Genomic DNA, 68,738 nt, shown 5'->3' on the forward strand with positions numbered 1-68,738 from the left:
GCACCAGTGCACAAAACAAGGTCCACAAGGACATGCATGAGCAAGTCTGGTGTGGAGGAACTTGACTGGCCTGCACAGAGCCCTGACCTCAACCCGACAGAACACCTTTGAGATGAATTAGAGCAGAGACTGTGAGCCAGACCTTCTCATCCAACATCAGTGCCTGACCTCACAAATGCTCTCCTGGAAGAATGGTCAGAAATTCCCATAAACACACCCCTAAACTCCTATTTGACTCTCCCTGCCGACCCATTGAGGCTGGGCTTCCCCTTTGAGTCTGGTCCCTCCCAAGATTTCTTCCTTCTAGGGAGTTTTTCCTTGCCACTGTCGCCTTTGGCTTGCTCACTGGGTGCTTTGGGTGCGTATGCTGTTAAGCGCTTTGAGACGATGTAATGTTGTGATAATGCGCTATACAAAAATAAATTTGTTTGTAAAACTTGTGGACAGCCTTCCCAAAAGAGCTGAAGCTGTTATAGCTGCAAAGGGTGGGCCAGCTCCATATTAAAGCCTATGTATTAGGAATGGGAGGTCATTAAAGTTCATGTGTGTAAAGGCAGGCGTCCCAATACTTTTGGCAATAGAGTATTTGATATGCTGTTCGACATGATTCAGTAATTCATGATCGACATTTTCAATGCAGGCATATATAACATAACGTTATTTAAGTGGAATTTATTTGAAGTGAAAAAAGACTTTTACAATTTAAAATGTCTCAAAAACACAATGTCTGTCCAAGAAACATTCTGTCTTAACAGCAAAGAAAGATTTCTGGAGATGTATAGCTTACTCTCTGAAAACACAGGAAAATAAGTATATGAAATGTTCTGTCATGTATTGGGTTCTAATCTCTACAGCGGAGAGTCTCCAGATTGCTTGTGGTCAGAATTTTTTTCACAGATATTTTTGGCAGCGTTTCAGCGTATTGTCATACTTTAATGATATGGGTCAATATGTGTTAATTGAGTCAATTATTGTGGCTTTGACGATCAATATATGGATTAGAATTGACTAATTGTTTCAACCCGGCTTAACAATGTTGCATAAAGCCAGGTAACAGGGTGCGGGAGCTATTAATAACATTCTGTAGAGCAGCCAATCACAGCTCCAGTACTCGCCTTGTGACTCTCTGTAGGACGTCTTCAGGGAGGGTGACAGGAACGGCCTCTGCGTTTGATCTTTCTAATCCACGTCACCTACTAATTGTCTCAGCCCATTCAGACCATGCGTCTCGGTCTGTGGAGGTTGTGACTGCTTATGCGCTGCTCGAGGCGTCACCACGGCGACCTTCTGTAGAGGCCGCTACATGCTTCAGAGGTAGCAGACTTACTTGCTTTTCCTTTCATTGCAGGACGTGTGCGTGTCACTTTGGGCTTATGCTTAGGGATACGTTGGTCCCTTTCAGACAAAGCCAGCGTATTTCCTGCTGGTGTCCCGATCCCAGTAGCTGTGTTGTACACACAGCCTCTGCCTCTGGATCTTCCCCTCCCCCCTCCTCCCCCCCCCCCCCCCCCCCCGGCAGGCCCAGTCCCTCCACCCCGCCCCCCAGCGCCAGCCCCCGACATGCCACTGCCAGCCTCTACTCCTAATTTAGACCCAACGGCTCCATGGTAGGCGAGCGCACTTGGAGCACGTTCAGGACGGGACAGGCGCCGCCGGTGAACTTCTGCTAACACACCACATGTAACCGGCCACACGCGCGGGACAGGCCCTCACCATGGACCCTCTTGGTCAGGTAAGGCACCTGCACACCCACACGTCTATGTACATGCATGCACATGTGTGTGGGAGCGTGTGGGTGAGAGAGCTAGAGAGGAGACTGGAAGCCCATAAACAGGCTGTTTTTGTGGTTAAACACAGATACATCCACTGCGCAGTGAGTCATAATGAAAATACTCTAATTTCTTCTGTCACACTCACAGTTTAAACTGACAGACTCAAAATTCAAATGCTGCTATTTTATTAAAATCTAACTTAGTTGAGATCTTGCATACTTTCCTTTAACCTAATTGGAGCATGTTAGAAGTCACTGCGTATGATGATGATTTTGTAATTCTGGTTTGCGAAAGCAAAACACAGTGAACTGCTGCTTAAAAAGGCCTCAACTCCAGTTTAATAGGTACCCAGTCTGCTAATCCAAATGCTTAAAATTTTATATTCAGAAGACATAACATATCTCACCAGGAAGTATCACAACAAAAACATGTGTCTCCCCGAACGCAGTTCTGACTTCTTCTGGGAAATGAAGTTCTGCTGCAACAGTGGGGAAGTCGTGCTTCACTGTTTATACTGAAGGTGCCTGAAACTGGATCTTCGTATAGACTAAACGATTTTGGAAAGGAGGCGGGGAAAAATAATGGAGAGGTATCATCGCCAGTGAGGCAGAACAGCTGGTGTGCTTTTCTCTGGGACAGGCTGCGGCAGTGTAGCATCTCATTATGCGAATGAGTCCACAGGAGACCGTGACAATAGCACCATGTGCTGTGGTGATGCGTACCAAGCTTTAGACCCCAGTGACTAATCCCTGTGATACAAAATAATATTTTTGCAGGAATCAGTCCTGTCCAGATGGCGAGTAAGACCCAGTGATGGAGGTCAGGGTACCAAATGGCTAGTCTGAGAGGGCAGGCTAACAGCATTCGGAGCGTAAAATTACTGGGCACAAAGCGGATCGGAGCGACGTAAAGGGAACGTCAGAAAAATGGTCATTTGGGCCAGTAATGGGAGGCCGGGTTGGTGTCAGGGTCTGGTCCGGTTTACCGTGGGTGAGAAAGTACAGAGCACCTTCACTTATTTAGTTAGCAATGAATAAGGGACGGAGTCCATGAAAAACACCAGTTACCAGACTCCTTGTTTTGCAACGTTTAGGCAAAAATACCTCAGTGCTCTTGTCATATCTGGAAACAAAACACCAAAACTGCCATCATGGTTTCACTAATTCCTGGGGGGAAATGCTGTGCTCCTCTGGGCGCTACGTGATTCAGTCAGTAAGAACCTTCACACTGGGTCCTCTAACACTGACTTTGCTATAAGTGCCACCCAGGCATTACTGAACCACGGTAAGTTGGGGATTTTGTCATTCTGATTTGCTGTTGCAAAATGCAGCAAACTCCTTCTGAAAGATCATTTGGTGCCCCCTCTGGTTTCTGTCCACAGGTCCCTGCTGTGGATGACAAGATCACCACGAAAGAGGCAGGTAACTGACAGCATGGGTGTAGGGGGGGCGTCGGAGGGGGCGGGCGTTGATACCCTGACCAATTCAGGGGGCTCAGCACTTTATTGGGGCTCTTGAATATAAACAGTAATAAAATGATGTAATGTAAGTTGGGGAGGGGGTCCAGGGTGTCATTCTGTCGAGGGGCCCAGAATGTTAAGCTATGGCCCTGGGTGTGTGCACATGAAAATGACTGATTCACTGTGACACGAGCCCTACTTTACCACATTAAGATATGTGCCAGAGGTCAATAGAGCATTCATCTCATGATGTACAGCCTAACATCTAGTCTCGTTTCATGAGTGCTGGCCAAAAGGGTTAGTAAGCTCTAACTGTAGGAATGTAGCACTCATTAGAAAGCCCCAAACATTTTGGTTGTCAATACTATTAGGTAACTTAACTGAGGGTTTGGGTAACTAGTAAACCAGACATGATTGTCGTACCCCTGGTTCGCACCGCCTGTTCCTGACAGGTTATGTTGTTGGTGTATGTATTTGTTTTTACATACTAAAGAATGTCTTAATCCTGCTTAGCCTACTGGAAACGGCTGTTGTCCGGCGTAAGCCATCAGAAGGCATTATTTCTTATAAATTGTAAATGTCGGCTTTTCACGCTGAAGTGTCTGCATAGAGCGAGGGGTGTTGAATGTCGCACATGTGATGCCGGTATGTTCACCATTCCTACACACTTTGCATACTTTTGCAGACTGTAGGGAGACGGAGTTGGTGAAAGACGTTGAGGTGGCAGCGGTATGGGAAAGCCTTGTCAGGGCTGTACCTACTTCTGCCCACCTAGTCGCTGACGCATACTTTGCAATTTGCTTTACAGACACATTTCGGATTCTTAGCCAGACAGGCAGGTTAAAACTCGTATTTCCCCATCGTGAATGTTGTAAAATGCAAGGTAGCCCTACCTCAGTATTTCTAGCCAGAATTTCCTTAAGCACGCACCCCACAGACAGACCCCCCTACTCCCCTGCTTGGGACGTTGCTCTTCAGAATGTTACATAGCAGGTCAATTTGCCGGAGTCTGGAAATACTGAAATATTTTTATATTTTTTTTCTTTTTTCCATAATCATGCAGGCTTGGAAAAAAAACTAAAATCGAATTCTATAATTTTCTGCATAGGCATATTGTAACGTCTTTACTTTAATATTCGCATTTATGGACTCCCTGGTCCCTTGAGGTGTAACACTTGGTCTTTGTGACAGTAATTGCTAAAACGTTCAGACAGACAGTGTTATCATAGACTGTGTAGAGATAAACATCCATTCAAACAGATTCAAAGCCATAATAAAGTTAATAATAAGGCACAATAATAAGATTCCCTCCAGTGTTACACGCGGGAGCTTGCTTTTGTAACTTAAGTGGTTCAAGTGACTGTATTTACTACTTAGATGAGTAATAAGGAGACGGTATGGTGTGTAGTGGCTAGCGGGGTCACCTTGCATCCCAGGAAACCGGAGTTTCAGCCCTGGTCATACCTTACATAGAACAAGCAGGTGTATAAAATGGATGGATGGACAAATGCACAGACAGATGTTAAGATCGGTGACTTCCTGTTTTGGGCTGTAGGTATTACTGCACACTGTGAGCAGACAGTGAATCATCATTCAGGACTTCAGAGGCAAGTGTGTCCTGTGGGTGGGAACGTACCTGCAAACTCAGGGGGTGGGATTAGGCCACCGCTTACAGGCTAACTGCCCCGCAGCAGGATGCTCCCCTCTCCTCTCTCCCTACAGGCCCCGATCCTGACATCGCCGTCTACACAAAGTTCATGATGAATCACACCTGCTACGATGCCATTCCGACAAGCTCCAAGCTTGTTATCTTTGACACTACGCTGCAGGTGGGCACCTCCCTGCAAAAAATAACCTTCCTCCACAAATGCATCTCCAAGAATTGTTGAAATTGAAATGTCCACATCCACATACCCAATCAAGGTAGCCTTTGGTATGCATTTATCTACAAACTAGTCCGCATCTGCCAGTCGCCCCACGGTTTCCGTGTGCAAACTATGTTCAAATGAGCTGTGTGTGCAGGTGAAGAAGGCCTTCTTCGCTCTGGTGGCCAATGGCTTGAGAGCAGCACCACTTTGGGACAACAAGCTGCAGTGTTTCGTAGGTAATGAAACCCTAGCAAACTCCTGGTGTCACTTTGCCATCCTTAAAGTCTTCCATAAGCCCGGCTCAGATGACAGCCCCACCCACTCCTCCGCAAGGCTCACTGACATCAGTGCTGTATTTCAAATTCCAAGACTCCTTATCAGCATCTCCCTACCCCACCCCCCCGACTTTTTTACAACCCCTCTCCATCATCTCTGCAGTGTACAATGACGGGGGCGCTAACTTTAGCCAGAACAGCTGGGCTTCAGTGTCTAGTGGGAATTGGCAGCTGGATAATCTCCCTTGCATTGGGCGTGGCTATAAATAGCCCCCATTCCCTCCACAAACAGGTGTCACGGTGCAGGCAGGAGAAAGGTGACGATCCACTGATGGCTCCAAGACAAGGGGGGTTTATTAAGGAAACTAACAACACTGGAGAAGGCAGGATAACAGATACATTCAAATACAGATAAATCGGCAGCAAAAATGCTGATACCATCAACAACACAACAAATAATTCATTTTCGTCTGTATATTTGTTTGTTGTTGGGTTTGCTACATATGTGCTCCTGCCCTTCCAGGAATGCTGACCATCACAGACTTTATTAACATTCTCCATCGCTACTACAAGTCCCCCATGGTGAGTTTCTTACCCCACCCCCTACAGTCCTCCTATCCCTGTCTCCATGCCCCACCAGTGTCCCACCCTCAATCACAAAACCCCAGGCAAGTTTCAGCAGCAAAAACAAAAGTAACATTGACATCCCCTGCATGGAAAAATCAAGAGTAACGCAGTGTAGCTTTGCCCCTGCCGATGCCAAGAGTCACCAGGGAAACCCCTTTGCTGGAGTTACAACAGCATTAGTGAAGTAGCATTAGTGAAGTAGCATTAGTGAAGCCCAACTGAATTCGCTCATTTGTGTCTCGCAGGTACAGATCTATGAGCTGGAAGAGCACAAGATTGAAACATGGAGAGGTGATCTGTTCGGATGTAGATTAATCGATGAGCTCAATTCAAATGAGGCCCGAGATGACAGCCGTGTTTTCTCATTACAATTTCCATGTGACCTTCCCACACCTTATCACCTGCTCCAGAAGTGTACCTGCACTACTCCTGCCATTCACTGATTAGCATCACACCAGACTCCAGGTAAACCAAAGGCACTGGTACCTCTAAGCCCAGCAACACATGGCGGGTCCCACCCACCTACCCCCCTCCCTTCTGCCAGGTCCCCGCTGGTGTATTCCTACATGGCAACTAGTTAGGATGGGTTGATTAACTGTTAATGTTCTCGCCTTTCTTCAGCTTATTTGACGCCATCTACTCGCTATTGAAAAATAAGATCCACCGACTTCCCGTCATCGACCCCGAATCTGGAAACGTCCTGCACGTACTGACGCACAAAAGGATCCTCAAGTTTCTGCATATCTTCGTGAGCGCCCCCTTTTCTTCCATACCCCCATTTCACGACATTTTTAGTATGCTTAAAAGTCATACAGCCAAGCTTTTTAGTCAGCTCGACTCCCTGGCGCTGTCTCTCCCCAGGGTGCGGCGATCCCGAAGCCGCGTTTCCTGCAGAAGCGCATCAAGGAGGTGAAAATCGGGACGTTTAAGCGCATCGCCACGGTGAAGGAGACTGAGACGCTGTACGACGCCCTGTCCATTTTCGTGGAAAGACGGGTGTCCGCGCTGCCCGTGGTAAATGAAAAAGGTGCCTGTTTTAACCTTAGCTTTTTAATTTGAAATATTTATCTCGAAACATCTGTCTATCCATCGATCGATCTGTTGACATTTTTAAGTGCACAGTTCTGACAGTTGAACTCATGTCAGATTGCATATAATTGCAGTGTCTTGTGTTCTCTGACAAAATATGTCTCCTGATGGATCGTCTTTGTTTTTCGTTATGAAAATACTACAGGGGTGGTGGCGGGCAATAAAAAATAGTAAAAAAAACTACAGTCATCAGTCTAATATAACGTCCACTTTCTTTTCCAGGGAAGGTGGTGGCCCTCTACTCCAGGTTTGACGTCATCGTACGTATTGCAGCTGTTTAAAATTTTAATATGTTTTGCCGTCGGCCTGCCGCACGTTTACGGTAGTTATTGTCAAAGTTGTTTCTATAACAATATAAGCTATTTCATGAAATCCAATCATTTTAGTTGGGCTGTACCTTTATTCTGAACTTGTCCTGTTGTAGCCCTTTAAGTATCGCCAAACAATATTTTTTCTTACCAGATTTTAATTTCTAACGCGTTTGAGCTCTGCTCCTGGTTAGGTAAACACGATACGGAAAGCCATGGTTATAATTATTATCAATGCTGTAACGCTTTATAATTATACCTTTAAAATTGCACGTTAAAAATAACTCAGCGGGTGTATTGTACTTTAAATGCGCTTCTAAATGAAAAGAGTATGCAGATATTGCAGTAATTACTGTGAATATCACCTCTAATTACTGCTAATGAGGCTTCCAAGCCATGGAGGAGTGAATTATGCGGTATTGAAGAATGCCTGGTTTAACCCATTTCCCACTGGTTAATCCATTGGTTCCGACTGGGTTTAGCGAAACATACCCCCCCCCACCACCACCTTTATAACTGCGTTTGAAACGCGATCCACAAGGGGGCGCCAAGCGACTGTCTGTTCTCAAGATTAACGCTGTAACAGCCTTTGCCAAATTCCTCCGTTACATTGTGATGTCGGGTCTTTTCTGTCCAAAATCCAGTTTATTTTTTTGTATGTTTTAAGCAGTGTCCTTATTGCCCTCCCCCATTTTGCTGAAATGGGACAGAACCTTGCTGCGCAGAAGAATTACAATAACCTGAACATGACCATGCGGGAAGCGGTGCAGAGCAGAGTATGCTGCGTCGAGGGCGTGCTAAAGTGCTACCCGCACGAGACACTGGAGGTCATCATCGACCGCATTGCCAAAGCTGAGGTGGGCTTGCGTGTGCCCAAAGCACCCCTGTGAGGGGTCAAATGCTGAGTATCCAAACAGATCCCGCCAGCTGACATGTGTAGGCTGTTTAGAGGAGCGTTTTAAGATCATTATGAGACAAAATGAGGTTTTTGAATCCGTAGTGGGTAGAATTTTGGGCATTGTCAATCATCGACTGGTTTAACTCATTCCTTATAGGTTCTTGGTAGCCAGGGGAGTTTTTAGCCATTGAAAAGATCAGGAGATAAATCAAGTTAACCTGGGGCTTGACTTTTTTTTTTTTTGTTGAAGGAAGATTGGCATCGGGGCTAAAATACTTGTGGTTTGGCTTAAAATACTCAGGTCAATAGCCCCGAGTGATGGAACCTAACGACGCCCATGTTGGTAACCCGATTGATTCTCATTGGCTGAAAGCAGACAGTGGTTAACGGGAACCTGCCCTGCCAGATTCAGAGCTACTCCCTCCCCGCAGGTTCACCGCCTGGTCCTGGTGGACGAGGACGACGTGGTCAGGGGGATCATCTCGCTCTCTGACCTGCTCCAAGCTTTGGTCTTGACGCCGGCAGGTATTGACGCCCTTTACTCTTAGCATCTGGATGGGTGTCCGCCCACACTCACCACATCACAGCCCCTTTCGCAGCCCAGGTAGGCATCCAGCCCCCGGTTCCTGCCGTTAGGTTCCTGTCCTGCAGCCCAGTGCTGTGCAGGCTCTCTGTATCTGCCTTGCTTATTGCCTTCTGCAAGTTTTTACGTTGCCACATAGACAGATGAAGGCTTGTTCAGTTCTGAGCTTCAATTATAATTTTCACCCAAAGATAAAGGGTAGGACTCATACCAGTGGCAGAACTGTGCATCGGGCCCTGGGTCCATGTCCATGACCCCCCCCCCCCATCTCCCCCCGCCCCTTCTAAATTCACACCTAGGGCCTGCCTATGCCAGTTGCAGCAGTTGCAGGTGATGAAATTTCAGTGGTCTCCAAATATCAAATATCATACCCATCATGCACTGCAGTAGTTAGTAAATTCCATAAACACGTTTTTTCATCAAATACACACCTCAACAACATAGTTTGACTCCAAAGCATTACAAACTATCACATTTCAAAATTGGTTTAAGTATTGTACCAAATATTTTCTTGCAGTGACTCCCACCATAATGAGATTGTATACATAATAATGAGAGCTATAAAAGTAGCATGTGACAATTCCATACAAAATGTATGACATCACCCAATGTCAACCAGCAGAATAACCAGCGCAGAGGGGGTTAAACCGGGTAGTGTGGAATAATCACACACTTTCTTTGTCTTTCGTCCACACAGTTTGACAGATTTTATGTCTTGGCCCACAAATGACACCTGCAGTTGAAGGGTTTGGTTCCACGTTCATGTTTTGTTCCGCTGTGAATGTGAAGGACACATTCCTCATTCTGTTTGCATGTAACTGTCAGTTCGTATCCATTTACGGTTTATAGCCGACGCGACTCTCCTGCCATTTAATATCCAGTGGAGACTTTTCTCTGCTCCTCCAGATGGAAATACCATCTAATGCATAAACCAAAATAGCAAAGTTATACATTTGTGACATTTATTTTGCAATCTAGGTAATCCTGAATATTTGGCTCGATAGCCTTTATTCCTTATCCCGATATTTAACATAATTCACATTTGGAGTAAGATGGACTTATCTGGTGTCTAATTAGATGTCATTCTGTTGTGTTTTTCAGATTTCAAGACAAATGAGCTGTGACAATTCAAAGAAAGTATGAAATGAATCACGGATTAAGAAAACATTTTTTTTAAATATACATCCATTTATAACAACAGTGATTTTTTTCAGTGTTGGATGTATGAAATGTACACACTCCAAAACAAGTGATAATTAATCCTCCGGTCCTATTTAATATGATACATTTACCTGTCCATTGTTTGCCTGATAATTTATTTTTTTGTGTATTTTGTATGGGATATTTTATATTGTTTAGTATTGTTTAGATCACTTAAACATTATTTAAGTATCTATGCTTGGCCGTTCCCTTGACATTAATTGACATAATCATAGGCAAATAATTGTAAATAACAGTGCATTGATTTACGATGCATTGTAAAACACAGGACAGCTGCACTTCTCTGCCAAGTAATCCCAGTGTTACTTTTGCAGAATGAGGTAGAGGTTTACAGCATATCGATTTTGTTGGTGTATTTTATCTTACAGCGTTTCCTTTCAAACCTCACATTTGGTTATGATGAATGTGTTTTTTAACCGCAGAATTTTGCACGTCAGCAACATTTTATATTACAGTGACTGAAGTAATTGTACTTAATAAAAACGGATGTTACAGTTTCATTACAGTGACATTTGAAGTTTGTTACTGGTTTGTTTTTTCTTATTTGCAGATCAAAGGACTTCTGCTTTTCAGGAGTATCTGATCACAGCATCGCACACAAAGAGCTCCCACATAAGCCAGAAAGCAGTGTATGATTTACTACAACCAAGGAATACGTTTTATGTTACCGTACACATAAACTGTTACACTGTGGCAAAAGGGCATTCTTTAAAAAATCTACAATCTAAATGCAAAAGTATGTATTCAGCATTAATGTTTATTATTATTATTTCTCTTATTTTCCAGTATAATTTTTACAGTATGTTAATAATTCACAAAATTCACATTCAAATGTACAGCGCGATGTCAGTTGTAACATTGACCACATAATATTATCGTTCTACATAGCAATCCGTTTCTAGTGAAAGTCTGAGACTAACGATCAGCATTGTGTTACAACAACATGGTTTATCCATTTGATGCTACGGAATGGTTCCCAAATGTGTATAGAAACAAAGAATCCTTGTCATTTATACGGCGAGTGGCGTGATTATGACGGCAAACTAGGGAAATGTATCGAACCCACCGAAATGTCCTTGTGAGGCTTTACGTACGTTTAGCTAAGCGCAGACGTGGAAATTACAGTACACCAGAGGTTCCTAACCCATTTCGCAGCCTGATGAAGCTTATGGACACCATCTCAGAATAATATTAAAAATAACTGTCATCCAGGTGGGGGCTACACAGTGGTGGTGCTTGATGTGGCTCCCCATTGGTTCCGTAAAGCGCTTTAGGTGTCTTGAAAAGCGCTATATAACTGTATCATTCATTCATACATAATTTCTATCGGTACCAAAGAGAGGGGAGCAGCAAATACTACTGTGGTTTATTGCCTATGTTCATACTTGGAGGGGATATTAAAATTCATTTAGAAGTTAGTGGTTAAGAACCAGACCAGTAGGTGGCGACAGTGAAGCGCTGTCCGCTCCCGGGCGGTAAACAGGAAAAAACACGTGACAGGGAAAGGCTACAGTATCTTCCCTTATTGGTTTTTAAATGCATGACGGCCTTCGAGAAACCCTCCCTTACTGATCCCCGTCATGCACAAAACAACAAAACCGAGCGGAGAAAAGATGGCGAGCGGGGAGGAGGCTGGACGCCCCTCCGTTTCCCCCTCCTCGGTGGGACTGGAGGCACTGTTCACGGCCGAGGCCGCCGGCCGAGCGGACGGGGATGGCAGCCCGGAGCTGGCCAAGCTTCGGGAGCGCCTTCAGGGCTGGCTGTGGCAGTACGAGCCGGCGGTGCTGTGGGCGCAGAGGCTGCTGGTGTGGGAGAGGCCGCTGCAAAGCATCTGCGTCGCCTTCGCCCTCAACACCGCGTTCTGGTAAAGCGAAAAACGGCCATTTCTGGTAATTCGTGGCAGGCACGGGGCAACGCCCCCCTGGCGTTTGCAGAGAAATGTGATTAAGGAGGAAAGCTGCTTTATAAGACGCGCTAACATGGGGAGCGCCCGAGCAGGGGCATAAACATCCGTTAAATCTACGGTGCAATGGTCTCTCAGCAGCGAGACAGGCGAGATCTCTGGTTAAGGTTTAAATGCCAGTATCTATAGAGCAGGAACCGCCCCTGAAGCGCTTTAAAAAGCGTGATCTGTGGTTAAGTAAAAGCTTTTGCGCTTTATCGGTAAATGCATGCACCGTCTCGCGGTGCGAAGCCCACATGGGTCCGCTTCCTGTGCCGCAGGCTGCTGTCGTCCACGCCCCTCCGGCCCATCTTCCTCATCAGCGTCTCTCTCATCAGTCTGGTGCTGCTCGAAAGGTGGAAGGACAAGTTGCCCAGCATCCCAGGTGAGGTACCCGGTACCCGGCATCATTGTCGCACGCGGCTCAGCGTGCTGGTTTTCCCGGTGTAAAGTTGGGTTGTTTTATGCAAGTTTTGCATGCAATTTTTTAGCGCCCCCCCAAAAATTGGTGCATTGAAATATTCTTGTAGAACTTATGATATTGCTTTATCCTGAACAGTGCCACAGTTCATCCTATCCCATGCAGTACAGGGAATGTCGTTGCGGGATCCCGTGGATGGGAACCCTAGTCTGTCTCGGCACATATTCCAGTCTAGCTGTTACCCAGGGCAGCGTGTGGCTCAGCAGGCTACGCCTGTGGCTGTAAGGCCTCAGATTCGAACCTGGCTTCAGTAGAATGGTCACATGAGCAGGACCCTCACCTGCATATGTGTCTGTGTGTGATGGGGTAGGTGAAAAGAGAATTTCCCCATACAGATCAATAAGGAGTAATTATTCTGACAAATACACAGCCTACGCTGTCAGAAAAAGAGTAGCAATTTGTGCCAAAGTACTCTTGTTTTTTGATGACAGTGTGCAGGCAGTTCAGAAATCAGTCTAAGTGCATCTTTGGACTGTGGGCAGAAACCCACGTGACCCGGGTTATAACTGGCAAACAGTGTCATCCTGTGCTTCCCCAGATGGGATACTTGTTTATTTTGTTGTCAAAATGTTTGATACAAACTTTTTTCTCTCAATTTTATGCAGTCCATTATCCCGACTCCGCCATGCCCGAAAGGTACGTCTAGCTAACTAGCGCAGGTTTATTTTCCCTGGGGGGGGGGGGGGTTGATCCCCGTGCTGTCCCTCCCTGTGCGTGATGCCTGCCTCACATCCCTCTGCACGGTGCCACCTCCTCTTTCTCCAACCGCTGAGGATATTGCAGCTGCTCCATCTTTCTGAGGCTTTGACCCTAAGCGTGACCCTTGTTCCCGACGCGGCAGGGAGGGCATGACAGTGCGACCGCGGCTCCTCGGCGTCCCCGAGCTGAGTCACCATCTCGCCGAGACTTACTTCACGTTCACCCTCTACGTCCAGGAGATGCTGCTCTACAAACGACAGAACCACGGGAAGGTGAGGTCCTGGAGGGCCGGCATTGCATCTTTTATGCATTTTAACCAACTGAGGAAACATGTCAAGCCTTAAACTAGTTGTCTTTCCACACTAGTTCAATCATGTCCTCTATTAGATGATTATCTATGGATTGTGATCTGTATTGTACTGGAAAGGTACAACGGCTGTGAAGGCTTTCTGCTCTGTCATGCTAATTGACGATGTAATTACATTCTCCCCCCTCCCCCCAGTTCTGTGCGTTGATGTGTGCAAGCTGCCTGGTCCTGGCAGTTTTAGGACACTATGTTCCAGGCATCATGATCTCCTATATTATATGTAAGTAGGGTACCATCTAAACATCCAAACTGTTAAGTAATGATACCGCGGTAGCTGTGTGTGCTTTTTTAAGTAGACTCCTGCCAGGGCACCTCTATAGAAATGCAACTTATAATGATTTTTCTTAGAATGGTATCAGTCCTGAGACTCTGGTTGTTTTTTCCTACTGCTACCTCCAGAGGGCAGTGTTCTCTTTGCCTGAGTGTGGTCTGTCCCATACACAGTGCTCAGCGTGTTGCTCTGGCCTCTGGTGGTCTACCATGAGCTCATCCAGAAGATGTACACTGGCCTGGAGCCCGTCCTGATGAAACTGGACTACAGCATGAAGGGGGAGGAGCGGCACCACAAGCATGACAAGAGAAGTGGGTGTCCCCAGCCACTCCGGACCCCTCCCCCCAGCGCACGGCCCATCGGACGGCCCATCGGTGTCCTTAGTCAGCTGGTCATCACGGTGTTGCCGTAAACCAAGGTTCCCCAATTCCCATCCCGGTGGCCCAGTCTGCACCACAGTTTGCAGATCTCCCTGCCACAACACACCTTATTCAGCTCACCAGCCAATTGGCAGGTTTTGTAGGTGTGTCTGAGCAGGGAAATCTGCAAAGTGTGGTACTGGCCTCCAGGATCGGAACTGGGGAGCCCTGATGTAAACATTGCCTGATAGCTTAAATAAGAACTTGCTGCAGTGGATTCTTTGCTGTGATTGTCCCCTTCAGAGTCATTTAATACACGGAGCCGCATAGGTGGGGGCCTGGAAAAAAGCTTTTTAGAGACCAGTTTTTAGAGTCTGTTGTGCAGCTACTGAAATTCCATAGTTTTTGTCCTTAAAGGGGCCCCAACACTGGAAGGTGATGGTGCCGCTGTTTACTGAAATGGTGCTGTGTGTCCCGTGTTCAGCATATTGCGACGAGACGCCCTTGTCTATCTGATGTGCCCCTGCAGAGGTGAAGAAGGAGAGCGAGGATGGCAGTGAGCCTCAGGCCGAGACGGAGAGTGAGAGTGAGGGTGAGCTGTCCTGCTTCACCCCCACGGTGAGGCCCTGCGTATGCGTGTGTGCGCACGTGTGTGTGGGTGTTTCATGCACTCGCTGATGCAGTCACCCCTGTCCGATAAACTTTTAATTCGGTGTGTGAACTAAGGACAGTTGCAGACAGCTTGGGTTTGGGTAGATGAAAAAAAAAAACAGAAGTTTCCGGATGATCCAGGGGCCGTTTGCTCCACTGGGGGCAGATCTTCTTCCTGCTGACTGAACGAGGAGAGCAGAGGGATGGTCCTCAAAGCAGGATTTCTCAGGCGGCTGGGATAACTTAAGCTAGAAGGCATGATCGTCCAGTGAGAGCTTAGGTAAGGAGCATTCCTATTGGACAATCATGACTTCTAGCTTAAGTTAATCCAGCTATCTGAGAAATCCTACTTTGAGGACCATCCCCCTTCTCTCCTGGGAGCTGCCTCCTCTCTAGGGCTGCTTGAAATATCATGCACATGCGCAATAGTCACATCACTTTGGTCGGCAGTGCTTTAGGCCTGTTGACACAACTCACAGCAACCCCACCTTTACTTATTTGATAGACTTTGTCGGTAAGTTCTGCTTGGCTGTGGTTTATTTAAGGTCATCCCCTTTTTTGTGTTATAAATATCATGGTGTTACTGGAGGACGTTTCACTTGATGCGATGTGATATAGTGCAGCCCCGTTCGCCCAGTTGCAGAGCTTTGAGGAGCTCATCTGTACCTCCTAGGTGAACCCGGTGCATCTGAGAATTCAGTTCAGTTCAATTTATTTCTGTATAGCGCCTTTCACAACAGTCGCCCCCCCCCCCCCCCCCCTTTCATGGGTGTGTTGCGGTAAAGAGAGAGCGACGCAAAAACAGGGAAAAGGAAACGCAAAGAAATAAGAGCGAGGCAGGTGACAACAGAGGGGAGGATGCCGGTTGGGTTCATGCTGATTTAACGCTGATTCCCCGGGCAGGTGGACGTGAAGACCACAGCGTTGGCCATGGCCATCACTGACTCGGAGCTGTCCGACGAGGAGGCCTCCATCCTGGAGAGCGGCGGCTTCTCGGTGTCCAGAGCCACCACGCCGCAGCTCAGCGACGTCTCAGAGGGTGATCCTCCATCCCGTTCGCTTCCTGATCCTCCGGTTCCCTTAACGGGCAGAATCTTCTTATTCCTTCTGTGTTCAGTAGCTGGTCATTTTCACCGAGCTGTGGATTTTTGGCCTGTAGTGTGGGGCCATTTCTCATAGTTTCTTTTCAGCTTTGATTTGAAAAAGTTGTGGAGGTGGGGCTAATTTTTTTTAAAGCAAATATTGTCAAACGCCACTGAGAGGGTAATCGGGGGTAAATGTGGAAGCTACTGGCTTTAGAACACAAGACTAATACAGAGTATTAGTAATACAGACACACCCTGGGTTACGATGGTCCGTGTTATGATATGTTGACTTTGTGGGTGAATGTTTTTCACTTTCAGTACATTATTCTACAAATTACACAGAGATATTCAACACCTTTATTATAAAACAGGCTTTGTGATGATGATTTTCCCCAACTGTAGGCTAATGTAAGTTTTCTAAGCATGTTTAAGGTAGGCTAAGCTAGACTAGGATGTATGTTAGATTAGGTGTATTAAAATACATTTTTGCCGCACGATAATTTCGCCTTACGATAGGTTTATCGGAACGTAACCGCATCATAACCCAGGGAGTCTCTGTTATTCTTTGTATATGGCCAATGTCAATTCTGGAATGAAATGTCTCCTGAATATGAAATATGTCTGAATATGAAATTTCTAGAAGGAAGTGCCAGTTTTCAGTTTTTGTTGTTTAGCGGTTATCCGTGAACCTGATGAAAAACTGGTCTGGTCGTGGATTTCATTTAGTCACCTTGGCTCATTAAGGTTGCTTGGTTACCCCAATCCGACTTCAGTTCCTGCTCTTTTTTTGTGTCCGTCTCTCAGATCTGGACCAGCAGAGCCTGAACAGTGAAGCAGGCGAGTCCTTGTCCAGGGACCTGCCTGAGTCACCAGCGCCGGCGTCACCCGGCCCAAACCACGGCACCGCTGCTGGTCCCCAGAACCTCCCACAAAGTCCTGAGAGTCTCCTGATCCGGCACCTGGCATCGCCGCTGCACTTCGTCAACACACATTTCAACGGCCACGGGGAGGTGGGGGCCCCAACACTGGGACTGAGCGAGGTCCCCAGGGGCCCGAATCCGTCCCTGGAGGCGCTGAGCGAGGAGATCGTGAACACGGCCATCTCTGCCGTGGTGCAGGGCACCTTGAGAGTCCTGCTGAGCTCTAGCGAATCTCCCCCCGCCGACCCCGAGCCTGGCTCCGCCTCCACGGACGACGGCACCGCCAAACGGGACGAGTCGCCTCTTCCCACCACCGCCTCGGCCCACGGGCCGGATGAGGATTTCGAGCTTCTGGACCAAAGTGAACTGGAATCGACAGATGGGGACCAGAGCGAGATCTCCGTTGGCCCGGAGACGGAAGCAGGTGTTACCCCGGCGACCCCACCTCCTAGCCCCCGCCGGCAGGAGTCGTAGCTTGCCGACGAAACTGAAACGGACTAAACTGTTGATTTTATTTATCATCCATGAAGTATTGAGCGCACCAAGGGGAACAGGCCAGGCCGGGTACCAGCTACGGTTTACTCGTGTGTCTGTGATTGGGCAGCGGGATCCCTGTGACTCCCCCCATGTGGACAGGAAGTCGCTGCCCGGGGGCTTGATGGCAGTTTGTGGTTGACAGCATTGGCGTGTCAGTAGCCAACTGGCTACTACAGTCACAACAGGTCCTGAACACTAACAGCTGTTGGGCTTTAAGTGGGAATATAGAACCCTAATCTGTGTGTTGTTTAGGATTCGGTTAACTTTTGGCTAATCTATAGTAAAATTGGAATTGCTAATATATTCAAGGCTAATCTAACCCGCAAGTTATTTCCCCTTTCAGAGAACGATTGTAAACCCTGTAGCTGCATGTTCAGAGGTCCTAGTGGAAAGTTGGCCAGTTTTTACCACATGATCAAGCGACAAATGATTCTACTTTTTCTGACCATTATGCTACGTTTGTTTAATCGAGAGTATAGACACTACACTGAAGTATTTAAGATTTTTATTAAAATGTTTTGCAATATTTGCTATGCTTTATATTATGTTTAAAAATTGGTTAATCTGTATTGCTTTTTTTTTAACTGAAGTTCCTAAATGCACTAAAATCCAACATGACACATTGACACCTAATTGTCACAATATTCCCGCCTCAGATCAGGCGGCATTCTTGCATAGAAGTTCTGTGTGGAATCCAACAAGTTCTTAAATTGAGAACTTGGTGCTGCGTTTGTGGGTTGGGGTTCTCTTTGAGAAATGGCCACAAAAAGGAAAAAAAAATCCCAGAGTGGTGACCCCCCCCCCCCCACCCCACCCCACCCCACCCCACCCCACCCAGGTTATATTTTTTACTGAGTTGCTGTCTGTGGTTTTCTGTTTTTGTTTATTTAATATCAGACCTGCCAGACTGAGAGCCACAGCCACAGGTTTGCCTTTGTTGGGGTCTCTGAATGCAACAATCATCGCTTTCTGATCCACAAAGCCGGTGCGCTAAGGTTCACCTGACACCTCCCCGCTTGATGCTTGGTGGAAGGCAGCAGAACAGTACGGTTGTTATTTTTAGATACATGCAGATATCCCAGCTCTCCCAGGCGTTCCCAGAGTCTCCTGCATGTTCATGGAAGATCCCAGATGCTGTCGTCCTCCAAAGATTCTAGATAAGCTCTGGGGTCTTTGCTCTCTCTTGTACGTTCTCGCTCTGCAAAACAAATTTCCGGGATATTGTATATAATTTGCGGATGTCAGGGAGTGAATACTATCGTGTGGGAGAGTCCAGGAACTTCCAGAAGAGGTGGGATGTCTGCAGATGAGTGAGCTGCAGTGGACCAGAGGACACTGGTGAAGTTTGGAGATGTTTTACCCAAACTGCCATCATCACCCCAGGGAGATTTAGTCCTCATGCTGTAACATAAAGTAAGGGAACACTAGACAAACGTGTTTGATTTGTGAGTAAATTGTCTGCATTTGTCCCCAAGCTCCGTACCACCATGTTTGTTGTTTAGTCGAGTACTTTCTTCCGTAAATGAAGAGAAAGTATCGGTTCTATGTAATTATGTAAACGGTGAAGCACAAAAACCGTGAACGAGGCAGCGCGGGACTGGTAGTTGACAACCTGGTTTGGGGTGAAAATACGTTAATTGGTTAGCGGGCTTGGTGGCTCAGGAGGCTTCCGAGCAAAATAACCCCCTTCAGCAGGGAAATTCGTGGGCAGAGGCTGAGCGCAAGCCAGCGATTAGCGCCACCCTCAGGAAAAAGAGCCAGCCGCTCTTCTGCAAAGCTGCGTATCACCAAGACAAAGACTAATATTTGGGCTCTACTTGAGAATAAAAAGAAAAAAACAAGTGAAAAGGGAGAAAAAATTCGGCCAAACACAAGCTGGGCGTTTCAGTCTCTAAACTCAAATGCGGTCCTTTTACTTTCAGGGTAACACAAAGCTTTGTTACTGACGTGAAGATAAAACATTTCAGTTACGGAGAAGCTGTGTGCCCAGTTGGTATAAATGAGCTCTGGTTTCGAAAACACCCACGTTCTTTTTTTGTGAGTTTTGGAAAGTCTGCCTACATAAATATCCTTTAAGTAAGCATTGCAAGTTGGCTGTTGAGCAGCCTCATCAGTCGGAACAACAGACACGGCTTTGAAAAAAACACCGCTTTTTGGTTCAACTAGACTGTCCAGGCGAAATTCAGGAAGTGTGACCAGTCTCTGCCTCGTCAGCTGGGCCAACGTGAGCCGTGGGTTTTGTAAAAAAAAAATGTTTGTACAGTCCTGGTTGTTTAGTCCGTTTACCTTTTGAAATTTCCTTAGCTGGTAACCCCACTGTGTGATAAAACTGTATTAAACTAACAGCATGCAGAAAACATCCTAAACCTTGACTTTGCCCGTGAAACTCAAGTTGTGAATCTGAGTTCTCCCTGGCACAAAGTGATCCTTAAAGACAACCCTTGTGAAAGCAATCTGATTTGCAATAACAGTCCCCTGAAACACATAGCCGTGTTTACCTGTAAAAACTGAAGAGCAGAGTTATTTACAGCAAACAAACTGGCGCCAGATGCCAAATCGTGACCTGAAAAATGTGTTTGGGACAAGGTGACCCAGACTGAAAAGATCACAAAGTCTGACGCAAAGTGCCAAACCCCAAATCCACTAAGAAAGTCAGAAACCAGTCATTTCGGGGAAATTTGATTCTTATATATTGGGGGGGAAAATGTGCTTACAGAATTGCAATTATAGGATTAAAAACTGGCTATGTACAGATTTTCATGAAGAATCCTCAATGAACATGGTTTTGATTTGAGAAGTTTTAATTAATGTCATGTGTTGATATGTATTGTTTGATTTGATCGTGTCTTGATATATAAACGCATTTAAACCGTGACTGTCGTCGAGTCAGTGTCTGTGGGAGAAGTCAGTCTGCATTTCGGGGATTTGTTGAATGATGCGGGAGACATTGTCATTCTACCGGACCAGGTCACAACATGGATATACATTCTGCGTTTAATACTCCTGCCCATATTGCTAATTTTATCTATTTTGGCTTCCATGCACTTACTTTGCCATACGTGTCCGAGGTCGCCTGGATCCTGCAGTCTATCCCGAGCAGATTTAAAAATTGTTAACGACAGTGATAGAAATTGCTTCATACATGCAATTCACTTGGGATTAAACCTAAAGGATCTCCTTCTATTTCCTGCATTAATTCTAACCGTGTAGGAGAAAAAGACTATTTTGTCGTGGGATAACCTATGAGGGCAAAAACGCGAAATCACGTGCTCCGCGTAAGTAAATGCCAGAAAAGCAACGTGCTTCCATGGAGGGGAGGGTCATGCAGCCGTGGTCATCCATGCTTATTACCAGTTGCTCGTTATTCTCTGTATGTTTAAAACGGGTGGTCGGCTTCATTTCGGCCTCGCCGATTCTGATTCCTCTTGTTATCACGCATGTAATTGATAGTAGACCTTTTTGTCCAATACTAAGATCGCTATATTCATTTTTATCGAGGAACCCACTTCTTTAGTTTGCCATGTAAGCGCCTCCTGGACGGTTCCGGTCTGACCCTAAAATTCCCCAGATAAGCCTGATTCACACTGTCAAGTTCTTGTGTCAACAGGCACTTTTCCCCTCGTCCTGGCCAGTCAGTATTACAGTTTTTAAATTGCGTCCCATATAGTTTAAACATCGTTAAATGGGGATTTGCGTATTAAATGTCCTGCATGGGATCTTTTTCTTCTTTAATTTTCTTCAGTAATGTATGAAAGAAACCGAAAGGTCACAGGTGCAGTCTATTCACCCTGAAGCTAAAGCGTCAGAAGAATTTGCAAGTCCTGCAGTATTTGCACCAGCGAACGCCGCTGCGGAGGGACGCATGGTGGCTGGCGCCCCCTGTTGGCGAGATGAGCGCCGGTGGCGTGCGGAGGTTGGTGTTCAGCTGTAGCTCGTAGGACAAGGTTTCCCAGCCTTGGCCGGCACGGCATATCCTGTGTTCTGGTTAGTCACCCAGCTAAGCTCTTGATTGTCGAGTTTCGATTCGGGTTGCGCTGCGTGATTGTATGCTGCAAATATCAACGTTAACCGAGACTAAACAAGATATGTTCAAGAGCAATACACGTGTAATTAAACACACTTTAAACGAGCAAAACCAAATGCATTTAGAAATCTAGTAATTCACTGTTAGTTAAAGATGCCTGATATTTTTCACTTGGTTTGATTTAATAAACTTTAAAATTGACCGATTAATTGCTTTGAACGCCAGCATACGCTATGTAGAGAGCCGGGAAACGTTGTAGCGGAGAGCACACGGGAGCCTGTACGTGCAGCCGGTACACTGCGAGCGCTATCGTGAGGGCCGATCGTGAAGGACTAGTGGTTGCGAATGTTCATAGGCCTACACATGAATGGGTATGCACTTTCAGCTACTTTAAATGTGACAATTTCACCTTGGTAACAGCGTCTTCTGTTTTCGTGTGTGATAAAAGCATTTCTCTGTTGACGTAATGGCAGCAGATTTCATGGTTATCACCTCCTACGACTGCAGGTAAAAGTAGGCAGTATTGTTAGGCTTTTAAACGCCTACTTCGCTATTTTAGATCTATTTGACACGGTTGTATAGTTAAACCAGACGAGACAGGTATACCCCGGTATGCAATGTTTTGTTTTCTAATGACTTTCTAGTGTCGAGGCACTGTGCATGGAGGGAGATTCGATGTAAAAGATCAACGTTACAATGCAAGTCTGCTGAATTTCAGGGTTTCAGCTCAATAGCTGAAATGGCCCAATAGCTGAAATACCCCCCCCCCCCCCCCTTCTCGGTGGGTGACGCTTCACACCTCCAGGACCGAGGGCTTGAATCCCATCCTGAGTCTGTTGCAGGTTTAGCCAGGGAATCTCTTCCAGCTGCTTCAGCTTCCTTCAGAAGATATATGATGTATATACTACCCACAGTAAGGAAGTCTGGGTCCCCTCTATGCTGCAATATGCCGCAGGTCATTTGTCTCCTTACCTGTACTTCCATACCTTTCTATAAAACCACATCCTGCAATAGAATTCATTTTCAGTGAAATATTATGCTTAGTGGCTGCCTGTGCTTGCGTGATGTCTGAAGAGTGCTTTTATACCACTCCCAGCTATAAGACACTGGGGGAATTCAGATATTGAAAATGTTTTATTAAGCATAGCTTGCACATTGATCTGAAAGACCCTATGAGCAGGGGCTGCTGGGACATGTAGGCTCTAAACAAGGAAATGGGTGACGGTTTGACTGCTCGGTGTAGTAATTTGAGGCCTCTGTGTTTAAAACTCCCTGAAAGGCCATATTTGGAAGTCCCCAAAAGCTAAGTTTGTTTTACGTGTCCAGTGCCATTCGGTGGTCACCACAGTTGCTCGCTGGGGGGGCGGGGGGCTCACACTTGTGCACGTTCAGTCTCTGCATCCAGCACCTGTATTTCTCACACAACTCCTGTGACAGAATGAGGCACCGTCCACATCAGACTTTTCAATTCTTGCATATTAGCAAAAACCCATTTAAAGTAAAGTTGGCTTGTTGTTAATTAACCGAACGCAGGGTGAATTCCACCCAGAGCGTTGACCTGCAGTATGTTCATCACATGATGTTGCACATGGTCGTACGAATTGTCTGACTGAACAGTGACCTTCAAAATCCACCCCCTCCCCCCCCCCCCCAAGAAAACTCAAATTCGCCCTGTGACTGAAAACAACTTCGTTTCATACGGTAAACCCACACGCTAAACTCACAGGCCCTGCACATCATTGCTGATACTGTTAAACGCTGAAACCCACCGAGGTTTTCAACTGGTTAAGCTCCAACCCTAACACCACTGATTTAAAAAAAAAATAAGTCTTCTGAAATTGCAAACACACACAGTATACCCGTTCTGGTTTTTAAACTCAATGCCTGGTATTCTGAGAATGGAGACCAAAATTCTTAGAGGAATTTTTAAATGACATTCATTAGCTTTACAAAAGCGAGAGTCTGTGATTAACTGGTCACCGCCCCTAAGGTGGCCAAATAATCCATGTCATCCCACACAGCTTGGGCTACTTCAGGTTTTACAAACTACCTTAAAACCGAAAGGCTCCTGTGATTGGCTAAACAGTTCATCTCTTCTTGCGCTTTGGTTTGTTCCCTTGACTGAAAGACCCATCCAGCTGATTCACATTAACATTAGTGACACGTGCATTATTATAAGAGACTGGCCAATCAGCACGTAGCAAGAACTCAGCGCTGAAGTAAAATCCAGGTCCTTTTTATTGAAGTGGTAGGTTACAAATCCTGTCCTGGCTCAGTGTCCGGGATGACATGGATTATCTGGTCACCCTAACCACCCCCCACTAAATTGTGGTGATCCTTTTTAAAACCACACAAAGGAAATTCACAGAGTCTCCTAGATATGTACATGACCTCCCTGTGGTGGGCTGGGACGCTCCTCTGGATCAGGGCACTTTTCCCACTATCACCACAGCCCTGCTATGCTGCTGCACTTTAGCAGTTTAGGGATCGTTATTCTCCTCGACAGCTGTTTAAACGTGTGGGATGCAGGGGAGTGGGGATTCCGCCCCCAGAGTGCTGATACAGCTCTGGGTTTCGGCACGCTGTGCGAAAGCAGGGCACATGGGAGTGAGAAGCGGGAACTACAGGCCGCGCGCGACCTGGTGGGCGGAGGGCGTGTTCTGATAAGAGTCCGTTACACTACAAGAAACAGAAAAAGCGGACTGAAAAAGATGATTTGAAAGGAAAAAACTGAACCATTGAAATACTATAACTGCATCAAATGCAGTTATAGAAATGCGGTAACACTGAATACCCAATGGGGTTTCCAATGGCAGTAAAACCCTTATTAATCTGACTTTGAATCGGAGTTATGGGAATTAAGAGAAATACGTGTTTAAATCTAGCATGCTGATGACGAAATTCATTCCTCTGTTGTGACTTCAGAGGCCTGAAGTCCCACATCTCAGCCGACACTCATTCCCCCAGTTTTATAGGTCACGCTAATTAAATAAACATACTAATAAATCATGTATCTTGCACAGGGATATCTCCTCTACTCAATCTTATTTTTCCCGCAGAATCCTGCAGAATAGCACACTGCAATTCCCATTGCCGGCTGGTTGAGGGCGGCCTTCACATGCTTCCATGTGAACATACAGGCTATCAGGACAAGCTGTTTGGATACGCCTCGGAGTCTGTTCCCATCATCCCTTGCTGCACGGATGACGTCAACCTGGGCTGTGCACCTGCAGTGGTCGCAGAACACCCGAGTCCCGGCAATAAGGGGTGGGAGCCAAACGATAAGGTGGGGTAGCGTGTGCCACCATCACCGTGGGAACTGCCGCTGAACAGGAGGCTTCTGTACTGAGGGGCCGCGACTGGCTGCCGGCGGCCAAGGAGCGAGTCAGTGGGATGAGGGATGTGGATGGCGGGTGGGGGTAGGGGTGCAGCCCCGCCGAACTGCGGGGTCCCTGGGGCCATTAGACCTGCCTGCAGCTTGCGTTTGGCCCGCCAGCGAGCCACGCGCAGCCGCGTCTTCTCCCGACGCTCCCGGACCAGCGCAGCCAGCAGTGGCTGCGGAAGGTTCTTCTCCAGCTCTCGGCGCCGGTGCTGACTGCGGCGCTTCAGCTCCGCTCGTCGGTGCTTGTAGTCCTCGCAGAGGTTTGGCTCTTTCAGCCACTGGCGACGACGGGCGGGACGCGGGGCCACAGGACCTGGGGGCAGAGGCTGCTCTGTAAATCAACCCACACAGCGGGGAAACCACTGCGGCCTCCCGCTTCTACAGCTCCGGGTTTGACTGCTGCCCCAGCCCTGTGTGTGCAGTTAGCGTGTTTTCCTCCCATAAGATGTGGTTCAAGTAAGCTGGTTCCTCTGAGTTCCCCATAATTTGTATTTATGCCCTGAGATGGACCGGCATTCCTGCCAGGATACCACCTGCCCTGTGCTTCCTGGAATAGGCTCCAGACTGACCGTGACGCTCTGCTAATGGATGCAGCAAAGTGTCTCCTCATGACGTGTGGTCAATGCTCACTGTGACTTCCTGTGTTTTTATTGGCATGCTAGGGCAGACGGGTCGGTGCTACTCACACGTGCCGGTCACCGCAGTGTACGCCGTCGCCACGCCCTCAGCGCGCAAAGCGTTCGGGGCATCGGACCTCTCCTGCCACCCCTGCTGCTGCTCGCGGCCCTGAGTGCCAGCATTCACCCTCAGGGCCTCCAGGGAACAGGCCTGCTGATCTTCAGGCTCCTCCTTGATACACACGATCTCGATGTCCCCCACCGCCTCCTCTTCCTTGGCCTGAAGGGGGGTGCTCCAAACCTTCGGGGAGGGGGTGTCAGCTACTGTATGGGCCTCCATCTTATGGAGGGAGGAGGGAATCGGCTCCAGGGCTGCTGCACATGTGGTCTGTGAAAGTGGTGGGGGCCTTGTGCTCTTGCGGGGAGCATCCAGGCTCTGCTGACACCCATCATCCACCTCAGAGTCCCTATACTCCACTGAGAGAAGTAAACAATTTAATTAGGCAATTACAGGATTTTAAACTATAATAGTTGAAGTAATGGCAACTGTACAGAAAATCAGACTGGCTGATTGAGGAATAATTAATGGAAACTTGTAACGCCATCACATCTGTCCTACCTTTAACGTGAGACGCATGTCCTGTCAAGTCCCCTCTCAGGGCGCCTTGACCATTGACACTAAGCGAGTCCTTCCCTGCATTTATTAAAGCACATTCCTGGCCGTTCGTTAACTTCGTGGGAACTTTGTCCCACGTTATTGTTCTGAGCAAACCTTCAGACACGCAGATGTTTCCGGGTTTGGGTATAGCGTTTTGCCGTTTCTCATTGACACCAGAAGTTCCGTCGTCCCCCAGCGACGCCCGCTTTGGATGCGGGTAGGACCGCGTCTCCACCACCGGCGCACCGTGATCGCCGGGTGGCTCGGACTGCTGGCCGCTTTTAGCCGCAGCCCCGGGCACCTGGCGCTCGTCCTTGGGGGCCACGGCGCTCAGATATTTCCGCATCATCTTCATCTGACAGCGGGATATTTCCAGCATCTGCTTGATATTCTCGTTCTCCTTTTCTTTGGCCGACATCTCCTTCCTGAATTCCTCGAACTTGCAGCTCACCACCTTCGCCATCTCTCCCAGCACCGTCTCCACCGCGGCGGTCACCGCCTGCTCGATCACAGCGCCCAGCTGGTCCCTCAGCAGCGACACGGACATGCTGACGTCCATGGTGGAGCTATCTTACCATTAACGACAATGCGATCAAGAAGGGCTGCGATACCCTGCAATCATGATATTATTACTTTAAACAGCGACATCTAAACTGTATTCGATCGCGCTAGGTGCACGTATAGCTGGATAAATTTAAATAAATTAGAAAAAATGTTAAAATAACCTAGGCAAATACTTAAACATAATGAACATAAAGACAAGGCTTTATTTTCAACAACAGGTTCGGTAAAATGTGCGTCGGAAGTAAAACACTGCGTGATACACAATAGCTTCCCGTGGTTGGATTTACGCATGCGCTGTACAACGACTACCATGTTTTGTCAAAGTAAATGTCTAGTGAAATTGGATCAAATACGGAAAACTAATATGAAACGATAAAATATGTATCTTCATTTTAGAATAACATTTATATTTTAAAACGTCAGTTATGTGTGTAATATTGGTCTCATGCCGCCACTTATTAAGAATTTCTGGGAATAAATTTGCAAATGGTCATCTGGTGGTTTCTGATTAATGATGTAAAGTAAAGCGACATTTTTTTGGGGGAGGTGACATAAAACGTATAATGAATTTTTAGATATTTTGGAAAAGCAGTATATTGGAGTTATACCACGTCGTTAAAAAAGACAGACTTTTGTCGTCATTGGGCTTTTATTTTGAAACGCCATAACCGGAAAGAGTTCTGTCACTTCTCCGTTTCGATAATAGCAATGGCGGCGTCCTGAGAATGGCATGTAGAGGAAATATGCATAGGTGTAAAACTTAATGAAGGCTTAACTCTTGTTTTAACTATTCTAGTTAATTGTACTTTATTACAGTGTGTGATAATTTCATGTATGTTTTATGAATTTGTTTAGCTGGTTGTTTCGTTCAGCCAGATGATGAGATTCTAATGTAAATTCGATTTGTGATTTTGTTTTTCGAAAAGGACACAGTTATAGTTACCCTTTTTAGCCTCGTTAAGTTACTAAATTGAGACTAGTTGCAGTATTTGATTAATGTAAAGGACAGTAAGAAGTAGATAACGAGGTGTTAACCTAATACGTGATTTGTTGCACTTCTTTGTTCCGGGTGATGCTTTTTGCTTTTGCTCTGATGATAAGCCATTCCTGCTTCTGGTCGTACATTACAGCAGGATGACTCTGTGCGAATCGGGAAACATGTTGTTCAGAGGGGCTCTGTTGCTCTGCAGGCGAAGTTCGCTATGGCGACATTTCGCTTACCAGGCGCCGGGGGGAGAGCGCAGGTTGCACGAAAGCTGTACGAATAGAAGGGTCCCTGGCTTATGGAATGTGCATCATGATTGTAAACTGTATCCAAGGACCTACATTAGCATGGTGAGGTTTTACTCCCGGGATGACACTTGGGTCAGTCCGGAGAACTCGGGGGATTCTACCAAGATCCAGACCTTGCCAAGCATCTCTCTCGATGCTCCATACGAGCAGCCAGTTCTGGAAGAGCCTGTGACAGGCGTTAGGAATGAAGTGACCGACCAGCAGCTCTCATACCATGAGAAGCTGCTGGCCTGCCGCAGTCCCGTGGACGTGCTGGACCTGTCAGGACGCTACACCATGACATTAAGACGGTCATGCAGCACGCTGGGCCGTGTCTGGGAAGCTTTCAAAGTCATGCCCGAGAACCAGAGGAGCTACCAGCTTCAGTTGGTTTACGAGCACCCCGCCTTCCAGGATCTCTGTCTGCGCATCATGAGGGACGCCCCCAAGATGAAGCAGAGCGATGTGGCGTACTGCCTGCTGGCCTTAGTGAGGCTTGGGGTCCCTCAGCGCAGCCGCGTGGTGCAAACTCTCCTGCGGGTCACACAGGTAAGCAAACAGGAGCCAGGATGGTGCAGTCATCTACCCATGGGAGGAATTAGACTTTGCACATCTGTAATGGGTTGGCTTATTGTCAAGTTTCTCTCTCCCTTGTACTTCGCAAGAGTCATGTGCTGTAACAGAGTGACTCGATTTGATTTACTGACTGTTTCCTCCTCCTCCGCCGTGATCTTCACTGATTGCATGTTGCATCCCTGCAGGAAAGACTGAACGAGTTTAACGAGAAGTCCCTGTCTGTCCTGGCCAGCTGCTTGGAGAACATGCAGAGCTGCAGGAACGTGGATGCTCTCAAGGAAGCCCTTAGGTTGGCAGCACTTAGGGTGTAATGAAACTCTGGTCCAAGTAGCTTTTTATCAGTGTGTCTTGGTTAAACCCAGTGGTACCAGAGCTCTGGGCCCTACTGATTGGTGATAGAAAGGTAGCGCATACTGTGTGAATTGTAGCAGAGATGTTTCGGTAATGGAATTAAAGGGGCTTATTACTACTGAAATGGCACGTATCACCTGTGTGTGTCTGTGTTTCTGGATGCAGGCTCCTGATATCGGACCGCGCTCCTACGATCCGGAGCGTGATGGCCCTGCAGAGCCTGATGCGCTGTGTCGGCAGGGAGTTGCCCGCCAGGCTGAAAAAGAGCTTGGAGGTGGGTGGGGTTTGCGCCACCTGGGTCATAAAATCCCCTCCCCCCCTTTGTTCGTGCTTCTATACTGCTGGTTGAGGGGGCGGAGTCAGTGATTTGATTGGCTCTATTCCAGGAAAAAGCCATATCCATGGCCGACCAGTTCACCCTCCCCAACGCCCAGTACATGTTCATCACTTTGGCCTCCATTAATTTCTTCTCCAAGCCACTGTTGGACATCTGCAGGAACAAGCTTATTGGTATGGAACCGTCTTTGCTCAGTGGGTGTACCTCTGCCCGGCCTTCTACCTGAACCTCACAGCAGCCCTCGGTCTGCCCTCTGTGTAGAGAGCATCCACTGCGTCCCATTCGGGAGGCTGCTTCAGGTCCTGAAGGCGTGCGCAGCTCTGGGATACCGGGACCATCGCATGCTGTCCGCTATCGCAGAGTACCTGGAGTCCACTTTTGGTGTGTGGACTAGCAAACAGGTGTGGTTTCCCCTCCAGATCTGCGGTCATTTAACATTTTCTGACACTGAGTGCTGGCATGTAGCTGGTAGCTTTCAGTAAAATTTCGACAGGGTTGTGGGCTTGGTGTTCCGGCCCTGTCTCTTTGGAGTAGGCATGCATTCCGGTGCTGTGGTTTAATAAGATGACAAAGTACAGTAGTGGCCAAAATTGTGGAAACTTCCAATGTTTAGAGATTGCAGAATTCTATTCCAGCTTATTTAATCATCCAGTGTATGATATTTGTAACATTCTCTTATTGTCTATGAGTATCACCACCAGTGATGTAGTAATGTTTATAGTGTAATGCCTGAAATGCCGGGTGCTTCCACAATTTTATTGTATTTTTTATTGATCCCCAGGGGGAAATAATTTGGTTTAAGTGAATTGCTGTGTCAGAATTGTCTGCATACCATTAAGATGCCTAATCGTCTGTAGTTCATTTTTCGTCCAGTTGGTCCTCTTCCTCTTGGCTTTTGAGGAGATGGGTTTCCGTCCAGCCTCCCTGATGGACATGGTTGCTGAAAAGGTCATTCAAGACCCCAGCACGTTCACGCAGAAGAATCTCATGGCCATACTGAAAACATACTCATCGCTAAGCCATCTTCCTCAGCACCACAGGAGAGAGTAAGAACTTCCTATGGGTTTCTAATGCAGATACCAAATGTGCCTGGATGTTGAGCCAGCCCCCCCCCCTCCCCCCGGCCTCTGCAGGTTTCTGGACAGTGTGACCAGTCTGCTGGAATCGTACCTACCCCGAATGACTCATGTGGAGCTTCTGAAGGCTGTCTTCTTCCTCTGCGTCCTGGGCCATTTTCCCCCCACGCCCCTTGAGAAACTGCTCCGTGAAGATGCTCTGCATGAGCTGGTCTCCGGAGGTCAGGGTGACGGTCTGCTCCATCCCACCATCACATTCCCCAGAGCTTGCAAATGTATCTTTACCACTGGGTGTTCATTTGTAGACGGTGACCATCTTTGGGCGAACAGGCAGAAGCTTCACTACATCGACCTCTGCCTGCGTCTTGACCACCCGTCCTCCCCTATTAAGGTTCCAGCTGGCTCTCTTACTCTCCATCCCACGCAACCCACCCCCCCTGCCAGTGCAGTCCTAATGGAGATGCTGCAGAACATTGTGGGGGAGGAGGCGGTGCAGGAAGCCGTGCTCCTGGAGAATGGCTATTTCCTAGGTGACTGAACCTACTCTACTGGCAGATTGTGTTTTATTGTTTCAGTTGCGTTGGCTTCAGAAAATAGCATCTTTTAAAGAAGATTATTAGCAATGATGGACATGTCTATGTGTTTTTGATAGCAAAATTTAATGTTTGGAAGATTTTTTATTCTGTGGTCTAACCAACCTGGGGTGGTTAACAAGCCACTAGCCTTGTGTTCAGCCCCAGTGTTAAGTATCTGGTGTAGCCACGTAGTGTTCAGTTAGCCAGTTTTTTTTTTGTTTTCATCTGTAACTGTCATAACCTGTTATCATTCTGCTGACTGAGTGTGTGTGTGTGTGTGTGTTTCAGACTGTGTAATCACCCCTCCGCCTCGCACGCCGGAGCCCGTTGGCGTCAGCGATGAGTCGTCCGCCCCTGAACCACGCCGCAGGTGCAGTTTTAGACCTGTCAGCTTCTGCGTGAAAATGAATCCTTGACATGTTTTTACCGTGACTTCTCATTCCACCATTTCACTCGCGTCAAAGCGCCATTGGGTCCTCGTGGCCAATTCGTGCAAAAATCTTAGCATGCAATATCACAGGGGACCGGCGCAGTATTTAGGCTGTTCACGCGTGCAAATTTTGCTGCTGCAGCATTTAAACAGATTAGTGGAAACCGAGGCAGCGAAAATCACGAGTGGTATGAGTAGCATGCGGTCAGTCCTGTCATCATGAACGCATTTGCATCTGATATGCAATCTCGGCCTCCTTTCAGCCTAGCTGTTCTGAATGTGCACGCCTCGTCCTTCTGTCTGGCGTCTCGTCACCCGCGGGGGCTTCTGGCCGTGAAACTGCGTCACCTCAAGGCCCTTGGCTCCCTGCCTGTCCTGGTAGGTCCCGAAAGCGTCGACTGATGCGACGTAAGGCCTGCGCATGCTGGGCCCGACTTCACTTCCCGTGTTGTTCGCGAGTGCCAGTAGCTTATTGTGAGATTGTCGGTTTTCTCACCCGTGCCGCTTTCACAGTCACCGCACCTACTACACCGGTGACGATATCCCTCATTCCCCAGGTGCACCATGAAGAATTTGAAACTCTGCCCTATGAGGAGAAGGAGCAGCTTCTCCGAAGTCTGATCTTTGGCGTGACGGAGGGAGATCAATCTGGACATAGTGTCAGGGCGTCTGAGGGGGCTGGGGCTTGAGTCACTTAGGACTGGCTTGACTTCTGTTGGGTTAGGCTGCGGTAGGTTCCTTTAAGATGCTCACCTGGTTTGTCTGGAATGTGTTGTGTTGCATCTTCCGAATAAATCCTGAACACAGCCGCCACCGAGACATTTCATTTGTTTATCTCTCTGTGGGTTTTTCCGTTTTCATTTTTCTAACCCCTGCTTTCCAGGCCGATACCTGCCTTGTGTGTGTTCTGGTCAGTCTGTTTCCATCGCAGCTGCGCCCAGCCCACAGCTTCATGCCGAATCTCTCGCCTACCTATAAGAGCAGCGTCCTCCGGCTCTTCGTGAGGATGGGAGAGAGAATGGCCTCTTTTTTTTTTTTTTGTTGCTTGTAAGTGTCACATCTCAGACTAACTTCCATAGTAAGGTTTGGGGGTAAATGCCTATACTGATGTGTTGAATTGACGCTGGTTCTCAGATCAGTAGATGCAGTGGTTGGGAATTTCTTCTGCGTTGGTGAGATTGGGTGGGTTTCCATTGAAACTCTGTGAAGTTCCGTTGGCAGCAGTTCAGTAAGTTCTCTCAGGCAATGTCAGCATATGGATTAGTGTACATGGGTAGCAAATGCATGAATAAAAGTAAGGCATTAAAGTCCGTCTTGGGTAAGGTATTATGTACAGGTAAACAAAAAAATGAACATTTTTGTTCAGGAGACAGTATATGGCAAATGCCTTCCATTTGGTTCAGGGAATTTCATTTATTTATTTTTTTCTTTATACGATACTCGAGTGACTGAAAAAAGCAATAATAAGCAACACTAGGGAAATCATTCTGTTGTTTTTATTAAAGAATTTTTCTTAAAAAAAAAAAAAAAAAAAAAGTCTCAGAAATATTTACAGTGAGTTAACTGACCCTGCTCGTCAAGCTTTGTGTCATCAGAACAGCGTAATGCGAGGTTATATTCAGAAATCACCACTCGTGAAGGATCTTTCCGGAACAGTATAGCAAAAACCATCTCATCCTTCCATTGGCGTAGGTTTGGCTTCAGCATTGACACACATCCTGCTCCCGCAATATTCGTGCTCCACTCCTATCCCTGCTCTTCCTATACTGTCCCTCCCCATATCTACGCCCTTGTGTCCTTCACGATAACTTCGTCATAAGATTGGCTATGGAAGCAGCCGTAAGCGGGGTGGTGCCCCAATCTCCCTGACCCTTACCGTCGTTACGAGTATAAACGCGCACAGAGCCGGAGAGCTGCAGCTGCAGGGATATTTACACAGCAAGAAGCGAAGGCATAAGGTAAGCCACATGCAGACGGCTCCCACGACAGCTCCCTCCCTGCTACATAAGGTTGTCTTCAATAAGATTCTAACTTTTGCGTCTATTCATATGATGAACAATGACATAAAATATTACCAACACCCCTCCCCGGCAACCACACCATTTTGCATTGTACGCAGCGCACTGGAATATCCCTTTAGTCATTTTCTCCGTCGTCTTTAATATTAAACTTGCACTTTGCCAAATCACCTGTACTTAACATAGCTTTACATTGTAAAGTTTAGTTCAGTTCATGTATGGTAGAAACATATAATGTTCACAGCGAGACGGCTTGCTTTTCTTCTTTCTGTTTCAGCTTGTGCGTTAAGTACTCTACAGGAAATTCTCATAGCCGAATCTGCAGTCCACCCTCCTTGCGGCCACACGTGCGACGCCGAGGTAATCCCTTTTCATACCGCCGACTCTGACAGTCTGCGGGGAAGAAAAACAGACATCAGTAAAAGCGCCAGCGCAGCGGGGACGCGCTCCTGGAGACCTGGCGCGCTCCTGGAGACCAGGCGCGCAGCTCGGGCGCGCTCCTGGAGACCGGGCGAGGCTCACCTTGACGATGACCGCAACTATGATAACGATGCAGATGATGATCACCGCGATGATCGCGGCGGGAATGAGGACCGTGGGGTCCTCTGTGCTGTCCTTCATCTGGGGCTCGGGCTCGGGCTCGGGGCAGCTGGGTGTCTCTGTAGGGTTTACAGGGGGAAAATGTCAGTTGCTGTACAGCCGGTATAGAACCGAAGGACCGGTATCCGTGAGGGCAGATCGAGTGAAACCCACAAGTGTGTGACTGATATTGCTTGTATTAAGGAATAATTACATTGGGGGTAAGTTAAAACTGTAAAGGAACCTTAAGAAAGTATATGCCTGTCTGTAAGTCTGTATTTGATACTCAAATAAGTAAGAAAAACACCCAGATAAGCAGAGGAAGTGTTTTGTGCGTTGACCGAGTGCTGCTCTCGTGCGTTTGCGCTACGCCTTGCCCTGAAACTATCAGACCTCTGCGGGGAAAACATGCCTGAAGAACAAAATAGGGTGACACAACGTCCACACGGCAACATCGACATCTGCCGCGAATGACGTGAGCGTGCGCTCCGCGATCGGGCGCCGCCGCCTTCGGGGGCACCCCTTCTGGGCGCAATGCGCACAACAGCGCGAAACCGCAGGACCGCTAGTGCGGCTGCCAGGGTTCTGCACATCTCCGATGGGAACGTGGCCTGAAATCATTCTACCGCGTTTATTCGGCAATGTATCGGCCCCAGTCCAGGGTTCTGGGCGACTTCGTGATGGACCGGAGAGCTGAAGCTAGAACCCATGACTTTATGCGTGAAAGTGACACTTTAAAGGGCGTTCAGCGGCGCTAAAATATTTGGAACATAATATGATCGGTCTGAGTTGGTGGCCCAAATATCTATAACAACAACCCTCAATACAGGTACCATGACTGTTTGATTGCATGATAAATTTGCTGCTATTTTGAATCCTTAAATGTCAATGTAACCCTTTGGAGAAGCATCATGTCAGCTAACCTTGGATGTGGAGCAGAGTCCCATTCCCAATGCCCCTTTGATAAGGAGGTGGGTACAAGACCTCCACCATGCAACGGTAGAAGTCGGTGTCCTCCACTTGCAGACCAGAGATGAGGAGGACCACCCTGGACGGCCTCAGCTCTGCCATGCAACTGATGAGACCCTGCTGTTGGTCCTGAAGGGGCTGCCAAGAGGTGGTGTGGTTGAGGGTGGAACTGCAGACCCTCTGGTCACCATGCATGCCTCGGTACAGCGTCACATGGACCTCCTCCACCCTGGCACGCAGGTGGTAGGAGCAGTTAAGTTGGAGCTGCCCATCTCTGCCGTGGATCCGGTAGGGCTGGTACACTTTAAGGGCTGGGGAAGGAAAGTTGACTATGAGCCTTGTGCATGTCGATAATCATGTGGTGAGCTTGTTTACGTGAGTATTGGAGCAAAGCCCATTCCGAAGCATAAGCATTACGCCCTTGGGTCACAGCCCTTAAACCACAAGCCTGTTTGCTGCCCAGATGAAGTTGCACAATTACGCATTTTCACCTTATAGCTGAAGCTGGTCCAAACAGAGCAAATCACACAGTCTCACTTGTCTGTTTATCTGAATAGATATATGATCATTAAAATGCATTGACATCTTAGTTTAACGTTACAAATGTATTTATATAACATCCACAACTGTGCCCATCAGAAGGCCCTGGCCTTTCTCAGTTACTGTACTTGGTCACCATGGATTTTGGGGGCCAGCTAATGAGTATTTAAAAATTGAGATGGTCATGGGTGGGTGTGTGGACTGTAATGGCAAACCTTGACGACGAACTGCCTCCCGTTGTTGATTGTAATATTTTATTTACATGTATTTTTTTGGGGGTTACTTGAATGTAAAACTTTCCGCCACCCCCATCCTATTTGAATGCATTCTAAGTAATTTCCATCAGCTCCCCTCATTTAAAAACGACAGGAAAAACACCTGCCCCTGCTTTTTAAAGAGGCAGCATTGCCCACTCTCTGGACGCATCGGCTGTAAGGAAAGTTACTCACCTCTGAGGGCTGAGATGCACACACTGAGCAGCGCAACCAGCATGAGATTCATGGTGCTTTCTGGTGCCTCTCGAAGCGCTCACGCCGGACTTTTATACACGCTTTTTTTTTTTTTTTTTATACGAATGACGACACCCGCGCTGCCGTGCGCGTCTCTATGCAGGAAGCCCTGGGTACATGCCAGACGCAAGCTGTTATAATGAAGCTGCGTAGGGCTGGTTATGAGACTTTAACCACACGGAAAATGTTAAATATGGCAGACGAGCAGGAGCTCTCTGTCAGCACTGCACTGCTTTGTTACTGGAACATTTAACTAAATTCTGAGGTTTTTCTTTGAACCGATTTCAAACTAATTAAAAAAAAAAAGATTTCTTTTTGTTCCCTCATTCCAGGCCTTTTCAATATTTTCTGTGATTAAAAAAAGGTGTACGACAGACGTTTGACCCTTTTTTCATTTTAACCTCAGTAGGGTCCGTTCAGCTGGGACCGTTGTGTGTCCTGTGTGTGTCCAGAGCCAAAGGGGAAAAGATAAAGTGATCCGGGGACGGTGCTGATCGCGATGAGAGGCGGGCTGAAGGAAGTAAACGGACCAGACGTGGAAAAACTCGATGCCTCTCCTAAAAATCCTCTGATGTCCAATCCGCGAAGGTGTCTCCTTCCTAAATGCGAAAAGCCTCATCTACAGTGTAGAGCAGGAATCGAGAATATCAGGAATGTGTTGTGTGTGTATCTACATAACATCTATGCTGTTTTTTTTAAAGGATCATTTATGAAGTTCAATTACATATGAAGATGTAAATAATGCCAGTCAGAAATTCTAAAATGATACATGGTATATTTTGCTCTTAGATTCTCTTCAGTACATCCATACCGTTGCAGGTTTAGTTTCCCCAACGCAGAACCAAGAGATACATATCAGTTGGGGTCTCCAAGTTTCCAAATGTCACGCAAGGTATTAGCCAGTTCTTAACTTTAATGGATAAGTGCAGATAATAGTGAGCGCCACATATTATTACAAACATCCTTCCTATTATCTCAGACCGTTTTCAGCAGATGCAGATAGTCAAGGGCATCCATCCATCCATCCATCCATCCATCTTTTCATTTCCGCTCCTTTCTGGAAATCTTTCTAAAAACCTTCTTAAACGGGACTGTGGAAACTAAGATGAAATACTTCCAAAATATAAGTGATTTGTTTAAAACTTCAGCGATGCGTATTTATACTTGCAAGGATTTTCGACGGATGGTTTCCTTGAAGCACGTTGTTCCGGAATCCCTGGGCTGTGGCTGTCTTTAGTTAGCTGCCTGTGATTTTATGTGTTCACTGCCTGCTCTGCCCTCTGTCACTGGAAACATGTAAATTTGACAGGAACTGCTCAGCTTGCACTGGTATTTATCTGCATGATTTCATAATGTTCTAAAAATTATATCCCAGATCTGTCTGCAGATCTGCTTGGAAATTAGCAGGTAAATACTTACTAAGGCAGAGAGTAAGTGAAAGACAGGCAGTCAAGCTAAGATTAAACAACTTTTTTTTTTTTACTCTTGCGGGTACCCTCTCTCTTCAGAAATGGAGAAGTTTGTTGAATAAATTAAAACATTTATGCAAGATGTTCTTCTTTAAATTTGTCCTTTCAAGCAGCAGCGGTGGGAAGTTCAGTCCTCCGTTGATTCATCGCTGAAGTTGTTATCAACCGATTCGCTACATTCATTTCCTGTGGTTTGGAAATATGGTGTGGAAATATCTACTTTTTTCCATACTCACATCTGAGTGAGATTTTTTTTTGTGGATTTACAGAAGCATAAAAATACCCTTTTCATTTGGGTCATTTTGGGTTTTTTTTCACAGGCTTATAAAGTCGGCACGGATGTATGTTTAGTGTCCTTCTTTACGCATTGACCAGTCCATCCAAGCTGATGCTCTCTCTGACCAGCAGCAACAGCCTGTGCAAAGACCTGCTACCCCGCCAGACCTCCCTAGAGCTCCGAGATGCTGACAGGCCTGCCTCCACCTACGACATCAAGCACCAGAGATTAATGGGAGGAACCGGGAATTTTGTGAAGTGCGGGGTTGAATTGCACCTTTTGCAGGAATACCAGTTCACCTTCAATTTGACAGCCCCTGTCTGTCAGAATGCTTGTTTACCCAGATTATGAAAGGTTAATTCCGGTGTCTGAGACTTGAACTTCTCACCAAAAGCCATCTCTTTTAAGGCAATGTCTCCGATTCTGTCACTTTGTGAAACATGCTGGGGGGGGGGAGCCCAATGTCTACATCCCCCCCCTCCCCCCACATTGTCTGCGATCTCTCCTGTTGACACTTGTCTCATCTCTCACATCTCTTGTCTCTTATATTGCAGGTTTGGTCCTCCCGTCACAGGTCTGTATCCTAGGTGACCTTACCACATCTTCCTGAGGACGGTAAATGCTACCTGTCGATAAGAATTAAAGATTTTTCTTTGTATTGTTTGTCATTGTTATGAAACAAACAAGTCATTCTTATTGTTTAACAGCAAAGTGATCTTTCAATTTATCCTCGTAAGCCAAACCCTTTGTAATTAACCAAAGGACCAGTCTTTTATGAACAGTGGCCTACACGTGTACATGCAAACCATTTAGTTGTTTTTATGGTTCATAAGTTACAAATCCAGGCCTGTCGGGGGATAATGTTTCACTACTGACTGGATATTATTTCTTTGACTCTCAAGCAAAACATTTGATAGTGGGTTGTTTTCACTTTTTTTTGTTTGGATGCACAAACTTCCCGGCATTGAAAAGCACGATTCGTAATTTGAAATTCTGCCTTACCGTCAGTAACCTCTTGTTAAACAACTGAGAGTTGCAATTTGACTTTCGTTCCGACGAGAACAGGAGGGAAAAGCTCATAATGTGCGACGAAATGGCAAATCGTTAAAACCTGCAATATAATGACTCTGCATAATCAGTAGCAAACATTCTGAGAAACTGAGCCGCAGTGCAACTGAAAACCTCGCAAATCGGCTGAAATATGGGATGTGCACAAAGTAATGAGAGCAGTATGCCATTTTAGTGGCTTAATGATTAATTGTGCAATTAAACCAGTCATATAGAAAGAGCGCTTTACTTAAGATGTACTTTGAAACTTAAGATATTATGGAAATGCACAGTTGTATGTTGCATTCATTATGGGTTATCGCATTATTTCATGCATCTTTTCCTTTGCAAATAGCAAGACTTTTTAAAAATTTCTTTTTAAATTTTAATGAAAATCAGAAACTGTCAGTTGTCACCAGTTGATGAAGCCAATATCAGTCATCTGGTTAGAAGTCTATCCGTTCATCCATCCAGCCAAAGATCTTTCAAGTGCTTAACCAGTGCAGGGTCACCAAGGGCCTGGAGGCTCTTTCAGGCAACACAGGACACAAGGAGCACCCCCTGTGGGTCCCTCTCAGGGAATTTGCTGATGATGACATGGTGCTTGGAGTAAAACTGTAGCCTCATCCATTCTTTATATTCACCTTGCAAGAACCTGCTGATTGTACGTGTCTGCAGTCATATCGGCTGTACATTTTGGTGAGGGAGGTAAACTGCTTGCAAAACTCATTTAAAAAACAAGCAATCAGGTGTTGTGACTCGTATAATCTGTGTCAAAACATACAGATACACAGAAGTCTTAAGGCCAACAATATTTTAACACAGAGGCCTGCCCAACATTGTGTGTGTGGAGTTTGCGTGGTCTCCCTGTGTCGAATGGGTTTCCTCTGATTAGTCCAGCAATCCCCCCCCCCCCCAGTTCCACAGTCCAAAGACATTAATTTAGGGTAGTTAGTGTCTCCAAGACTGTTTGCCCATAGAGAATGACTGTATGTGCTCTGCAGAGGATCAGCATCCTGTGCAGGGTGTTACACTGCCTTGTGCCAAGGTTCGAAGCCTCCCCACAACCCTGTGACGGACGGACGGACGGATGGAAGGATGGATGGATGAGTGTTATTTTTGTACATTTCTCTAGAAGATCGTACCGAATTTGTTACAGTCACATCGGGGGCAAATTCAGCTGCATTTTCAAATTAATAATTAGAAATTTAAAAGCACAAGTCTTTCAGTTTTACAAGTTGCTTTGCTGGTGATCTGAAAAAAATGTACATGCAAAACGATGAAATGAAAAATGCAATTATTGCTATAAAACAACGTTTGCTCTGTTGTGTGCAACACTGGTTGGATTTTAACTGAATTAGGTTGTTTTTCTTGGCATTTGAGGAGGTGAACTGGTCAGTTACCTGAACCTATAATGTACTGCTGTGCATTATGCATATTTATCGGTAACATGGCACGCTGTCCGTAGCTTCATTTCTGGTTTGGCCGTTTAAGTCAAAATTATCATATTTTCATGCTGCATATTTCTGTTCTTTCACAGCTTGTATAATTGCGATTGTTTTTTTTTTACTCCTTCCTGTGGTTAGATGGAATTTCCCCTCTGCTGCTATGCAAAAATAAAATTTATTGTGTTTTTTTTTACCGTTTTATTTTTTTTTATTTCTTTTTTGCGTAACGCAATGCCCTCTTATCCATTTGAATGGACGACAACAGTCTCCGCACCGCTCCTACTGTCTCCGGTCAGCATAACGCGGCTGATGGATTTTGAGAGCAGTGTGATGGACTCTGTCTTCCACCAAAGTATTTGCCCACATATCCTATGATCTTTTCATATGTGCAAGTCTTGCATTGATTAACCAACATGTTATGTGTGGCATCTCTTCACATCCACAGCTAACTTGTACTTTACCAGTCCCTCACAAGCTGAACCTGGCAGCACGGGTACCTAAGTTGGCATCTGACGGCTGTGTGTTTCTGATATATTACGTCACCCGCATGTCACCCGTATGTCACCTGTACATCACCTATATGACACATCTGATAAATAAACAAATGTAAATGTCTTGAATATAATGTTTAACAAACACATATAATCAGCCCATTACAAGACATCTTCTTTACGGCGTAAAAATCATAATAGGTTTTTATAATGGAATGACGACAGTCTGATATCCAGATTACATGTATAATGAGAATTACAGAATACCCTAAAATGCAACATACGTGGGAACATTCAGCTTGTTCAGGCTGTCACACTATATCTGAAAGTTGTGAATTTGATGAATCTCTAATTTAACATTCAGATGGACACCTGATTTTCAGTTTAAATGTCTTTTTCGTCATTTTGCATAGTTAAACTATATGCTGATTAGTCGTTAGCACGATATCTCTCAAATTTCACTAGAAAAGAGGATTTCCTTTTAAAAAAACGAAGAATGGGGTTTAAGTCATTATTTTCCAGTCATCCCCGGAACAAATGACACAAAATATCATAAATGATTTTTTTTCTATTGTTCTGATTATGACGCATTGTCGGGGTGTGAGAATCTCTTTGAGGAAGTCCTGTGTCGTGTCGCTATGGCAACGTAACTAAGTGTTTATCGTGGTAGCGAATACTGCCCGCTTGTGGAAATTATTGTCATCGACATGCCTGGGTCAAAAACGTATTTAACGACAGCTTCCGGTGCATTACAGAACTCGACTCAGAACACAGAAAAAAAGTAATAACTGTACTCTGTAAAGTGTTTACATTGACTTGAAAATGTTTAACAAAGGGTACAACATTGAAATTTTTGATATATGGTAAAATGTTTATTTTCATTAATAACTGATGAGCAAAGGCATACATAATAACTGCAGATATGAATTCGTTTATGTTTTGGCTAAACTTGTGAAAAGACATTGGCCACAGGGGGGCGCTCTACCCTTGATTTAGTTTGAAGTTGAGGTAAATACGCTACCGTCAGGAGTTCCGCCGACAGTATCCGTTTTTATCTAAACGTTGATTTAAAGAATGGTTGATAACTATAGCAACCATGATGCCATATTAACCAGAATAATATAAAATTTATCTGCTATGCGAATTCTGCAGGGAGCCCCAACAAAACATTTTCTTAATACTCGTCCTATGCTCGGGGGTCGGTACCTTGTGTTTCATGCTCCCTGTGTCTCCCTGGTCCTTCACTATAAAAACGGCTAGGAGATTGGGGATGGATGGATGGATGGATGGATGGATGAATGATATTAATTAGCCATCTCTTTTAGTTAAAATATTTTAAATAATTTTAGATAGTGTTCATGGCAAAAGATAAGTATTCTCCAAGCAAAAAAAGGCCGCAAATTTCAGCAGGACTCCAGCTTCTAATGAAGCCTTCGTAGAAATTACGTGGAAGCTATAAATCCTAAAGTAAAATCTGACATTCCGAGGAATGTAAACAGGACACACAAGTGACAGTAACACACTGGCTCACAATACTGGGCTGTATTTGATTACTGACATATACAAACAAATGGGTACAAACAACAACCAGCATCACCGTTCAGTTTTAACCCACTTCAGGGAACGATGCTGAATAAATTATAAAACGTCTATCCTGATGATGGGGACGGACCTGACGAGAGTCCTGGAGCTGGGTCTGGTTGCCAAAACATGGGTCTCGTTGTGCTCAGAGTTTGCATCGCTCACTGCAGGAATGGTCTTCTTCGTGCTGCACAGTAAATTATTTTCCTTTAAGAGGACGGGGAGATGACTGTAGCTCAGGTGTGGATTCCTCGGCAGTTCTTGTCTCTGCTGTAAGGTTCACCTCCTCTGGGATTCTTATCTATTCGTGTATTTCTGTTCGCTCGGAGCCTGACTGCGTCTCACGGCGTTCGTTCGCCGTCAGGCTTCCTGGCTTTTCGCCAGACGCCTTCCGAAGAGGTCCTCAGAGCCCACATGCTTTCCGTGACTGCTGTGCCTTCCTGTGACTCGTCACACCTCTGGGTTTCATGTTGATGTAGTCGTTCTGGCTGCTGTCCTTGCTGTTGAGTTTGTGCTGGAACACAGACAGGTTTTTCGGACACAATATGCAGGACAGCTGACGGCTGGAGACTGAACCTAAGCGGCTCTCAGTTCACATCCTTAACCATTTCAACTCATTTTGAAGTATGTAATATTCCGTAATATACACTCTGTGGCCAGTTTATTAAGTATAACTGCTTGTTGATACGAGCACCGAATTATGTGGTGGCAACTATATGCAACTATATACACACAACACACAGACAGGGTCAAGAAGTTCGGTAACACGTTACATTAACTGCACCTTCATAATGCATTCATAGAACATTCATAAGCAGGACGTACATATACCTTAACATCCTGACATACTTAAACAGCTATAAAATACATTAATAACAAACATTATATGACAATAATAAACATTATAATTGTCTAATCATATAATGTATATTAAAGCAGTTAAGGTGTGTCAGGATGTTAGGGTATACATGCTGCTTATGAATGATCTATGAATGCTTTATGAAGGTGCCGTCAATGAAAAGCACTTCCAGTATTTACCTTCATGTGTAGCTAAGCATATGAACGGTTAAGATGCCTGAATGTGGTGTCGAATGTTCCCTGATTCTTTGTGCCTGTTGTGGTGTTTCCAGCATCTCACTACAGTGTCCACAGTCTACAGAGTATCATATTTAAAAAGTATATTAAATACTGAATTAAGTTATTTAAAATGAAATTCAGTTAAAGACATGTCTCTTTAAAACTCAAAAATGCTGAAATGATGCTCTTTTGTAGGGAATTATCCTAGTGTCCAGATCTCGTGTGCTTGTGAATAAGTGCAGCGTGGAAGCCGTGTAGTTACCCACCCCAATCCTGATGGCGATGCCAGTGATGACCAGGCAGCAGATGATCAGCAACACGAATCCAGCTGGCCAGGACCAGGGCTCACTGGCAGGTGAACAGCTACGCGTCTGGGATGGTGAGCACAATGTTTCTGTAAATCAACGAGACAGCAAGACTCATTGATTAAACAGTAAAACAAGGTTTACTGTATGAGCAATGGGGTATGTAGCAGGAAATGTTGAGGAAACAAGTTCAATTTGATAATTTCATTTATAAAGTTGTAAAGGGGGGCGGTATGGTGGTGCAGTGGTTAGCACTGTTGCCTCACACCTCTGGGACACGGGTTCGAGTCTCTGCCTGGGTCACATGTGTGTGGAGTTTGCATGTTCTCCCCATGTCGTCGTGGGGTTTCCTCCGGGTACTCCGGTTTCCCCCCCACAGTCTAAAAGCATGCTGAGGCTAATTGGAGTTGCTAAATTGCCCATAGGTGTGCATGTGTGAGTGACTGGTGTGTGAGTGTGCCCTGCGATGGGCTGGCCCCCCATCCTGGGTTGTTCCCTGCCTCGTGCCCATTGCTTCCGGGATAGGCTCCGGCCCCCCCACGACCCAGTAGGATAAGCGGTTTGGAAAATGGATGGATGGATGGATGGAAGTTGTAAAGGGGAAAAGCGTTACTTTTCACTGATCCACACACTTAACATTACTTTTAATTCATTCCACTCATGATGACGTAAGCCATGGGCGTCGCTAGCCCCTTTTACTGGGACACGTGCCCCAGTGTTTATTTCGTGTGCCCCAGTAAAATCTCACGTTCGAAGCATATGGGTAATGCGAGGTAGGGGGCTTGTGCCCTAGTAGGGCTTCATGTCTAGCAACGCCCTGACGTAAGCAAGGAAAAAACTACAATGTGCTGTTTTGGGGTTGGTTTATTAATATGCCAGCCTTTCGAAGCCGACTTATTTTTAACGTATGTTATTACGAATATTCAAGTTTGCTATTTAGTTAACGCGTACATGGCCGCACTACTGCGCAATTTTAAACTTGAGAAAATGATTTTCCTCTCACAATCTATAGGCTTTAGAAGTCCGACACCAGCTAATAAACAATTTTCGCGATTTCGGTGAAACCTCCTCTAACTGGTCTTGTTCGTCGACTGCTTGGTCTGCGTTTGCAGCGCCACCTGCTAGCCGAGACTAAACCGCGGGGTGTGGGTGAGGGTCTGTGAGGGAGGAGACCCTCCTGCTCCTGTCTGACCACCATATGCCCAGGTGCTGTAGATGCATGTACCTTTTTCATGGACTATGGTGTGCTTCCCCAGCTCCAGAGACTTGTTATCTGGTACGCAGGTGTACAGCCCGGTTCTGTTGACCATCGGTCCGTGCAGCCTGAACTGCGGATTCCCGGACGCCATCTCAAAGTCAATGGTCCGGTTCGCCCCCATGGTCTGGTTATCGCCCAAGTCGCTGGAAGCAATCTTGGTCTCGAACCTGAACAATTCAAAGTCTGTAGAGGAGTCCTTCCCTTGGTCCCCGCAGGAGACAATCACTGTCTCGTATTTGGTGACGTCGACGATGGATATTTTTTCAAAGGGGTTGGGCTTAACTGGGGGAGATAAAAAGCTGTCGATCAGCATACTGACAGGTCAGCCAGGTACACCGATCGCTTGTAGTGCCTAGAAAGTGGGAGCGCAAGTACCTCTTGCGCTTTTGTCAATCAGTTCACTTTTAACCATTTCCCCCCACCATCGATGACATTAGAAACCTTCCGCACAGTTCTAAGGCATTGCAATGAGGGTTAGAGCTGTGCCTTAGTTTAGATAAACCCTTCTCGGCATTAAGTTCATTGCAATGAAAGCAGCCTGACTAGCCGTTCGCTATGCCCTTCATTTCTCACAAATCAGCCTAAGCGCTTTGAAGCCAGCTGCCCTAAAAACAAGTGGAAAAGAAAGTATGATTCACCCACGAATTGTGTGTTAACGTTTTTATCACTTTTCTGCTCATGAGTGGGATTTTTAATGCCGAAATTGTTCTTAAATGCCATAGATCAGTTATTTCTCTGCGTCTATATAGCGTTTAAATTTTTTTTCATTTTTAAATGAATACTTTTAAGAAAAGTAGCTACTACGCAGCTAACGAAGTACTTTGTTTCAGTCAGCTGAAAGAGATGTCAAAACATAAAACAATGAATTTACAGTCATATTTTCTTATCATTATCGATGCTTTACGGTTAAACTTTAAACATACTCGAAATACCACCGTTTACTCATTTTTTTTAATTATGAAAGGGGTATAGGCCTAAACGTGTATAAAATGCATATTTGTTCAACAAAGGGTCAAGACTGTATTTGTTTAATGCGGGCTCCTGCGCATATGCCAGGCAGAATATATGAGATCTTACACTGCACTGGACAGAAATTAATGTAAATTATCCTTAAAAATGCTACAATTAACCATTAATCGACTTCAAATTACGAATGTAATCCATACGTTGTAGTACCAAAGACAACGTTAACAGTTAAGTTTTAAACAAGTGCGAAAGGTGGTGTTTTATAATCGGACAGCTCTGAGCCTATTTACTGACATTTTTTAAATTAGAGGCATCATTTAGGCATAACTCACCTTGGCAGCCGGTCAAGTACCGGGAAAAGCTGATAGTGAGTATAAGGGTTATAATCCACACGTGGTTCATGTCGCCTGCAGCTCGGCTCCCAGCTACTGTCGCCCCCAACCTGATGGCCATTTAACGCCCGGCTCCGAATCGGCGCGATGTCAGTCGCTCGTAGGCTGCCGTCGCTTCCCACCCGGGGACGCTGGTAAACGGGACGGCCGGGCAGCGGCGCGAAGGCGCTCACCGTGCAGAGCGACCGATAAAGCGCTGTCGGTATACGGAGACTAACTGGCCTGTATAGTATATAGACTGCTGTGGAATAATGAGCGGAGCATCGGTGCATACAACCCAGACAATGCAGGCAGCCCCCTCCCACGCGAAATACCGCAAAGAATTACAGTTCCCGAATGATACACATTGAACAATTCGCTGTATTAAACATAACCATGCATTTGTGGGTAATTTTTGTTGCGGCTTTTCAGGCGGAAACGGCCGCAGTATTTACAAATTAACAAGAAACATTTATAGTACAGCTACTTTTTATTTTCATAAATGGACCTGTTGTCTTATAGGGTTCGATTGTACTTTTTAAATTCGTTTACTGCGCACTAATCGATGTTGCCTAAACAATTTTAATCGGTTAAACCAAACAACTAACTGACAACAGGCTGCAAAAAAATCCTGTTCATTGACATTCAGAATGTAACACTCAGTCAAAATCCAAGAGAACTAATGTGGATTGATGTGATTTAATGTATCGGGTGTATGATTTAAAATCTAGTGTATAGAAGTCTCATTTGAGGAGTTACTACATAGGCCTAATTTTATTTTGCTTATTTAAGACGAAACCACCAAAATTTAAATCTGCCATATAACTGGCGCATAGCTCAATGCTGTAGGATTGCTTATTTTCTGTTATGTCGTACTTGTACTAAGCATCGTTTTATGATTACTATTACAATTCTGCATATCGAAAGCAAATGTAAATGTTAGGACACAAAGCATCCGTGTTTAGAGGTTGCCCTATATTTCAGATCAGTGCCTTTGGAACAAAGGCGCAAAGTCGGTAGATAACAGGAAATTGTTTTTCACTGGGATGTAAAGACACGTAAAGCATCCCACGGTAAGCGCGCTGCACTGCCAGTGGCGACGCGCTGCACCGGTTCCAGTCTGCAGTGTCGCAGGAACCGCGAAGCTGCGGGTTTCCTGTCAGCCCACGGGGGGTGGCGGCAGTGAGCGCGCACATGTCAAGCGGATCGTGCTCGTGGAAGGAACCACCGAGGGTGCGACCCCCCAACCTCCTTCCCTGGTCAGGCGTCCCCCAGGGAAATCCCGGGGACCCCCCTTGCAGCCAGCCTAATAGTTTTACGTTGGACCGGAGATTCTTTGACATCAGCAGAAAGCTGCTGCGCGGCCTGGGCCTGTCAGAATGTAACGCATTCCTGGTTATTTTGCTGGTTTCAGGCGGATAATGTCTTTGCGCATTTACGCTTCAAGTAATGTAATATAAGTACCGAGTAACAAAAAAATAGACAAAGGATGGGAGCAAAGTTGTAAGATCAAAAACACAAAGCTAAAACCCGTAGATCAGTTTCTCATCACGGCTCACCCGATTCCAAGAAACGATAGGCGGAACCAGAAGTGAAACGCGGAAATAAAGAAGAAAAACGTTTTTTCTTTTTAAGATTGGAGGGGCTGGACCCTGGACACGTCCGTAAGATCATGGACATGACTTACGTGTGCTTGGGATACAGACGTGATAAATGCGATTTGCTGTGTTTACATGCAATTTTCCAAGCATGAAACTGATGATTGCACGTTTTTCTTTAATCTTTAACCTAATTCACATTTAACTAAATGTGTTTATATATATATATATATATATATATATATATATATATATATATATATATATAGATAGATAGATAGATAGATAGATAGATAGATCACTTTTATTGAACTACAGTCATTGGTTTGGCTACACAGGGATGCCATAATCGTGGGGGGGGGGGGCAGTTAGGACGATTCCAAGGGCTTCCAAGTGGCAGGGGTCCTAAACAATTTGTAAAATAACTGGTTTAGTCTGGACTGTGGGGCCCTATATCATATGCCTTCACGGGGCCCAAAATGTCTTGCAACGCCCCTGATGCTACATATTGATTATTTTGGATTAGCCGAGCGTGCAGGGTAACTTCAGTTAACTTCAGTGTGTTTTTGGATTATGGGGGAAAACCAGAGCACAGAGAGGAAACCCTACGATGACACAGGATATGCAGGCTTCACACACATGGGGCCACTGTGAACTGACAGCGCTAACCACTGTGCCACTGTTCCGCCCATGATTTTATACATTTCATTTAATTAATATTAAAATTGAGCCTGCTTAAGACTTCTTGGGACCAATAACTAGCATACATGATGGTTCGTAGGGATGTATGCTGTCTTAGTTGGGGGTTCGAATCCCACCTTTACCCTGCGTATGTGCAGTTTGCATGTTTTCCCTTTGTTACTCAGGGCTCCAGGGAGTGGTCTCACGGAGCAGGATTTCTGCTTAGCTGGAAATCTTGCCAGATTTAAGGTAGTCTGGGCTAAATAGACTTTATTTTCATCCACTTACATTTAGCGCAGACTACCTTAAATCCAACAAGTTATCCAGCTAAGTAGGAAATCCGGCTTTGTGAAACAGGTCCCAGTTCTCTCCTGAAGAAAACAGGCATGCATTTAGGCTAATTACCATCTCTGTCTTGCAGGTAGCGGGTTACTGTATGTGTTCTGTGATGGTTTGGCATGCAGGGTTGGACAGGCTCCAGTCTCCATGGTGACCATGTCCAGGATAAGCATTTGGAAGATGGAGGAATGCTGAGTCCGAAGCATTAAGGTTAGATTACGTGGATCTCAGATCTCCTGCTATTGTATTTCTTATTAATGAGAACAGGATTGATCCATACTTACAGAAGCAGTACAGCTTTTATTCTGGGTTGAGCTTAAATGGGTTAGCAGGCCTGTTGCTTCCTGTGTTTGCACTAACAATGCATCTGGGTTTCATACACATTCACACCTGCATGCTGTAATAGGTGAAACCTTCTCTCTTCCTCACCAGAATGTTTCATTACCAAGAGCACTGGACAGACAGCAACTGCTGTTTCATAGTCAGCGCTGTTACAGTTGACAGTTAGTTCTGTTTACACACATCAAACAATGCAAACCACCTAAAATGCTTTTAAATGCTTTATAGCCAAACTGTGGAAGATCCCTTGAGTAATAATATTCACAAAGAATATTAACGTACTCATCCATCCTGCGCACATTTCATGAAAATTTTTGGAAGAAGGATGATTAAATTATGTCACCGCCAGTCATCATCAAATATTAAACTTTGTTTGTCTTTTGGTTTGTTTGTGAAAATTATACACATCTATATATATATATATATATATATATATATATATATATATATATATATGTGTGTGTGTGTGTGTGTGTGTGTGTGTCTATAAATATACACATACATACAGGTTTTTTTCTACCTGGAAATGACAGAGGCAGGTCCCAAGATAAGACAATGTACAGGGGGTATAATTGGGGGTATGTCCTGGCGCACTGGCTGAAAAACACCCCCAAAGCATTATGTTCCCACTATCATGTTTGACTGTGGGAATGGTGCTCTTGGGGTTGAATTCTTCTCCTTTTTTACACCAAATGAAAGCCACATCGTTGTGGCCAAACAATTCCATCTTTGTTTCATCTGACCATAAGACCAGGAGTTTTGTTCTTTGACCAGATGAGTTTTTGCAAAGGCTAAGCATGATTTTGTGAGATTTTCTGCAGTGTAGAACTTCTTGTATTTTTAATAACACTGTACTGTGGCCACTGGGACTTTTGGAAATGACCTTATGGGTCTTTCCTGAGTTGTGAGCAGCCACAGAGCTCTGCCGCTGGTCCTCCCTCTGCCGCTGGTCCTCCCTCTGCCGCTGGTCCTCCCTCTGCCGCTGGTCCTCACTCAGCACTTTCGTTTTAGCCATGACTTGCCACAGACCATCTGCAGACAGCTGCTGTTTTGTACTTATTAAGTTAATTCAAAACAACTGCTCAAAATTAATCAGAGTAATTTGAATGTTCTAGAACACTGTGGACTATTTTGAATCGGTTTGAATAAGTTCAGACATACCATTTTTCTTAAAAATGTTAATAAAACATAGAAATGTATTTTTCCCATTAATATCTTTAGCACATTGTTGTGTCATATTTTGACACATGTCTATGGTTGGATAAATAACAAATCACTTAAATCTAAATCTGTCAGAAGTATGAACAATTTTGTGCTTAACTCGATATATACTGTACAGTAATACATAATTTGTATACAACTTAAGGTTAATACATCATTTATTTATCTGTTGTGGGAATGGGACTTCATAAAATAAATTTAATTGACGAGAATCTTCAATTCTTGGTTTTTTGATTAAGTATAAAATTATTAATTGTAACTTTTATAGCTTTCATCTGCCAGTAATTAAGACTTTTTCTGTCTGCTTTTCTATCACTGTAATCAAATACAATAAAATTATGTAAATGGCTGACGACTCACTCAGGAAATGTGACTCAAGAATCGCTCAGGTCGGCAGTAACCTGAATATGTTTCATAATTTGTTGACAGTGAGGTTGTTCACCCACAAAACGTTAGTAATATGTAACATTACAAACTGTTTCCAGCCTCTCCTAAACCATCCATCCCATCCATTTTCCAGACTGGGTCGCGGGGGGGGCCGGAGTCTATCCCAGAAGCAATGGGCACGAGGCAGGGAACCACCCAGGATGGGGGGCCAGCCCATCGCGAGACACACTCACACACCAGTCACTCACACATGCACACCTACGGGCAATTTAGCAACTCCAATTAGCCTCAGCATGTCTTTGGACTGTGATGGAAAACCGGAGAACCCAGAGGAAACCCCACGACGACATGGGGAGAACATGCAAACTCCACACACATGTGACCCAGATCTCCTAAACCAGGGACCACCAAATGCAAATGGCTAAGGATCCCCCACCAGTAACGCTTGATCAGTAACAGATAACTGAGAAATCGCTCGCAGTCACCCTTAATATTTTTGTCTTTGTGTTGGGCTCATTCTCTGGAGGCTAATGGATCAAACACATGTTATATAGGGAGAGAGTCTCGACAATGCGACGCCTTACTAAATGTTTCTGTAGATCCCCAGCCGAAGACCCTTGTTATAAAGCAGGGGTCACCAACATGGGCCCCCCGGGCACCAGAACGCCCCCAAGCACCACATGAGTCGCCCGCGGACCTGATCTAAAAATAGCAGCAGTGAGCAGCGTCTAAAATTTTATTTTATCCTGTTGCTATTCTTCTTTAATCACATCTGCATTTATATAGATTTGAAAATGACAATATCTTTAAAAAAAAAGCATTTAAAACATGTTTATTATACATGAAGTTTAGGTAAGTTTAGGAGGCCGTTTCAAACTGGTATCCCTTCGTATAGCTCAGTACCCGTGAAGTAGCTCTCGGTTTTAGAAAGGTTGGTGACCCCTGTTATAAAGATTGAAGTGCGATGATACAAAAAGCCATTTTTGCGCCCCCTACTGTCGTCAGACGGATATACTGCAGATTAAAAAAAAAAGACGGTTGCGTAATGCAGAGTACACACGAGCCTCGATTTACGAATCTTGGGTATCCAAACACACAGAGTTGGGTACATTTTTTCTTATGTTTAAATTTCTGAAGATATTTTTTTACAGTTGTCCCGCCATGTAAACTACAGCAAGAGTTTAATGGGGTTAATTTAATCCTGCGTGCCAGTGACGAGACCGCCGATCTCATGCTGGCGTCTCGGATGGTTCGGCTGCTTCCATTGCTGAGTGGCAGCGAAACAACCTTGGTCACGTCTAATTCATGGCTTCAATTCGCAAGTGATCTCTACCCAGCCAGTAAGTGGAGAAAAGCTGAGATTTGTGATTTGCGAGCGGGGTTGATGGTCCTGCATGATGTGCTGGGGTTCCTGCAGACGACGAGGACCCAGTCAGACATGTCCAAAAGAGCAGCAGGTGAGCCTTTGCCTCCCCCAAGGAGAAAGACAGCATGACAAGCAAATAAACTGTCACTTTATGGCCTTATCATTCTTACATGTGACCCACAGACTCTCCACCATGAATGAGACACTGTGTGAAATGAAGAAGAATCTGATTAATGTTTGGATCTTGAGGGATGAGGGACACTGTAAAAGCTGTAGTTTACTGGAAGCGGATGTTCTCCCACAAAATGGTACTTGGTACTACGGGTTGGTTAAAATATGATGTTTTGTAAGAGACATATCAGCGGTGAGATGGGAGCAGTGGGTGAGTCTCGGAGTGTGTCATGTTAAGGTGTCTCTGTACAATAATCTAAATGTTTGATCTGGAAGAAAAGTGAAACGATCTGGGTGTCGACAGATGATAATTATATGTTCGATTGCTTGAACATTTTGATCTGTTGGTGTCAATGGTGGCAGAAGCAGATAAGAGGGAAAAATGTAAATATTCTGCAGTGTGTGGACTGTTTTATGTCGTAACTATGGCGGACGGGAGACGTCTTGCGGAAATATTTGCGAATAGCGATTTCCAGTGAGAACTTTTAGTCAGTCGGGGGTGAGGCTATAAATTCTAGGCTGCCTGCTGAAATGACACATTGCCCCCCCCAGATGAGTTGGTACTTTCAATCTGAAGAAATATGGGTGACACAGTATATAGACCTTGTGGGGTGGGGTGGGGGGGGGGGGGGGGACTCGATAGGACAGGAGGGATACAGTGATGTTTTGATGTCTTTTAAATTAAATGCGGATTTTGCAGTTGATGAGGAGCCTGGAGTCCCATCACCATAGAGACCAACGTTTGCCACTGCGTCTGCTGACCCTGGACATGAGGACAGGGAGCGGAAGTCCAAGGCAGGTGCAGTTCCTCTCTGTGTTCCCTGCTGGACACCCACCCTCACATTTGGATGGGGCTGGAATTTTACATTTAAGGGTCATATCTACCACTGGTTGTTGAGACCAGTGTTTCTCAAACCAGTTCTTAGGCATCCCCAGACTATGCACATTTTTGCTCTCTCCCAACTCGCATGGAATTGGGAGACAGCAAAACTGTGGACCGTCTGGGGGTCCTCAAGGACTGGTTTGAGAAACACTGGTTTGGACAGAGTGGCATGGTCCTAGAAGGTGTGAAACATCTCAGCCCAAATACTCGACACATTTAAACTGGTCCAGCTCTTACCTCATCGTTAGAAACACCTGCATAAACCCATCACCTCCTGTGTTCATGCACAGACTGTTTTCCTCTCATCTACTCGCACCCGGATGACTCAGTGCTCTGCCCTGTACTCACCTCTGTCTGCTGAACACATCGCTGGAGAAGGCCTAGCCTGGACGGTGACCCCCCCCAGGAAGACGATCCTGCTGACGCGCTGCTGACGATCCAGGAAGTCGTGAGAAGCAGTAGAACGTGAGGCATCTCTAAAATCCCTAAAAGTGGCCCCGCAGGAATTGCTGCAGCAGTGCAACATCCGTGCAAGCAAGTTGAGCATGAGTGTTACACCGGCGGATGGGGGGGGCTCCAGGGATCTGGGGAGCTGGACCCGCTGCAGCCATGACGGAGGCTTGCAGCACTGGCAGCCATGCTGTGGAAAATCAGGGGCTTAGCTGTGCCTGACCCTGTATGAACCGACGACTGGACCTGCGATGCGGATCCCAGCTGTTGGTGACTTTGATCCTTTCAATGAGCTGCAGTTGGGATGGCTGAAAGTAACAGACAAGGGAATAGAAGTTTAATAAAGGTAAAGAAGGAGGGAGATGGGATCGGGGCATGAGACAGTCAAGGGGGACAGTGTAGTCTCTTACCTTAGGAATAGATATGGTGATATGGTAACTATATAATGGGAGATTAGATTTAAACAGGTGGGATTTTAAAGATTCTTTATATCTGTGTGATTGACTTGTAAAAGGGTGGAGGTGAAGACGCAGGCCTAAGGGCATCCCCGGCTTTCATGGCAGTGACCACAGGGAGGTTATATACCTTAACACACTTAACATTTTTTAATGAGGAGGATCTACAGCAGTCTTTGATTTTTACTGCCCGTGTCTGTTCCTAGTGGTAAAGTGGAGAGGGATGAGATGAGAGGTTGGAAAAGGGCCGTCTAGCTGCCCTCTGCCCTTCCTTTGGCGACTGGGAGGCTTGGATGTGAAGTGAAGCAGGCAGATGGGTTTGCTGGAAGACAAGACACAGCGTCCTCAACCAGGAAAGGACGAGTGACTGTGAGCCCCACGGGGAGCCATTTACCAAATGGTCGCTGGATGATGTGAATGTGAATTTTCAGAAGTGCAATAATTATACCTTCCATCCATCCATCCAGCTGCAGGTCGTAGTGTAACCTGACCTGGAACCTGTCAGAGGAGGCACTGGGGACTGAGTCAGGTGACATTCGGGATGGCCTGACATGGCAGACTGCATGTTTATTCACACAATCACAAACCTATTTAAAGGTTTAAATCACAATAAACAATAAAGAGCAATTCACCTTCCAAAGCCTCCCAAATTAGAGCAGAGCACTAAGAAGTCATTTGCTCATTGGTTTAGAACACGGGTCACCAACATGGGGCCCCCGGGCACCACATGAGTCGCCCGCGGACCTGTTCTAAAAATAGCACCAGTGAGCGGCGTCCAAAATTTAATTTTATCCTGTTGCTATTCTTCTTTAATCACTTTTGCATTTATATAGATTTTAAAATGACAATATCTTTAAAAAAGCATTTAAAACATGTTTATTATACTGTACAGGACGTTTAGATATGTTTAGGAGGGCGTTTGAAACTGGTAGCCCTTCGTATGGCTCAGTACCGGTGAAGTAGCTCTCAGTTTCAGAAAGGTTGGTGACCCCTGGTTTAGCGTAAAAGAGAAAAGACTATACCTATTTCAGACAGTAGAGGGCGCATGTACTGCACACAAGTGGTAGTTCACTCACAAGCAGGTAAGAGTCCCAGCGTGTGGTTAAGTGGAGCATACAACTAGATTTACATGAATTAATTTAACAGATGCTTTTATCCAAAACAACATATAAGTGAAAAAGCAGGGTCAGTCAGTCCCTGGGGCTGCTGGGGTTAAGGACCTTGCTCTAGGGCCCAAAGCATTTAAGGGCCTTGCTCTGGGGCCCAAAGCATTTAAGGGCCTTGCTCTAGGGCCCAAAGCATTTAAGGACCTTAGTCTAGGGCCCAAAGAATTTAAGGGCCTTGCTCTAGGGCCCAAAGCATTTAAGGGCCTTAGTCTAGGGTCTAAAGCATTTAAGGGCCTTGCTCTAAGGCCCAAAGCATTTAAGGGCCTTGCTCTAGGGGCCAAAGCATTTAAGGGCCTTGCTCTAGGGCCCAAAGCATTTAAGGGCCTTAGTCTAGGGTCCAAAGCATTTAAGGGCCTTGCTCTAGGGCCCAAAGCATTTAAGGGCCTTAGTCTAGGGTCCAAAGCATTTAAGGGCCTTGCTCTAAGGCCCAAAGCATTTAAGGGCCTTGCTCTAAGGCCCAAAGCATTTAAGGGCCTTGCTCTAGGGGCCAAAGCATTTAAGGGCCTTGCTCTAGGGCCCAAAGCATTTAAGGACCTTAGTCTAGGGCCCAAAGCATTTAAGGGCCTTGCTCTAGGGCCCAAAGCATTTAAGGGCCTTGCTCTAAGGCCCAAAGCATTTAAGGGCCTTGATCTAGGGCCCAAAGCATTTAAGGGCCTTAGTCTAGGGTCCAAAGCATTTAAGGGCCTTAGTCAAGTTCTCGACTAAAGAGAAATTCATAGATATAAGGATATTCACACAGAAGAGAAATGCTGATTACCTTTAAAACTGCTGGACTTGTTACTGATGCAACACACAAAACTGAATACATGGCATGCTATAAATAAAACTGTGAATGTTTAAATTTAAAAACTGCATGACAAATGGAAAAAAAAAAAAACGGCATCATACCGCAAAATTACAGCGTACAAGTGAACACAATAACAGAAATTGTTAAAACTTGTAAAATATTTACAATTAACAATATATATATGATATATAATACACACATATTAGAACCAAATTGTCTATAAACATATGCATCTATATATATAAAGCGAAAAAGAGCAAATCATAACAGTGTTGAGCAGCGCCGCAGTTTCAGGGACTGGGAGGTATTATTGTACCTCTCTTATAATCAGCTACTGTATCCTTCTTTTTTTAACAGTGCAAAGCTCGGTTTGGGAGAACATGATGTTTTCCATGTAATGTACTATGAAATATGTTTACATATAATCGTTACAAAACATTTACTCTGTGTAAACTAGACCCACTCCCTCTCCACGTGCCCGAATGGTTCTTCCACTGTTGGCGCCAGTGGCGGTAACTTCACTGTACAGTTTGTTCCCTGTTCACATCGTTTGAGATAAATGCAGGTGTGAGGTCTAGCTACAGAAAGGCCGTTTGATTCACTGCATGCGTGTTCTCCTTTGTATTGTAAGCCAGCGTTTTTATACATTTTTTTCTCCCCACTAGTGGCATGACCTTGCAAAACCCGCCACACATTGTAGCTTGTGGAGCACTTACTTTATGCAGATGCTTTTCACACAAAACCTCCGTAAGAATTCAGACATTCTATGTTTCAAAGGCGACAAAGGTTTCTCTGATCAAAGGATCAGTACGACTCTGAATATGGTGGTCAGAGCCCAGCCTAAGGGCTATGGTGTGCTGTTGCCACTAACCTGTTTGATGTGGCAGTTTTGTGGGGCAGTGGGAGTGATTATGATGTCACCCAAAACCATCTCCTTCAGCCGCACGTGTCATTTTACGCCCAGAACCGCGGTAACCTCTGCCCTGTCCTTACAAAGGTGTAAGTTAGCCTCAGTTAATGGATTTGGAGCCCTCATTAATTACAATCACACTCGAGTCCACCTGTTTGCAATGTGAATATCTTCTTTTACCATTTCTTGAATTTCTTAAACAAATATTAGTGACTTTTGTACCTCCTTATTAACTTTCGGACATAAATAAACTGCACCCCGCAACTCAAATCAAGATTTCCTCTTGACTGTCCCATGTTGGTAACATTGGCCCACTGAAGGATGGCATTAGTTTCAAAAGCAGCATTTAAAATTGCATCTATAACATGCTGTACGACCCTATTAGCAACTTGCAGTCTGACATAAACTCATAAATTTGAATGCAAACATTACAATGTTTAACAAATAAATCCAGTTGCTATTGTTATTGAATTAATCCATAAATAATGCATTGATGTGTGCAACATTAATTGCAAAATAACATCAGTATATCACTGGATACTGCAATGCTCATTAAACATTTGCAGTCCAGTAAAGAATAATCATTTATTCCGCTATGTGTTAAATGCTTTGTCTCTACCCGTCCAGATGAGGGCAGTCTAGCACCGATGGGCGTTACTCGTGGCACGGTTTAGCCACGCTGTATTATTGGCTTTTGTTGATTTCTGGGGTGGACAGGAAACCAGACGTACAGACCGCCCAGCAGTAATCCGTGCTCCCGTCCGACTGAGAATGGAGGTGGGGACGTGAGTCCTCTGCGTACCGAGCCACGGAACCAGGGAGTCGCCGGCGCTCGTGAAAATCCAGAGCCTTTACCGAGTCTGACACATGTAATTCAATTAACGGCTGGATCTCCATCAACGTTTCTTAATCCATTGTTGCCAGTGTCTTTCCCGGGAAAGAGGGAGAAGCATTCCCGAAAATCAAACCCTTTGGATTGCTGACTGTAAGTAATCGTGGCTTGAATATACATTTTGATTTTAACGCGCTCGGGGTTTGACCGACAGCGAGAACGGCGTTGTCATTCTTAATAGTCGCAGGTTAAAATGCGGTGAACTACGGAACCGTTCTTCATTTTGCGGCTCGATGGTTGACAAAGCCTCTCCTAAAGATCCTTTAAAACATTTAGAAGTGTTGAATCGAAAACGGCATTCGCTTTTTATTCGTCGTAGAGACTACAATAGCTGATGCTGTACTGAAAGCCTACTTGGAGTGTTTTTTATATATTTAAATATACGGCGGCGGGCTGCTGACGAGATCATGCCGGTAATGGTGTGTTTAAATCTGGGAGCCGATAAAGCGCTTCGACGGGCTCCGTTGAATTGCTGTGTGTGTGTTTTTTTCCTTGGGATCCGAGGGGTGTGTGCCGGAGGGACTGACACAGGAAAACGCCGCGGATGTTTCCCGGCCTGTGCAGCCTCTTTGAAGCAGCCACTGCATTGTTTGCTCGCCATTCACCGGTAACTCGCATGTGCATCTGCTATAATAGTCAATGTGGGCGTGTATTCGCGCACCAAATTCCCAATAATCGCTATTAATTCATCATTTTTAACGCGATATGATATCGGATTGGTTTGCAAAGCGCTGTATAACTGGCCCCCGACGGATATAAACGCCTTCTGCATGTATCTGTGTGCTTCGGACAGAAAATAATGATGGTAACGGTCTCCACCCTATGTAGCTGCTGACGTTACGCGGTGCCCGGCATGTGTCGTTAAAATCTTTAGTGCTCTGCGACAAAAAGGGGGGAGAAAATCTCATCCTCTGGATTATGGCCAGTTTTTAAACCGGCACGACTCGTTTAGTCTAAATATTTATGTATACGAGTGCTGCTGCTGCTAACCGTTAAGATGGATACAGCGCGTTTTGTGTCCATTGCCGCATGATGCTCTCTCTCCCCTTCGGAAATACGATCGCGGATCGCTGAAGCCTTCGGTTTTATCCAGGAAAATGCGAGGCTGGATCTGGATTTATTACTAAGGCTTTATTTTTGCCCTCGTGGGGCTCAGTGCTTTCCAGATCGCCACCCGTTTCATTTACGAATGGATCCCTGTGCTGACCCATCCTTGCGGTGCCGACCCATCTTTACTCATTTGCATCCAGCAAGATGCCCCCCCCCCCCCCCCCCCACTGCCCGTGGATTGAGATGCAGCTGTCAGGGAAAATATTTACAGAGCCTGGACGACTCTGTCATTTGGGCTTCACGTAACTACCAGTGTCACAGGCGGCGGAAAACAGACATTTCAGCGCTTTAGCTGAAAAAAAAAATACTGGTGCGGGCGGGTGTCACCTGGGCTGCGTGATTTTAAGCTTGTTTGTGTGTAAATATCTATGATATCAGCAAGGGAAAGGCAGCGCCGTCGGCAAAATACACATTAAGCCTGACAGCAAATTTTAAAATGGGTTTATTTATACATTAAATGATGCTTTTAACTTTGCATAAGCTACATTTTTGGATTATTTCTCTCTTAATAACATTTCTCTTTGAATACGTTTGAGTTGTATTTTGAGGCAAGTAAGCATTTTGAGGGCTGGTTCTGGGTCCGCTGTGCCAGGTGAAACCGGTTACACTGGGATGTATTTGATGATATTGAGAGGGCCAGCCCTGAATCGGCTGTAGGCGGATTCAGGAGGTGCTTTAGTCATCAGCCATCCTAGGCCATGATTTGGATTTTCAAACCTCTGGATTGAGTAAAACGTACTTCCCGTCGAGGCCAGCCAAGACTTTGGTTCCTGGGGACATGATGGCTTTCATCCATCTATTTTTCCCTCAGTCACTCGTCTGTTTGCTCGCTCACTTTCTCCGTCCTCCGCCGGCTGCCCGTTTTCCAAGTGTCTCTGCGTTTGAGGCATGTTGCGAAACTGCCTGTAGTCAGAGTAGTGAGAGAGAAATATTTAGGTTGTCAGGTTTTTTTTTTCCTTCTTCTCTCCAATGGAAATTATGAAGTCAAGTGGTTAACGTGGTTCTCCTAAAAAATAAAAACCCACAGCTTGCATAAGTGTATGGATGAGTAACTCTTACGTATCGCTGGGAGTATGTGTGTGTGTGTGTGTTATATTTGTTGGGACATATTTACTAAGGGCAGGTCACCTTTCATTCACTCTTAGAAAGATAGGTTCCTGCTTTCACTCATTCCCATTCTATGCCTGGGCTTCCTCTGTGCTTAGTGTCGCTGGGTTGGCTGCTTTTCACTCTGTGGGACCCCCCCAACAGGACTCGCACCCCCCCCCCCCCCCCCCCCCCAAAGTCATTCAGTATGATGTAGACATTTTTGAAAGCCAGCGGTGTTTGTAACAGGTTGGCTGCCAACCGCCCCCTGCGTCAGAGGAGTGACCTCATCTGGCGGTCATGTGGGTGTCGCGGGTGGAGAGGGAGGGGCAGCGATGAAATTAAAGCTCTCTTTTAGATCTTCCTGCCGCTCCCATGGGAGGGGCCCAGACGAACACAGACATCCATGTCCTCTTTCACGGCCCAGATCCACCTGTAGATGCTACTCGCGGCGTCGTTTGGGCCAATAGGATCCCACTTGTGGCCGGGCTCTCTTCCGGCTCGCCGCACGTCATTCTCGTTCCTCTGTTTTTCCGTCCTGTTTTGTCAGTTCAGGAAATCCGTCGGCAATGGCTTTCTGGAGGGTCATCTGACATCCGGAGACCCCTCCTTCCCCCCAGCTTTGGAGACCCCTCACTCATTCATTGCAATTTTATTTGAACCAGATGGAAAGATTTCAAGCCGCACATACAGGCACAAAGAGTGTTTTTTGTGTAATTAAGGAGTTCCTTGTTCCACAAACCAAGCCAGCTTCGATCTGCTGCCTCTATACAACACCGACTCATAGCTGGAGATCAGGATCCTCTTTGCCATGTTCTCACGGAAGTGTAGAATTTCTCTAGATGTTCTCGAATTTCTCTGGGTGGCCTAGTGGGGGCCCAAGCTCCTTTTGGGTGTGGAAGGGGACCCGGTCAGTTTTGGAGGCTGAGGGGGAACGTCGTCCGGGCCACAGCGTGCTATTGGGCGTAGAGTTAACACTGATAAAAACTGTTGATATCGCACTAAACCGTGAATCACTGAAGGTCGTATCGATCAATCTGGAGGCCTGGCAGGTCTCGTACCGGCCTTGGAAAGAGTGATCTGTCAGCATCTACGTCCACAGATGGGAGACCTCGGATGAATCCCCACCTCTGTTTTAAATTAGTTGCTGATCCTTTTGGAATTTAACCTATTTTTATTCCGTTTTCCGATCCTCTGAATGAACTTGCAACTGAGCCGAGCGTTTCGGCAGCCCGAAGGTGTCCTGGGTTACAGCCTTGGCACGGACCCCCTCTTGGGCACAGTCGACCTTCGACACCGCCCCCGGCGTCCGCTGCACTCCAGAGCAAGTGTGACTCCCACCCTACCCAGAATCCGAGGGAGAGTGGGGCAGATGGTTCTGAGGATGTGTGCTTAAAATTTGCTTCTCCCTGCCTGTTTGTTTGTTCATACTTTCGTGCATTTTTAAAGAAAAAAACACCTTTTAATGGGCTTTGATGCTACACTTATGGCTGCATTGTGATCCCTTGTGTGGAATTCCGAGCCTCATTGTGGGGTGGAATATTCTAGCCCGAATATATGAGTATTCTGTTCATGCCCCCTGGATTGGTCACTGCCTGGATAGGGGTGGAGATTGTTAGTTTATCATTCTGAGGACGCACACCTATTTCGGCTCAGGTGCTCCGTGCTCCGGAGGAACGGGCCAAGCATGCTGGTGTTTTGGTTAAATCTCTTCACCGGCGGAATCACCATGATGTCAAGGGTAGTAGTTAAATGCGGAGACTGTGGTGATCATCTGCTGTCCCTTCCTGTATGGTAGCGAGATGCTGTCTCCTCAGGCATGCTGAGCTAGGAGCCGCTGGGCTGAAAGGCTCCTGGACTCGGGGCCGCTGGGCTGAAAGGCTCCTGGACTCGGGGCCGCTGGGCTGAAAGGCTCCTGGACTCGGGGCCGCTGGGCTGAAAGGCTCCTGGACTCGGGGCCGCTGGGCTGAAAGGCTCCTGGACTCGGGGCCGCTGGGCTGAAAGGCTCCTGGACTCGGGGCCGCTGGGCTGAAAGGCTCCTGGACTCGGGGCCGCTGGGCTGAAAGGCTCCTGGACTCGGGGCCGCTGAGCTGAAAGGCTCCTGGACTCGGGGCCGCTGGGCTGAAAGGCTCCTGGACTCGGGGCCGCTGGGCTGAAAGGCTCCTGGACTCGGGGCCGCTGGGCTGAAAGGCTCCTGGACTCGGGGCCGCTGGGCTGAAAGGCTCCTGGACTCGGGGCCGCTGGGGCTGGGAGCGGCACAGCTGGGGACTGCATTGGTTGTGTGGCTGCACCCGCAGGTGTTCTGCAGCTGTGATGCCCCAGTCCAGCAGACTGGGATTGATCTTGAGAGCAAACTGGGACAGCAGGATCTGACTTGGAGGAGGACCTTCCCTGGCAATCGGGCGAGCCCTCCCTCCCCCACTTCCTCATTTCCCCTCCCTCTCTTTCTTTCTTCTTTGTCTCTCCATCTTTCCCTCTCTTTACTCCTCTTTTGCTCTTTGCTCCCCCTGTATCTTCCCGTTGCCTCCGTGCCCCCTGTCTTCTCATCCTCTTTCTACCTGTTCCACCCCCCTCCTGCACAGCTGTGTGTCCGTCCCGCAGTCCAGTCCATCGCCCTCGTGCGCCGTTTTCCGCATGCTAGCCCCCAACTGCGTTACGCAAGCGACGGAATCTGCCGGCTGCCTTGCACTTTCCTGGAAGCGCCGGCAGCTGCCAGCCAGCCGCGGATCGCTGTGAGTCAGCAAGTCTGTGCGCCTCCTGCTCCCGGCCCACCGTGTGCGTACACACCTCCAGAGGAAGGAGCTCTTACCTGCCTATACGCCAATTAAGCAATTTAACCTCAAGCTTTCAAGGAACAAAGGTAAACGTGGAATGCCAGGGGTCGTCTTGCCTTCCCAAGATGCACTGGGGCCTCGGCTACACGTCTGAGCTCTCCTGTTGGGACCCTGATGTGCCGAAATGGCTGATGGCAGGCAGGGGAGATGCTCGGGAATGAAGCGCTGATGTGTCCCTCCAATATGAATCGCGGCAGGCCTGTGAGGGCCTGACCACACACACATCCTCCCCGCGAGTGTGGTGTCAGGCCGCGGGAGAGAAGCCTCGTGGCCGAGTGTCTGTGAATCTTAATGTATTCTATGTAAAGCGCGTGTAACTTAAAGTGAGCCTTTGTCTTTATGGTCTTGTGTGCTGTGTTCAGAAATGTCATCTGCGTATTTCTGGGTTTTAATAGGGGATGGCAGTCTGCTTGCATCTTACCCATGATTAACATCTTTGCTAAGACGGACGCAGCTGTGAGGGAAGCCTGCAGGCGTGGGCCGTGTGATCGAGGCGTCCTGGGCGCGTCGGCTCTGCCGGTGGTGGCCTGCGCCGTAAATGCGTGTTTGCGCGTCTGTGTGCGTCTGTTTATGTGCACGTTGACCTGGCAGACTTTGACCTGCTTGTCAACCTGCCGTTTCCACAACACAACTACAGCTGGGGGGGGGGGGGGGGTTGCATCTAGTGAAAGTGAGGTGGGGGAGGAGCAGCAGATTCCCGGAATGTCTCCCGCCTGCCCAGACAGGAAGGGGGGGGGGGGGAGTGTTGTATGCCTCACCTGGCCAGCTCACCATTGCGTCCGTCCTGGGCCTGACTCAGCATTACTCAGGTGCAGGAGGTTTGGGGGCTACATCATGCTGCCTGTGACATGACCCCCCCCCCCCCCCATGTGGGCTTCATGCTAACAAACTGATCATAAAGTGACCTGAAATGGGAACAGCCTAAGTTAAAATGCTACCCTTACTTACTGGACCCTGTTTATTTAAAGAACTTGCATCTGGTATTTTACTCCTGATTACACAAGTTTATGCAGCAGGCTGCTCTTGCGTGTTTTTTTGTTGTCGCTGCTGCGTTCCCCTTTCTGCTTTCCGCACTCCAGATGCAGCCTGATTGGTCTGTGGGTGAGCGTGTCACACTTTGCCCCAGTCCAGTGTGATTCGTCAGGGTCACTGATTAAGTGCGAGGTCAGTGTCTGTAAACCAATGCGATTTGGCCACTGTCGGGTGAGGCGTAATGGCTACATCAGGCAGCAGAATCACGTTCTTGGAAAGTTAGCGCTCGTTTTCGGTCCAACACCCGAACACCAATGGATGGCGAACAGGGTCGTCTTACAAAGGAATGAGTGTCTTCTCGTAAAATCTGCCAGCGGTGAGACGAATATGTGAGGAACAAAGGTAACCTTTTGTGACGTCACATGCCTTAATTACCCCCTGCCCTCCATCTGCCGCGCTCCAGCACGCCATTGACACTGAAAGCCTCTCAGTCCGCCTTTTGGTTTTCCGTCCTCGAGGTGCGAAGGGAAATACTGAGAATGCGGTGGCTGGTCGTGGGGGAATGAAGGATCCTGACGAGATGGTTTTGTCTGAGACGTGAGGGTGTGTTTAGTCTTCTTGTCGAGGTTGAGAGGAGACACTGTCAGTTTTGAGTGTCTGTGATTTCACTCGGCTGCGGAGTTGTTCATTTATCTAGTTGTTTTTTCCACTGCTCCTTTCCTTTGAATTTCATACTCGTGATATATAAATAATCACGGCACATGTGGCTCACGGGCTCTGCACGTGCTTCGCTCGTCCAGGCTGGTCGTCGCCCAGTCATCGTGCCTGCTGACGCCTTTCCTGTTCACTGAAGCGAGCAACATCCAGCCTGAACTTTGTTGTGAAATCCCAAGAATTCTCCTGTTTTTTTTTCTTTCAGTTCTGTGGTTGGTGAGATTTGAGGACCTTAGTGGATGCAGGCACTCGCCCCAAAAAATGCCAGGGGTGGTGGTGGGGGGGGTGGGTGGGCAGAGTGTGGACCTGCTGCCGTTTGCCTGGGCCGAACGATTATCCCTCAATCGCTCATTAAACATCAGCATCACACAGAAAAAAGGTCAAGGAACAGACAACCCCCCCCAACACACACCTGGGTTTGCTGAGGGCGTGCGGCACGTTTTTGCTCGGTAAGGGAGATAGTAACAGCTGAACTGCAGTGCTGGGCTGGGTGGGGGTTGGGGGGGGGGGGGTTCCAGTTCATTCGTTGTTGACTAACGTGTCAGTTATTTTATATGTTTGCTCAGCAAACCTACCCGTTGCGCCCTGAGGGGCGTCAGTAGCATCACCTGTTCCATCGCACAGCCCGCTGGCCTCCCCCAGGAGTGAGCTTTATCCCAGGCCCTTTGATTAAACAGATAAAAGTGGGAATAACGGCCAGCAGTGTGAGACCCCCCCCCCGTCACCGACTGCTGGAATACCAGGCCCCCCAACAGCCGGCTCCACTCTGCTCCATTCCTCACAGCTCCTGCACCTCCCCATCCTCTCCCATGTCTGAGGCGGGAGGTGGGGGCTTTCCTCGTTGGCCGCGCAGCTGGAACCCGCCAGGATAATCTTAGAAAGTCTCGGAGCCCACACCCACACGGGCCGTGAGGTCATGAGCGTGGCCTGCTGCCAGGGGAGGGGTCAAGTTACGTCTCTCTGCAACAGGTGCTGCCACTTGGGAAGGAACTGTCATCGAGTCACTAGACAGCATATTCAACCCCCCCCCCCCCCACCAAAAAGTGAGCCTGTGGTCGACTCCCAGCACCCACCACGCCAGTAAGTAACACAGCCAGACACAGAACAGAACTGGGTGGGGAGACTTATTTTTAGCTGAATGAACAGGGGGAGCCCGCATGCCCCCCCACCCCAAGCAGCCTTGTACCTGCTTATAACAGGACACTCACAGTCCATGAACAACAGCATGGCAATGTATGGTTGCTATGGCTGCAGCCACGCCCATCGCCCCCTGCTGGTCGCCTCTCATCAGAACACTGGCTAAACAGCTGCTGCCCCAGGGCACAAAGAATCGAGGAAATGGATGCTCTGAGTGGTTTTTTTTCTCAGCCTGTGTCATGCATTCATTTCATTGAATTGCAGAACCCTCCCTCCCCCAGAAAGAGTCTAACCCCCACTAATATCCCCCCATCCAGGTGTGATATTGCTGTGTGTGTGTGTGTGTGTGTGTGTGTGTGTGTATGTAGCTCACGTCACTGCTGCTCTGCACGATGACTCTGTCTGTTTGCATGGAAAAACAAGACACTTTCACCCAGCCTGCTTTTCTCTGGAGCATCCCTCTCCATGCTCGCCACCTTCCTGCGCTCATCCTCCACAATAAAGCCCGTTTGCATGGTTCCACCAGACGTTTGCATCCACGTTTTACATGAGATGGTGCCGCTGTAGACGCTGTGTTCGTGGGTGTGGCCTCCCTGCCCTCCGGCGGCTCCATTGCTGATCACCGTGCCGGCGAGTCTTTCTGCTTCCGTCGTCGGCTACGTCGGCTCGCTTCTTAAACCAGTGATGTTCCCAGCATGCACTGCTGCTGCCCGATTAGTGCTGCTGCTGCCCGATCAGTGCTGCTGTTGCCCCTGCCGAATGAGGTTTTTGCTGCTCCCCTCAGATTCAAAGGTCAGCATCTTGGGGTCTCTCCTCTCATCGACCACATTCCTATGTAGCCACACCACCCATCATAAACCTCCCCACCCTCACGACATCCAACTCCCCCTTCCCCATTCGGCAGTGCAGTATAAACACCTGAACAGCTAATAGCTGCTAATTTTAGTAACTTCAGCCGCCCTCTTTATGTTCGTCTTATTTTGGGTGTAATTCATGCCTTTGTTGCTTTCTTAGAGTTCCTGTTTGTGTGAGTGTGACATCACTTACCCGCCCCCCCGTACGGCCTCAGTCACCCATCCGGTTGGGCGGGCCAGGTTCTTCCATGCCCTCAGCTGTTTCGATGCCCTGTATTCCTGTCCGTGTTTTTCCTGACACCGCTTACGGCCCAGATACTGCCGTGCGGCGGACGCCTCCCCCCTTCCCGTAAGTCGCCTGTGCCCAGCTCTCTGACTGGCCGTTCACACACCCGTGCACGCTCCTGCCCCCCCCCCATCTCGCCCTCTGTGCCTTGGCAGCCAAACGCCTGCCTAGTGCCTGTTTTTAATGCCTTTTTTAACGAGTCAGCACCTTGTAATTAAGGGAATTTTTCTTCTTTCAAACTAAAACAGCCTCCAGAGGGAGGTCTGGGTCCCGACTGGCAGTTGCTTTCATAGTAATTACTGACACAGCCGCGGCGGGTGGACCCCCCCCTCTTAGAGCCCGTCAGCTGGAGAATCGGCGGGGGGTGGGAGATGTCAGCGCAGATGTAAACAGGGCGGGGTGCCTGAACACGTCACCTGGGGTTACAGACGGCTGCGCCGTCCCGCAAGAGCCAGGTGGAAAGGCTGGGAGAAGCCCAGGGCATTGTGGGAAGTGTAAAGACCGCAGCTGGGTGTGGCGGGATCGTCAAATGTGAAATCGCGGTGGGGGAGGGGCAGCCAGGGTACAAGTCTGTCCTCATTGAGGTTTCAGGGAGCGTTTTTTACCGCTGAGAAGCTGCCGGGTCCTACTGGGTTAATGCAGCTGGTCTGGCATGGATGACACTGGGATGTTCTCCTCTGTGTCCTGTGTGTCTGCTGCCTCTGTCAGCTCAGGATGTCCGGTCCTCTGTGGCCCCTCCATTTGAGTGCTCCGGGTGGGACAGTGGGAGGAGGGACGGGGGCCTGATGTGAGTGCCCAGAGCTCTGAGGCTCCACTGGGTATTTGGCCAAATTCTGGCTTCTGAGAGTGAATTTTGCCTCCCCCTTGAGTGATGGGATGGTGCGGTCCATGCTGTGCCTCCTGTAGCTGCATAGTGCCCAGCTGTGCCCATATCCGGAGTACGGGGGGGGGGAGGGGTAATCAGGCCTGAAGCCCCATGGACACACAAATGGATTGGCTGTTTTCCTTTCAGAGGGGAGAGGCTGTTAGGATTGGGGGGGGGGAGACATTGGATCAGAAGCGAGATTGGCTGACACATACAGCCAAACTGTTTAAAAACATCCGACACATGAGATACTAGAATTCTCAGCCATGAGGTCACTTCCTGCCTATGTAGAATGTATACTTAGAGTACGTATCCACATCAATGTATCCAAGGCTAATCAGAGAGGTTTTATATTTTTGTGGGTCAGACTAGTGTTTTGGGGTTTGGGGACCAGGGAGGGACGGTACACTGCCTCTGTCCCCTGGGCTGCTGACATCATGGCAGGGGTGGGGGACCACGAGCGTCCTGGCTGCCCGCCCACACCCTCTGTGTTTGCTCATGAATGACAGCTGCACCACACCTACCTGCCCCCTTACATTCGCCGCAGCTGTCTGCTGCCCTCTCAGGCAGAACCTTTGACCTTTGACCTGCTCTATTTTCATCCATCTTCCAAGTGGTTGTCCAATACCGGGTCACAGAGGACCTGGACTCGGGAAGTGTGTCCCGGGAAGCGCCGGCAGGGGAATGCCATGACTGGGATGCCGGTCCGCACATGCAGACAGACAGACACACACATTATGGGAAATTAGATACACCAGTTCCACGGGAGGAAACCCCTTCAATATGGGGGGGGAGCAGGGAGGGACCGCTCCACACGCGCAGAGCAGAGGCACCATTCAGACCCCCAGAGACCGCAGTGCTGTACCATCTGCTGTGCCCTTCACAAACAGGAATGGAAACCAGTTCGTATCGCTCCGCTAAGCACTTTCCATGGTTGTAAACATGTGCCTCCCTTCCTCCTCGTTTGGGAGTTGGCTTATGTACTGCCCTTTGTCTGCGAGTGATTTACGTGCCCCCCCTCCCCCTGTGGGAGTGGCTTATGTGCCCCCCCCCACC

General features: G+C 46.9%; 7 protein-coding genes across 11 annotated transcripts in view; 4 read left to right on the top strand and 3 right to left on the bottom strand.

The window, feature by feature from the left end:
* Positions 1–1,588: 1,588 nt before the first annotated feature.
* On the top strand, positions 1,589–10,608 carry prkag3a (protein kinase, AMP-activated, gamma 3a non-catalytic subunit). 5 transcript variants are annotated; one of them, XR_007387372.1, is made up of 14 exons: positions 1,636–1,732; positions 3,154–3,193; positions 4,787–4,838; positions 4,954–5,060; positions 5,254–5,335; positions 5,898–5,956; positions 6,247–6,292; positions 6,412–6,466; positions 6,623–6,749; positions 6,863–7,028; positions 7,313–7,350; positions 8,109–8,255; positions 8,728–8,900; positions 9,981–10,608. XR_007387372.1 is itself a non-coding variant. In XM_049001925.1 (13 exons), exons 1-13 carry the CDS (start codon positions 1,715–1,717, stop codon positions 10,001–10,003), a joined length of 1,002 nt encoding a protein of 333 aa, XP_048857882.1. In that variant the 5' UTR covers positions 1,589–1,714; the 3' UTR covers positions 10,004–10,608. The 5 variants fall into 5 exon arrangements, 1 of the variants encoding a protein (XP_048857882.1); XR_007387370.1 differs by lacking the exon at positions 4,787–4,838 and having other exon boundaries at positions 1,589–1,732; XM_049001925.1 differs by lacking the exon at positions 4,787–4,838 and having other exon boundaries at positions 1,589–1,732; positions 8,728–8,821.
* A 947-nt stretch (positions 10,609–11,555) lies between these two features.
* Positions 11,556–17,938, top strand: LOC125725199 (reticulophagy regulator 2-like). Its single transcript, XM_049001914.1, has 9 exons — positions 11,556–11,964; positions 12,324–12,427; positions 13,129–13,159; positions 13,365–13,494; positions 13,725–13,809; positions 14,034–14,171; positions 14,749–14,837; positions 15,774–15,909; positions 16,760–17,938. Exons 1-9 carry the CDS (start codon positions 11,681–11,683, stop codon positions 17,347–17,349), a joined length of 1,587 nt encoding a protein of 528 aa, XP_048857871.1. The 5' UTR covers positions 11,556–11,680; the 3' UTR covers positions 17,350–17,938.
* A 4,619-nt stretch (positions 17,939–22,557) lies between these two features.
* On the bottom strand, positions 22,558–26,905 carry si:ch211-67e16.4 (uncharacterized). Its single transcript, XM_049001906.1, has 3 exons — positions 26,055–26,905; positions 25,505–25,912; positions 22,558–25,131 (listed from the first exon to the last, which is right to left on the bottom strand). The coding sequence occupies exons 1-3, from the start codon at positions 26,650–26,652 to the stop codon at positions 24,581–24,583; spliced, it is 1,557 nt and encodes a 518-aa protein (XP_048857863.1). The 5' UTR covers positions 26,653–26,905; the 3' UTR covers positions 22,558–24,580.
* Positions 26,906–26,916: 11 nt separating this feature from the next.
* fastkd2 (FAST kinase domains 2) lies at positions 26,917–32,083 on the top strand. The gene is made up of 11 exons (XM_049001905.1): positions 26,917–28,478; positions 28,691–28,794; positions 29,022–29,130; positions 29,243–29,366; positions 29,455–29,594; positions 30,067–30,239; positions 30,327–30,490; positions 30,575–30,799; positions 31,133–31,214; positions 31,538–31,652; positions 31,832–32,083. Exons 1-11 carry the CDS (start codon positions 27,792–27,794, stop codon positions 31,961–31,963), a joined length of 2,055 nt encoding a protein of 684 aa, XP_048857862.1. The 5' UTR covers positions 26,917–27,791; the 3' UTR covers positions 31,964–32,083.
* A 672-nt stretch (positions 32,084–32,755) lies between these two features.
* On the bottom strand, positions 32,756–35,901 carry LOC125725195 (T-cell-specific surface glycoprotein CD28-like). Its single transcript, XM_049001908.1, has 4 exons — positions 35,830–35,901; positions 34,795–35,151; positions 33,815–33,951; positions 32,756–33,685 (listed from the first exon to the last, which is right to left on the bottom strand). Exons 1-4 carry the CDS (start codon positions 35,879–35,881, stop codon positions 33,587–33,589), a joined length of 645 nt encoding a protein of 214 aa, XP_048857865.1. The 5' UTR covers positions 35,882–35,901; the 3' UTR covers positions 32,756–33,586.
* A 5,564-nt stretch (positions 35,902–41,465) lies between these two features.
* On the bottom strand, positions 41,466–47,760 carry LOC125725210 (uncharacterized). The gene is made up of 4 exons (XM_049001932.1): positions 46,141–47,760; positions 44,810–45,124; positions 43,546–43,673; positions 41,466–42,716 (listed from the first exon to the last, which is right to left on the bottom strand). The coding sequence occupies exons 1-4, from the start codon at positions 46,259–46,261 to the stop codon at positions 42,606–42,608; spliced, it is 675 nt and encodes a 224-aa protein (XP_048857889.1). The 5' UTR covers positions 46,262–47,760; the 3' UTR covers positions 41,466–42,605.
* Positions 47,761–57,528: 9,768 nt separating this feature from the next.
* LOC125725183 (ras-associated and pleckstrin homology domains-containing protein 1-like) overlaps positions 57,529–68,738 on the top strand; it is a 55,752-nt gene continuing 44,542 nt past the window's right edge. Inside the window, 1 exon segment of the mRNA XM_049001892.1 lies at positions 57,529–57,917. The gene's annotated coding sequence lies outside the window, so the exon portion shown is untranslated.

Source organism: Brienomyrus brachyistius, unplaced genomic scaffold (genome assembly GCF_023856365.1).
Source record: "Brienomyrus brachyistius isolate T26 unplaced genomic scaffold, BBRACH_0.4 scaffold62, whole genome shotgun sequence".
In the NCBI taxonomy this organism is placed as follows: domain Eukaryota; kingdom Metazoa; phylum Chordata; class Actinopteri; order Osteoglossiformes; family Mormyridae; genus Brienomyrus; species Brienomyrus brachyistius.

Bases quoted from the DNA above. Each gene is read 5' to 3' on its own strand.
- si:ch211-67e16.4 (XM_049001906.1), bottom strand. From the start codon at position 26,652: ATGGACGTCAGCATGTCCGTGTCGCTGCTGAGGGACCAGCTGGGCGCT. The intron at 25,913-26,054 runs GTAGGACAGATG...TACTTCTCTCAG, and splicing joins ACATGCGTCTCACGTTAAAG to TGGAGTATAGGGACTCTGAG. The intron at 25,132-25,504 runs GTGAGTAGCACC...CTCTGCCCCCAG, and splicing joins CACTGCGGTGACCGGCACGT to GTCCTGTGGCCCCGCGTCCC.
- LOC125725199 (XM_049001914.1), top strand. From the start codon at position 11,681: ATGCACAAAACAACAAAACCGAGCGGAGAAAAGATGGCGAGCGGGGAG. The intron at 11,965-12,323 runs GTAAAGCGAAAA...CCTGTGCCGCAG, and splicing joins GCCCTCAACACCGCGTTCTG to GCTGCTGTCGTCCACGCCCC. The intron at 13,810-14,033 runs GTAAGTAGGGTA...TCCCATACACAG, and splicing joins CATGATCTCCTATATTATAT to TGCTCAGCGTGTTGCTCTGG.
- LOC125725210 (XM_049001932.1), bottom strand. From the start codon at position 46,261: ATGGCCATCAGGTTGGGGGCGACAGTAGCTGGGAGCCGAGCTGCAGGC. The intron at 43,674-44,809 runs GTACATGCATCT...GTTGATTTACAG, and splicing joins CACCATAGTCCATGAAAAAG to AAACATTGTGCTCACCATCC. The intron at 42,717-43,545 runs GTGGGTAACTAC...TCTGTGTTCCAG, and splicing joins GCATCGCCATCAGGATTGGG to CACAAACTCAACAGCAAGGA.
- prkag3a (XM_049001925.1), top strand. The intron at 6,467-6,622 runs GTAAACCAAAGG...GCCTTTCTTCAG, and splicing joins AGCATCACACCAGACTCCAG to CTTATTTGACGCCATCTACT. The intron at 7,029-7,312 runs GTGCCTGTTTTA...TTTCTTTTCCAG, and splicing joins GCCCGTGGTAAATGAAAAAG to GGAAGGTGGTGGCCCTCTAC.
- fastkd2 (XM_049001905.1), top strand. From the start codon at position 27,792: ATGACTCTGTGCGAATCGGGAAACATGTTGTTCAGAGGGGCTCTGTTG. The intron at 29,595-30,066 runs GTGTGGTTTCCC...TTTTTCGTCCAG, and splicing joins GTGTGTGGACTAGCAAACAG to TTGGTCCTCTTCCTCTTGGC. The intron at 30,491-30,574 runs GTCAGGGTGACG...GTTCATTTGTAG, and splicing joins GCATGAGCTGGTCTCCGGAG to ACGGTGACCATCTTTGGGCG.
- LOC125725195 (XM_049001908.1), bottom strand. From the start codon at position 35,881: ATGAATCTCATGCTGGTTGCGCTGCTCAGTGTGTGCATCTCAGCCCTC. The intron at 35,152-35,829 runs GTGAGTAACTTT...TTCCTTCCCCAG, and splicing joins GTGCATCTCAGCCCTCAGAG to CCCTTAAAGTGTACCAGCCC. The intron at 33,686-33,814 runs GTGAGCCTCGCC...TCTTCCCCGCAG, and splicing joins TAGTTGCGGTCATCGTCAAG to ACTGTCAGAGTCGGCGGTAT.